This window comes from Arachis ipaensis, chromosome B5 (genome assembly GCF_059453495.1).
Source record: "Arachis ipaensis isolate K30076 ecotype BB chromosome B5, ASM5945349v1, whole genome shotgun sequence".
In the NCBI taxonomy this organism is placed as follows: Eukaryota; Viridiplantae; Streptophyta; class Magnoliopsida; order Fabales; family Fabaceae; genus Arachis; species Arachis ipaensis.
In genome coordinates this window covers 66791623-66863711 of record NC_142440.1, presented here as the reverse complement: position 1 = coordinate 66863711, position 72089 = coordinate 66791623, and the positions used below count along the sequence as shown (strand labels likewise).

At 38.2% G+C, this 72089-nt stretch overlaps 1 protein-coding gene and 1 non-coding gene across 2 annotated transcripts; one reads left to right on the top strand and one right to left on the bottom strand.

Annotated features, from left to right (window-relative positions):
* Positions 1 to 39727: 39727 nt before the first annotated feature.
* Positions 39728 to 40183, bottom strand: LOC148564505 (uncharacterized). The gene has a single exon (XM_088487045.1). The coding sequence runs from the start codon at positions 40181 to 40183 to the stop codon at positions 39728 to 39730; it is 456 nt and encodes a 151-aa protein (XP_088343171.1).
* A 31547-nt stretch (positions 40184 to 71730) lies between these two features.
* On the top strand, positions 71731 to 71838 carry LOC148564504 (small nucleolar RNA R71). The gene has a single exon (XR_015885533.1). It is a non-coding gene; the product is annotated as a small nucleolar RNA R71 (small nucleolar RNA).
* The last annotated feature ends 251 nt before the right edge of the window (positions 71839 to 72089 follow it).

Below are 72089 nucleotides of genomic sequence, written 5' to 3'. Positions count from 1 at the left end.
TCGACGGCGATGGCGACACAGTGCCTGGTACGATGGAAGAGGTTGTTCGTTTCGTCAAGGAAATTCCACGCGACCTGATTGTTGGACTGAATTCCCGTTGCCATTCCATCACAGTAATACTTCAAACCTCCCTTCCTTGCTAAGATCATGATTCTCTATCTCTCTTTCCGATTGTGAATTGTGATTGCTTGATTGATTAATTGTTCGCTTGTCCTATTAATTGACGTTTTAATCTGTTCCAGAAGATACATATTGGTAAATTTCTTATTTCAACACTATCTCCATTTCACAATAACTGTCAATTTGGATTAAGTGATACAATAAAAAATTGTGTTTAATGTTTCTTGTGTTTATGTTCTTTAAAAATCTCGTTTACTTCAGGAAAAGCCAAAAAGTCAAGGTTTCTATTTTTATATGAACATTCTTATACCACATTTTTCTTTTTAATTAATCACTTAATTAATCAACATTTTTATACCACATTCTTGTGTTTGTGCTTTTGGGGGTGAATTTAAATTGTTTGATGAAATGCCTTAAAGAATTTTAGGAAAGTTCTTGCAACATTGAGGATCATGTTAGAACCAGTTAAACTTCTGATTCTGAGGCTCTACCAGGAAGTGGTGGTTCTAATGCTAACAACTAATGGCATGGTTTCTTCAAGCTTCTCAAGAAAGGCCCACAGATCCCATTTCAACCATTTCACCTTCTTAAAAAGAATGTTCCTTAGTTAACTAGAAGGAAGAGTAAGAGGGTTAGATAGGATCTCATTCCTTCTTGTTTTTACTCTGAGTTTGCTAAGTTCAAATCTTCATGGAAGAATTTCACTTTCTCTGAACTCCAGGCTGCAACTGATGACTTCAGCCATGGTATGATTATGTTAGTATATTACATTTTTCATGGTCAGAAATGGTAGTTTATTCGTTAAATAAAAAATGATTGTTGTTATTGGCAGATAATGTAATTAGGGAGGGAGGGTATGCGGAGGTGTACTTAGGAAAATTGGAAGATGGAACCTTTGTTGCCATAAAGAAGCTGACAAGAGGGAACCAAGAAGAAATGACTGCAGATATTTTGTATGAGCTTGGAATCATATGCTGCATTTTATCTTTGCTTAGTAAATTTTGTCTCTCTTCGACATTACACAAGTGAGTCGCTGATATTTCAAAAGTTTCTGAAAGCGTTTCTTTGACATCATAAATTACTCTTGTTTTCCTTTTCATCAGTAAGGTCTTATAATTTGATCTCTTCCAGCGCATTGAGCAAGGTACTTCATTAGGATCAAATGAACATGTTACGCAAGCTGGTGCAGAATAGTTGTAATTATCCAATTTTGACAGGTATGATATTAAATATTAACTTCCTTTAAGCATTATATATGTTTTTTTATTTAAAAATTTACAAGTGTACTTTGAAAGTCACTGGCAACAAGTTATTGATTCAAGGGTAGAGATATAGTCAGTGCCTCAATTTCTGCAGCAAAATCAGCGAAGTCAACTGAATCTTCTCCAAGAAATCCAGATTTTGAAGATCCCTGCAGGGGAGGTTAAAAGTTAGACCCTCTATTCGATGTCCTAGTTCAGTAGACTATATAGTATGCAATTACAAGTCTACAGCTTACAGTTGAAATGACGAAATGATAGATTTTTTCCTGTAGTTTTCCTGATTTTGTGTCTCTAACGAATTTAACTGTTTCAAAAATTAGTTTATCCCATAAACAGGATCCACCCTAGATAGCAACTTTCTCTAGTTTAACTGTTGGCTTCCCAGCACCATTTGAAACCAAAGCTATCATCAGTGCCACCTTTTTCATCTTTGGCACCTGATAGAAAGGAGAAGAGAACAAGGTAAGATACTGTATACAGAATCTATTCATAGGGATGACATGCCCAAACAGCCCAGTGTATGTTATCTTTCATACTCCTTAACCATCTATGGGATCCACTGTATCTTTCAAACTTCCTGGTAAATATATTTTGAGTAAAAGCTGGGACAAACCCTATTTTTGGATTTAGTATAAGATAAGATGGCATAAAAACTTTGTTATGCCTTAGTGAGTGTTACCTGAGTCGCCTGAAATTGCAGTTTGAATACAGCTTTTATTTTGTTCCTCTTGCTCCATGACATGAACATGATTTTCTGAATGATTGATAAAATATTGCAGTTTGGTTTTATGAAAAACTGACAGTGTTTAATTCATAGGAGTCCTAGTGAGAAATGTCGGTATGCTCTTGTTAAATCCCTTCCTTCTGATTTATTAGCTTAGTTACTAGTACTAGATGCTATACTGAACTTGTAAGGTTACTTCGTTAGCAAACTTAATAGAAGTTAATTTGATACTAAAAGCTTTTTTAGAAGGCTAAAGGGACTGAGGAAATAAATAAAGGAACGTTTCTAAAATGTATGGTTCACTTTTCTGGTTTTAGCTTTTGTTTTTTACTTTAAAGAAAATGGAAGGGGTCATCTGAGGGAGCGAGACAAAATAAAATCACAAGATTGACCCATACAACTTTAATTTCTTAGGTGTATCTTTTCAAATGCAAAAACATAATGAACTGTATCTCTGTTGATGTAAGTTCAATTATTTTTCCATTGAAATAGATAGACCCAAATATTTAATAGTAAGTAAATACTTAAAATAAGAAACATATATAGAATATTTAATATTCTTAACAAACTTGCAGAACAAAATGTCAAAACTAAAAGGGAAATAGATCTATTTTTTATCTTAGCTGGGGAAAATTAATAAATTTGCACTAATCTATATCTTAGAAATGGAAAATTAATAAATTTTCTTATCAATAATGTTCTGAGAAAGGGAATAGGAAAACTGGGATCACAAAAATAACATGTAATTTTGAAGTTTGAAATTCAGAGACTCTTACATCAAAAAGCATGTAGAACATAGGAGTTTGTTTTTCCAAAATTTGTTTCCAAATTCATAAGACTGTTATTGATTGCTTTTTGCTAGGCATGACCGGTCCAAGGCTGTAGAAATCTTAGTAAAGGATTTGAAAGTGTTTACTACTTTTAATGAAGAATTGTTCAAAGAAATCACACAGCTTTTGATATTAGAGAATTTTAGGTATGAGTATATATATTGGCATCTTGTGGGTTTTGGTGTTATTGTTATCCAAAAAGTGAGCTTTGATAGGATTTCGAACAATTTTTAGTTTTAAAATTGTAAATAGGCTACATGAATTTGTATATAGGACAATTGTTTATGCTGTTGTCTTCCTAGGATGTGTTCTGTTCCATAGTGCTCCATTGGAGCAAGGACAATTTTCACAGTTCTTGTAGCATTGAAGATCATGTCAGAACTAGTTAGCATGACCCCTGAGGCTCTCTCTATTCTTATCCAAGTTGTGGCATTTTTCGATTGCCTCAATACCTTTTTGCTTGCTGAGGCAGTAATGAAATTGTAAGGAGTGTTAAGCAAAGTTCAGTTGGTGACAACAATGCTGTAGAAATTGAAGGTGGAAACTTTACTTGGAATTCCATACTGTAGAGGTGATTCCATGATTATTTTTCTTCAGGTTTTATTTCTGCCAACTATGAGTTCTTGTTGCCTTTTTGTTTGATGAGCATCAGATGAACTTGATTCACTGGTTTAAGGGAATGGTAACAAGGCATGCAGCGATGAGCTAGTCAAGCAGATAAATACATTTTTCTAGGACTAGTATAAGGACTAAGTTTTTTATGTACTGTGTATCACTTTTTCTTTTCTTTTTTATATGGAATGTTCATAGAATTTAAGGGCTATAAGTATTTTTTTTCTTTTTTCATTTTATTTGCATCACGAAGCAAACTCGTACAATGATTATTGATTAATGAAAGAGGCTATAAAAATTTTATTTTTGAATTTGTGAATTTAATGAAATATTTCATGTTGTAGTAATTAGTTTTAGTATATTTATATTATGTATAATATGAAATAAAAGATAGTATAATATAAATAAAAAAATGTTACTAAAGATCTTTTATAACATTTTTTAAGTTTTACAAAAAATATCTATAGTAACATTTTTTGAAGTGTTACAAAAAATATCAATGGTAACATTTTTCTAAGTGTTACATAAAATATCTATTGTAACATTTTTTAAGTGTTACAAAAAAATCTATGGTAATATTTTTCTAAGTGTTACAAAATATATCATTTGTAACATTTCTTTAAGTGTTACTAGGAAAGATCTATTGTAAAATTTCTCATAATATTACTATAGAAGATCTATTGTAACATTTTTATTAAATGTTATTAAATCTTTAGAAAAATATTAGTAAAACACTTTAGTAACATAGGGTATATTTAACATTTGTTAAAATGTTACTAATATACATAGCTAACATTTTAATATGATTTGGTAACATTTTTTAAATGTTAGTAAAAATCAATTATGTAGTAGTGAGTCCTAGTCAACTCCTAAGGAAAGACTAGAGTTAGTTGAATTCAAATCAACTAGCAACTTTCAATTATCAATCAACAAGAGAGTTGATAATTCAAGAGTCTCCAATTACTCAACCAAAGCCAAGAGGAGAAAATTCTACTCTAGCATCCTTCTAAGCATTTAATCAAACACTTGGAAGGCATAAAAGGAAAGTAAAATCAAATTGCAAGAAAAGTAGATCTACAACTACGAATTGCAAGAAATTAACAACAACAAAGAAAATCAACAATAAAGGAACATGAAACATAAATTGCATTAAAAGAGAAATAAAAGAAACAAGAGTGCATCCATATGAAAGTAAAGAATTACAAGAATTAAATGCTAAACTAGAGAGAGGAGATGTAGAGGAACAAGAAATTGTAAAGGAAAAGTGAATTAAAGCAAGAATTAAACCTAGATCTAGGAAATCCTAATCTACCTCTAACCTAATTCTAGAGAGAAGAGGGAGCTTCTCTCTCTAGAAACTAACTAAAGCATTCCCTCCAAAATTTAATTATGACTCCCCCTTTTGACTCCTCTTGATTTCTGCATATAAAAGACTCAGAAGTAAGTTGGATTTGGGCCTGGGAAGCCTAGAATTTGCCCCTAGCGTTTTCACTTTAATGAGGTCACGTGCGAGCATCAACGCATACGCTTGGGTCACACGTACGCATCACTTGACATTTTTCCATCCACGCGTATGCGTCATGTACACGTACGCGTCGCCATGTGACTTCATCATTTCCACACGTGCGCGTCTGCTACACGTTCGCGTCGTTGATTGCATCCCAAATCCTTGATTTTCCATGATTTCTCCACTCTGCATGCTTTTCTCTTCACTCTTTTGATCCATTCCTAGCCTTTTCAATCCTGGAATCACTAGCAAACACATCAAGGCATCTAGTGGAATCAAAGGTGAATTAAAATTAACCAATTAAGGGCCTAAAAAGCATGCTTTCACAGTTAAGCACAATTTAGGAAGAAATCATCAAACCATGCTATTTTATTGAATAAATGTGGGTAAAGGGGATAAAATCCACCTAAATTAAGCACAAAATGTACCACGAAATAGTGGTGCATCAAATCTCCCCACACTGAAACCAAGTATGTCCTCATGCTTAAATCAAGAAAGAAGCAAAGGGTACTATCATTTATTCAATGTAAACCAACTAAATGCAATCTACCTACATGCAACTATCTAAATGAATGTAATTGCTTGGTCAAAATAAATCAATTCCCAAGAAACCAATAGAAGCATAAGGGCTAAAGGTATTACAACCAAGCCAAACCCACAATTGAATTGAGTTATTAAGGATTTTTACAAACATGCAAGAAAAGTGATGATCGTAGGTGAACACATGTAATTGAGCGTCGAACCCTTACCGGACGTGTATCCGCTCTAATCGCTCAAGTGTATAGGGTCGACCCACTCGATTCCCCTCTAATTATGCTTTCTAAGATTTGTTTTTCATCTAAAAATCAACAGTTATCTCATGAATACATACATATATCATGAGGACTTTCCATAGGTTGTAATGGGGCTAGGTCAAGGTAGGATGCATATGGTTAAGTGGACTTGAGATTTGAATCTTTGATTAACTTAAACTTCCCACCTAACCTATGACAACCTATACAATTTCAAAGCTAACCTAACTACCCATTCTTCACTTTTTCACACTCTCATGCATTCTTTTCTTTTTTATCACAACTCATATGCATTAATTATTATTGAGTTTTACTTTGGGCCATTTTGTCCCCTTTTTATTGCTTTTCTTTTTCTTTCTTTTTCTTTTTATATTTTTTTTCTTTTGGTATATATTTTTTTCTTTTTATTTTCTTATTTTTTTTGCAATGAAGTATATACAAAAGTACCAATGCATATGGTTTTACGTTTAATTAACACATGAGTATGTATCCAATCCCCAATATTTTCAACAAAAATTCAACACACACCGTTTCCCAACCAATGTTCCAAGTTTCCCCATACTTGAATGATACACACTCACTAGCCTAAGCTAATCAAAGATCCAAATAAAGGACATTTTGCTATCCATGTGTACGCGTCATGTACGCGTACGCGTCGCCATGCAACTTTATCATTTCCATGCATGCGCGTCTGCTACGCGTTCGCATTGTTGATTGCATCACAAATCCTTGATTTTCCATGATTTATCCACTTTTCATGCTTTTCTCTTCACTCCTTTGATCCATTCCTAGCCTTTTCAATGCTGGAAATACTACTAAACACATCAAGGCATCTAGTGGAGTCAAAGGTGAATTAAAATTAACCAATTAAGGGCCTAAAAAGCATGTTTTCATACTTAAGCACAATTTAAGAAGAAATCATGAAACCATGTGATGAGCGGATAATTTATACGCTTTTTGGCATTGTTTTTAGTATGCTTTTAGTATATTTTAGTTAGTTTTTATTATGTTTTTATTAGTTTTTAAATAAAAATCACTCTTCTGGACTTTACTATGTGTTTGTGTGTTTTTCTATGATTTCAGGTATTTTCTGGCTGAAATTGAGGGACCTGAACAAAAATCTGATTCAGAGGCTGAAAAAGGACTGCAGATGCTGTTGGATTCTGACCTCCCTGCACGCGAAGTGGATTTTCTGGAGCTACAGAAGCCCAATTGGCGCGATCTCAATTGCGTTGAAAAGTAGACATCCTGGGCTTTCCAGCAATATATAATAGTTTATACTTTGCCCGAGATTTGATGGCCCAAACAGGAGTTCCAAGTCAGGTCAAGAATTCTGGCGTTTAACGCCGGAACTGGCACAAAAGCTGGAGTTAAACGCCCAAACTGGCACAAAAGCTGGCATTTAACTCCAAGAAAAGTCTCTACACATGGAAGCTTCAATGCTCAGCCCAAGCACACACCATGTGGGCCCGGAAGAAGATTTCTGCATTAATTACTGATTTCTGTAAACCCTAGGCTACTAGTTCTCTATAAATAGTACCTTATACTATTGTATTTGTATATATCTTTGGATTATCTTTTGATCCTTTGATCACGTTTTGGAGGCTGGCCTCTCGGCCATGCCTAGACCTTGTTCTTATGTATTTTCAACAGTGGAGTTTCTACACACCATAGACTAAGGTGTGGAGCTCTGCTGTTCTTCATGAATTAATACAAGTACTGTTGTTTTTCTATTCAACTCAAGTCTATTTCTTCTCCAAGATATTCATTCGCACTCAAGAAAATGATGAATGTGATGATTATGTGACACTCATTACCATTCTCACCTATGAACGCGTGACTGACAACCACTTCCGTTCTACATGCAAACAAGCTTGAATATGTATCTCTTGGGTTTCTAATCTAAGATTGGAACCTTCATGGTATAGGCTAGAATTATTGGCGGCTATTCCTGAGATCCGGAACGTCTAAACCTTGTCAGTGGTATTCTGAGTAGGATCTGGGAAGGGATGACTGTGACGAGCTTCAAACTCGCGAGTGTTGGGCGTGTGACAGACGCAAAAGGATCAATGGATCCTATTCCAACATGATCGAGAACCGACAGATGATTAGCCATGCGGTGACAGCATGCGTAGAACATTTTCACTGAGAGGACGGGAAGTAGCCATTGACAACGGTGATGCCCAACATAAAGCTTGCCATGGAAAGGAGTATGAATGATTGGAAGAAGGCAATAGGAAAGTAGAGGTTCAAGAGGAACAAAGCATCTTCATACGCTTATCTGAAATTCCTATCAATGAATTACATAAGTATCTCTATCTTTACTTTATGTTTTATTTATCTTTTAATTATCAATCCTCCATAACCATTTGAATCCGCCTGACTGAGATTTACAAGATGACCATAGCTTGCTTCAAGCCGACAGTCTCTGTGGGATCGACCCTTACTCACGTAAGATATTACTTGGACGACCCAGTGCACTTGCTAGTTAGTTGTGCGGAATTGTGACAAAGTGTGATTCATGTTTGAGAGCTCCAAGTCCTTTGGTGCCATTGTTCATGATCACAATTTCGTGGACCAAGTTTTTGGCGCCGTTGCCGGGGATTGTTCGAGTTTGGACAACTGACGATTTATCTTGTTGCTTAGATTAGGTAATTTTACTTTCGAAATTTTTTTTTTCTATTTTATTCTTCAGAGTTTTTAAGAATGAATTCTAGAGTTTCATGATGATTTGTTGAAGTCTGGATGGCTGTGAAGCCATGTCTAATCTTTTGGACCGAGGTTTCAACTTATCATCACAAGAGCTTGTTGATTTCTATCAATTTTGCTGTTGTGAGCAATGATCTGCTAAAGCTTGGCTAGCCATTGGCCATGTTTAGTATTTTGGACCGAAGCTTTCACTGAAAGTTTGGCTGGCTAGTAAGCCATGTCTAATTCCTGGACCAGAATCTTAGACTAACATTGCAATGATTCCTGGAATTCTTATTAAAAATTTTGAATCCCTTTATTTTCTTTTCCACTCAATTTTCGAAAAACCACAAAAAAAAATTTTATAAAAACATAAAAATCAAAAATATTTTATGTTTCTTGTTTGAGTCTAGTGTCAATTTTTAAGTTTGGTGTCAATTGCATGACTTTCTTCTTCTTGCATTTTTCGAATATATGCATATTATTCTTCATTGATCTTTGATGACATGTCACCATGTCATGTTTTTCTATGCTTTTTCATGCAAGAAATTGATAATTAGTGCTTAAATATTGCATTCTTTGGTGCTTAAATGGTATATTTCTTTGATCTTTTGATTTGATAAACTTTGTAGGAAATAAGAAGAAAAAGAAACAAAGTAGCACCCCAAAAAGGGAGCCTGGGAAGAACCACGTTTGAGTTCACGTTTGACCTCAAACGTTGGCTCAAACGTGGATGACAGCAAATGGGCTATCTGCATAATGCCTCACACAAGGGACATTTGAGTCAACGTTTGCCTCAAACGTTGACTCAAACGTGAATGGTTCATGGCCCGGTTCACTAATGGATTTCTTCCCAACACCCAGAACAATCAACGGAGGCTATTATCAACCCAAGTCCATCAAGGCTAAAGGCCCAATTCAAGGCTTAATGATCATTTGAAGAAAGTGTATAAATAGCTTAGGATTTGAAGTTTTAAAGGAGCTTCCTTTTTAGAATTTTTAATACTTGCAGTAGAGAGCTCACCTGAGGAGTTGCTTTTAGAATTTGAGAGTTCCTGGGAAGGAGAATTGAATTCTCTTCCTCTGGTTTGTTTTTGTTTTCTTTTCTACACACTTTGTCTGAGTCTTGAGTGTTGAGAATTGAAGGAATTCTGTTTCAATCTCACCTTGAGATCTCTCTGTTTTGATTTACTGCATCATTGAGAATTTGCGATTTCACTTCTTTTCTTCTACTTCTGGATCTTTACTTTTCTTGCAATTGAATTCTCAATTTGGATCTAGGAAGGCATTAAGATCTAGACTTGGTTATCTAGTCTCTTGGTTCCTGAGATCTGGAGTCATCATTTTATTTTCTCTGTTGAATGCTTTTCAAATTCATTTACGTTTCCATTTTAGATCCAGTTCAATTCAAGTCATATTCTATTCTTCTATGTGTTGAGATTTACTGTTCTTTTGTTTAATTCTTGCAATCCCACATCCCTGACCCATTTACAATTCAAGCCATTTACATTTCTTGCACTTTAAGATTCTGCAATTTACATTTCTTGCGTTCTAAGTTTCTGCCATTTAATTTCTTGTTCTTTGAGATTCAGCACTTTTATTTTCTGTTCTCTTTAATTTCCTGCAAATTACCCATTCCCTTTTACATTCTATGCAATTTAATTCTTGTTGAACACAAATTCACTCAAATCAACTTCTGTTTGCTTGACTAAATCAACCACTAAACTAAAATTGCTCAATCCTTCAATCCTTGTGGGATCGACCTCACTCATGTGATTTATTATTACTTGATGCGACCTGGTACACTTGCCGGTGAGTTTTGTGTCGGATCGTTTTCCGCACATCAAGTTTTTGGCGCCGTTGCTGGGGATTGATTTAGATCAACAATGATTAAGTGGGGGAGAAGTCTAGATCAAGTATTTTCTTTATTTTTGTTCTCTGTTCTAAGTTGAAACCAAGGTGTTTGAGTTATTGCCTCACTAAGAAATTCATCTCTGAGATATGAATTTCAATTTTCCTTGGTGTTGTGTTTTACAAAATTCAAATGGAGTTTAACTCATCTTATGATCAAACATGTTTTATGGGATGTTACCCACCATCACCATTCTCTAATGGTGGCTGGGAATAACACCAAGAGAATACACATTCTGAGCACTCCAATTCATGGAGATTTGCTTCAGAGACACAAGATGAGCAAGAAAACCATATGGAATATTTCCTTCCACCACAAAATGATGCAAGTCATGATTCTAATGGTGGCTGGGAAGGGAATTCTAATGCTCCATATGATATTCATCCAAAGTTATCATCACTTGACCATGCTTCAACAGAAAGCCCCTTTCAAAACTCACCACCCACACAAACTTCCATGAACCACTCAAGGTTCTCAAAGTTTGAATCCATGTTCAAAAGATATGAGGAGAAGACAACGAAAGTTTGGAAAGAACAAGAAAACTCCCTCAAAAACATGGAAGTGCAGCTAGCTCAATTGGTGAGTGCAACGAAGAAGGAGGAAAAACAAGAGGAAGAGGTTACTGAGTCAAGTGGATTTTTAGTGAAGAAAAAAGAGGTGGTGGAAACATTTGAACCTAAACTTGCATATTCACAGAGGCCACTTGAGATGACAAGGGAACATGAAAACTCACAACTCTCTCAAACCTCCTTGAAACAAAACGGCTCAGCAATTGAATCCATGATTGAAAGATATGAAGAGGAGATGAAGAAATGTTGGGAAGATAAACAAACCTCCTCCATAAAAGAACTATTAAGTCAAATGTTGGGTGCAAAGAAAGGAGTGGAGGAGCAAGAAAGTGAGAAAGACAACCAAAGAATTCCAAACTCAAGTGAAGCAGAGAAGTACATAGAGGAAAAGCTCATGGAACCACCAATTCAAAAGGCTCTGGATGAATACAAAACTCCAATAATCACACAGCAACCAAGTCTTGAATCCAAAGAAGTGAAGGCAACTAGCAAGAACACCAATTTGGTCCCTAATCCAGCAAGTAAGATCAATCAAGCCATTTGCAAAAGAAAGCTTACTGAGGAAAGGCCAAGACAAGGGACACTAGCTGAATCCTTCCCTCCTTTGAGGTCATTCCTCTTAACAAACTGGAAGAAGAGGAAGAAAGTGAAGAACAACATGTCAAGCTAATGACACTAAAGGAGCACTTGTTGGGAGGTAACCCAACCATAGGTAACATTTCTTCTCTGCTTTGTTTTCTTTTTCTTTGCTTTGTTTAAATTCAATAAATTGGCATATGGTTACATTCTAAGTTTGGTGTTGCCTTGCAACAAATTGTTTTCAATATTTTTGGATGATTGCATCAAATCAAAAAAATGAAAGTGACACACCAAGATTCTAAGTTTGGTGTGCCACTTATTTTTCTATGCAAATCATTCAGCAACACCACTTGTTTGCATAATCATAATGTTCTTTGCATTGTTATCTTTCTTTTAGTTAGACAATTTTAGTTTTCTCTTTGTTTTTAGTCATTTCCTTGTTTTAAATTCTTTCTTTTATTTACTGTGTTTGTTAATACACTACCAAGAGAGCTTTATTCATGACAGATTCTTAACTTGGTGATTGTATTTAACATATAACAGTTTCTTTCGTTTAGTTTTATTTCAAATAAATTGACATGTGGTTGCATTCTAAGTTTGGTGTTGCTATGCAACAAAATTTGGTTCTAATCCTTACAAGATACTTGCATCAATTCCAAGTGAAAGTGTCACACTAAGTTTGGTGTGCCACTTATCTTTTATGCGATGTATTGTGCACACCTTCTTATCTATGCAATCAAAATGTCTCTGTCTCTTGTGCCTTGATATCTTTAATTTTGCTTGTTTAAAACACATGTGTTACTAACATTTCATTGTGTAAGACATTCATAATCCATCTTAGCCCATAGCCACGGTTCTAATAGTTGCTTGAAGATGAGCAAGCATTCTAAGTTGGTATGGGAAGGAGGAGAATGGGAGGAAAATGACAACAATAGAGAAGATGAACTACAAAGTTGTAAAGTTCCTTTTCCTCTCATTTGTTTCAAGCACTATAAACTGCATGATTGTCTTTACCTTCTCTGTATGCATGTGTGTATGAAAAGGCATAGTTTGATTTCTAAATTGCAACATGGTGCTGTGCCATTATGATTACCAACTTGAGTTTTGTGAATTCAAAAGCAGTAAAGTATCATGATCATAAACAAACAAGGAATTAAAGAAGAATTTAGCATGTGCCTACAAGTATTGGAAAGCTAGTATGATTAATTATTGCTCAATTGCATTGGATTTTATTTAATTGAAGTTTTCATCTAGGACATTTTGTGAAATCTTTTGAATTCATGAAAACCTTGAAGGAAGTAAATGCAAATAAAGCAAGAAAAGAAAAAAGGAAAGAATGAGAAAGCTGAAGGCTCTGAGTACCAATGACAATTATATTGTTAAGTACTTGTGGTGTTTATGTATCAAGCCAAATGCTTGAAAACAAAACACTTAGAAGTCAAGGCTAGGCTCAAGTGCAAAAGCACTCCCTCAAAGCTCAAGGTTCTGAGCATCAATGATTAGAGAGTAAAGAAAAGAAACAAATGAGCTTAATAAAGTCCTCTAATTCAAATACTTGTGGTGCTTATGTATCAAGTGGTAATACTTGAAAACAAAGCATTTAGAATCGTAGCTTTATTATTAACTCATGGGGCAAAGCACCCAAAAGGAGAAGCTAATAAGAAAAGCAAAAGCTTGTTTCAAGGAAGAAATATAAGGAAAAGATTTCATAAAATGAGCTAGATAGAAGCATCAATCATTTACATTTCTTTTGTGATTGTAGCATGCTTAGAAAACTAGCTTACCATGAACATTGAGTTGCTATTCTTCTTACCTTGGATTGTCAATTTTTAGTGCATGATTCTTTTCTTGCTTAGGGACAAGCAAGGTTTAAGTTTGGTGTTGTGATGACATGTCACCATGTCATGTTTTTCTATGCTTTTTCATGCAAGAAATTGATAATTAGTGCTTAAATATTGCATTCTTTGGTGCTTAAATGGTATATTTCTTTGATCTTTTGATTTGATAAACTTTGTAGGAAATAAGAAGAAAAAGAAACAAAGTAGCACCCCAAAAAGGGAGCCTGGGAAGAACCACGTTTGAGTTCACGTTTGACCTCAAACGTTGGCTCAAACGTGGATGACAGCAAATGGGCTATCTGCATAATGCCTCACACAAGGGACGTCTGAGTCAACGTTTGCCTCAAACGTTGACTCAAACATGAATGATTCATGGCCCGGTTCACTAATGGATTTCTTCCCAACACCAAGAACAATCAACGGAGGCTATTATCAACCCAAGTCCATCAAGGCTAAAGGCCCAATTCAAGGCTTAATGATCATTTGAAGAAAGTGTATAAATAGCTTAGGATTTGAAGTTTTAAAGAAGCTTCCTTTTTAGAATTTTTAATACTTGCAGTAGAGAGCTCACCTGAGGAGTTGCTTTTAGAATTTGAGAGTTCCTGGGAAGGAGAATTGAATTCTCTTCCTCTGGGTTATTTTTGTTTTCTTTTCTACACACTTTGTCTGAGTCTTGAGTGTTGAGAATTGAAGGAATTCTGTTTCAATCTCACCTTGAGATCTCTCTGTTTTGATTTACTGCATCATTGAGAATTTGCGATTTCACTTCTTTTCTTCTACTGCTGGATCTTTACTTTTCTTGCAATTGAATTCTTAATTTGGATCTAGGAAAGCATTGAGATCTAGACTTGGTTATCTAGTCTCTTGGTTCCTGAGATCTGGAGTCATCATTTTATTTTCTCTGTTGAATGCTTTTCAAATTCGTTTACGTTTCCATTTTAGATCCAGTTCAATTCAAGTCATATTCTATTCTTCTATGTGTTGAGATTTACTGTTCTTTTGTTTAATTCTTGCAATCCCACATCCCTGACCCATTTACAATTCAAGCTATTTACATTTCTTGCACTTTAAGATTCTGCAATTTACATTTCTTGCGTTCTAAGTTTCTGCCATTTAATTTCTTGTTCTTTGAGATTCAGCACTTTTATTTTCTGTTCTCTTTAATTTCCTGCAAATTACCCATTCCCTTTTACATTCTATGCAATTTAATTCTTGTTGAACACAAATTCACTCAAATCAACTTTTGTTTGCTTGACTAAATCAACCACTAAACTAAAATTGCTCAATCCTTCAATCCTTGTGGGATCGACCTCACTCACGTGAGTTATTATTACTTGATGCGACCCGGTACACTTGCCGGTGAGTTTTGTGTCGGATCGTTTTCCGCACATCAATCTTCAAGTTGTTCTTGATGATTTCATTGCTCTGATCTTTAAATTCTCTTTTTTGTGTGTTTTGTTGTTTCTCATATGCATTCTCAATTTGTTAGTGTCTCTTATATGAAAATTTTTAAGTTTGGTGTCCTGCATGCATTGTTTGTTTGATTTGAGTTTCCTATGATTAGTTGTATTTTTATTGTTTCTCATCATTGAAAAATTCAAAAAGAATTTCAAAACTATGTCTTTTCAAGTCAATAATATAGAGAATTGAAGATTCAGAACATTCAGCAGAGGAATCAAACAGAAAAAGCTGGGCGTTCAAAACGCCCAGTGAAGAAGGAAAACTAGCATTTAAACGCCAGCCAGGGTACCTGGCTAGGCGTTTAACGCCCAAAAAGGTAGGATTTTGGGCGTTAAACGCCAGAATGGATGCCATTCTAGGCATTTAACGCCAGAAGGACACCAGAGGGAAGATTTTGTCTTTAATTCAAATCTTTTTTCAAATTTTCATTATTTTTCAAAATCAAATCTTTTTCAAATCATATATTTTCAATCATATCTCTTCAAAATCAATTTCTTTCCATTTTTTATTATTTTCGAAAATCCTTGCTACTATTAATAATTTACTTCAAAATTTTCAAGTTGTTACTTGCCTATTAAGAAAGGATCAAATTTTAAATTTTAAGAATCATATCTTTTAATTTCTTGTTAGTCAAGTAATCAACTTTAATTTTAAAACTTTCTCTTTTTTTAAAATTGATTTTCAATCATATCTTCTCAATCATATCTTTTCAATCACATCTTTTTCAAAATTAACTCTCAATCATATCTTTTTTATTTCTAATTTCAAAATATTTTTCAAAAATCACTTAATTTCTTTCCCAATCTTAATTTTTGAAAATCTCAATCAAATTTTCAAATTTCTTTTTATTATTTCAAAATCTTTTTAATTTATTTTCAAAAATTCTTCCCCTCTTCTCACATCCTTCTATTTAAGGGACTAACACTCCTCCTCAAGGTGCAATTCGAACTCTATCCCTCTTGATAAGTTCAAATTCTCTTTTATCTACCTCCTGCTTCTATTCTTCTTTTCCTCTGACACCTCAAGGAATCTCTATACTGTGACATAGAGGATTCCCTACTTTCTTGTTCTCTTCTCTTTCATATGAGCAGGAGCAAAGATAAAGGCATACTTGTTCAAGCTGATCCTGAACCTGAAAGGACCTTGAAGAGAAAGCTAAGAGAAGCTAAAGCACAATTCTCTCTAGAGGTCCTAACAGAGCTTTTCAAAGAAGAAGAAACAATGGCAGTTGAAAACAACAATGCCAACAATGCAAGGAAGGTGCTTGGTGACTTTACTGCACCTACTCCCGACTTCTATGGGAGAAGCATCTCAATCCCTTCCATTGGAGCAAACAACTTTGAGCTTAAGCCTCAATTAGTTTCTCTAATGCAACAGAATTGCAAGTTTCATGGACTTCCATTGGAAGATCCTCATCAGTTCTTAGCTGAATTCTTGCAAATCTGTGACACTGTCAAGACCAATGGGGTTGACCCTGAAGTCTACAGACTTATGCTCTTCCCTTTTGCTGTAAGAGACAGAGCTAGGACATGGTTGGACTCACAACCTAAAAAAAGCCTGAACTCTTGGGAAAACCTAGTCAATGCCTTCTTGGCAAAGTTCTTTCCACCTCAAAAATTGAGTAAACTTAGAGTGGAAGTCCAAACCTTCAGACAAAAGGAAGGTGAATCCCTCTATGAAGCTTGAGAAAGATATAAGCAATTTATCAGAAGGTGTCCTTCTGACATGCTTTCAGAATGGAGTATCATAGGTATATTCTATGATGGTCTGTCTGAACTATCCAAGATGTCATTAGATAGCTCTGCTGGAGGATCTCTTCATCTGAAGAAAATGCCTGCAGAAGCTCAGGAACTTATTAAAATGGTTGCAAATAACCAATTCATGTACACTTCTGAAAGGAATCCTGTGAATAGTGGGACAACTCAGAAGAAAGGAGTTCTTGAGATTGATACTCTGAATGCCATATTGGCTCAGAATAAGATATTGACTCAACAAGTCAATATGATTTCTCAGAGTCTGTCTGGAATGCAAGTAGCAACAGTCAGTACTAAGGAAGCTTCCTCTGAAGAAGAAGCTTATGATCCTGAGAACCCAGCAATGGAAGAGGTGAATTACATGGGAGAACCCCATGGAAACACTAATAATCCTTCATGGAGAAATCATCCAAATCTCTCATGGAAGGATCAACAGAGACCTCAACAAGGTTTCAACAACAATAATGGTGGAAGAAACAGGTTTAGCAATAGCAAGCCTTTTCCATCATCTTCTCAGCAACAAACAGAGAATTCTAAGCAGAGCCACTCTGACTTAGCAACCATTGTCTCTGATCTAATCAAAACCACTCAAAGTTTCATGACTGAAACAAGGTCCTCCATTAGAAATTTGGAGGCACAAGTAGGTCAGCTGAGTAAGAAAATTACTGAACTCCCTCCTAGTACTCTCCCAAGCAATACAGAAGAGAATCCAAAAAGAGAGTGCAAGGCCATAACCACAACCCACACGGCCGAACCTGAAGAGGAGGAAGAAGCAGTGATCTCCACTGAGGAAGACCTCAATGGACGTCCACTGGCCTCTATGGAGTTCCCTGATGAGGAACCATGGGAATCTGAGGCTCACACAGAGACCATAGAGATTTCATTGAATTTACTTCTACCATTCATAAGCTCTGATGAGTATTCTTCCTCTGAAGAGGATGAAGATGTTACTGAAGAGCAAGTTGCTAAGTACCTTGGAGCAATCATGAAGCTAGATGCCAAGTTGTTTGGTAATAAGACTTGGGATGATGAACCTCCATTGCTCATCAAAGAACTGGATGACTTGACTAGGCATAAATTACCTCTGAAGAGACAAGACCCTAAAAAATTCTCAATCCCTTGTACCATAGGCACCATGACCTTTGAGAAGGCTCTGTGTGACCTGGGGTCAAGTATAAACCTTATGCCTCTCTCTGTAATGGAGAAGCTAGGGATCATTGAGGTACAAGCTGCTAGAATCTCACTAGAGATGGCAGACAATTCAAAGAAACAGGCTTATGGACTTGTAGAGGATGTCTTGGTAAAGGTTGAAGGCCACTACATCCCTGCTGACTTCATAATCCTAGAGACTGGGAAGTGTATGGATGAATCCATCATCCTTGGCAGACCCTTCCTAGCCACAGCAAAAGCTGTGATTGATGTTGACAGAGGACAATTGATCATTCAAGTGAATGAAGACTCCCTTGTGTTTAAAGCTCAAGGATTTCCCTCTGTAATCATGGAGAGGAAGCATGAAGAGCTTCTCTCAATACAGAGTCAAACTCTAAGTTTGGTGTTGGGAAGCCACAACCAAACTTTAAGTTTGGTGTTGAACCCCCACATTCAAACTCTAAGTTTGGTGTTGGGAGGTTCCAACATTGCTCTAAACATCTGTGAGGCTCCATGAGAGCCCACTGTCAAGCTATTGACATTAAAGAAGCGCTTGTTGGGAGGCAACCCAATCTTTAATTATCTATGTTCAATTTCTATTTTCTTTTGTTATTTTATGTTTTCTGTAGGTTGATGATCATGTGAAGTCACAAAAACAATTGAAAAAGCAAAAACAGAAGGAAAAATAGTCTTAAAAATAGAACACCCTGGAGGAGAAACTTACTGGCGTTTAAACGCCAGTAAGGGTAGCAGAATGGGCGTTAAACGCCCAGTCTGGCACCATTGTGGGTGTTTAACGCCAGAAATGGGCACCAGACTAGCATTTAACGCCAGAAAAGGGCAAGAAGCTGGCGTTAAATGCCAGAAATGGGCAGCAGCCTGGCGTTTAATGCCAGGATTGGCAGAAAGGGGCGTTTTTGCACGCCACTTGGTGCAGGGATGAGATATCCTTGACACCTCAGGATCTATGGACCCTATAGGATCCCCACCTACCCCACCTCTCTCTCTTCTTCATCCATTCACCAATCACCTCAATACCTCTTCCCCAAAAACCCCTCACCTATCAAATCCTACTCTCTTCTCCATAATCTCTTCACCAATCCACATCCATCCATCATAAAACCCCACCTACCTCACCATTCAAATTCAAACCACTTTCCCTCCCAAACCCACCCATACATGGCCAAACCATACCCCCCTCTCCCCTCCTATATAAACCCATCTTCACTCCTTCATTTTCACGCAACCTAAACACTACCTCTCCCCCTTGGCCGAAACACAAAGCCCCCTCCATCTCCTCTATTTCTTCTTCTTCTACTCTCTTCTTTCTTCTTTTGCTTGAAGACGAGCAAACCTTCTAAGTTTGGTGTGGTAAAAGCTAAAGCTTCTTGTTTTTCCATAACCATTTATGGCACCAAAGACCGGAGAAACCTCTAGAAAGAAAAAAGGGAAGGCAAAAGCTTCCACCTTCGAGTCATGGGAGATGGAGAGATTTCTCTCAAGGGTGCATCAAGACCACTTCTATGAAGTTGTGGCCAAGAAAAAGGTGATCCCCGAGGTCTCTTTTAAGCTCAAAAAGGGCGAATATCCAGAAATCCGACATGAGATCCGAAGAAAAGGTTGGAAAGTTCTCACCAACCCCATTCAACAAGTCAGGATCTTAATGGTTCAAGAGTTCTATGCCAATGCATGGATCACCAAGAACCATGATCAAAGTGTGAACCCGGACCCTAAGAATCGGCTTACAATGGTTCGGGGGAAATACTTAGATTTTAGTCCGGAAAATGTAAGGTTGGCATTCAACTTACCCATGATGCAAGGAGATGCACACCCATACACTAGAAGGGTCAACTTTGATCAAAGGTTGGACCAAGTCCTCATGGACATCTGTGAAGAGGGCGCCTAATGGAAGAGAGATTCAAGAGGGAAGCCGGTTCAACTAAGAAGGCATGACCTCAAGCCCGTTGCTAGGGGATGGTTGGAGTTCATCCAACGCTCGATCATTCCCACTAGCAACCGGTCTAAAGTTACTATAGATCGGGCTATCATGATTCATAGCATCATGATTAGAGAGGAAGTAGAAGTTCATGAGGTTATATCCCAAGAACTCTACAAGGTTGCGGACAAGTCCTCTATTTTGGCAAGGTTAGCCTTCCCTCATCTCATTTGTCACCTCTGCAATTTGGTTGGAATTGACATAGAGGGAGACATTCTCATTGATGAGGACAAGCCCATCACTAAGAAAAGGATGGAGCAAATAAGAGAACCTCACCAAGAGCATGAGGAATTTCCTCATCATGAAATCTCTGAGATGCCTCAAGGGATGCAATTTCCTTCACAAAACTATTGGGAGCAAATCAACACCTCCTTGGGAGAATTAAGTTCCAATATGGGACAACTAAGGGTGGAGCACCAAGAGCATTCCATCCTCCTCCATGAAATTAGAGAAGACCAAAGAACCATGAGAGAGGAGCAATAAAGGCAAGGAAGAGACATTAAGGAGCTCAAGCACTCCATAAGATCTTCAAGAGGAAGAACAAGCCGCCATCAGTAAGGTAGACCCGTTCTTTAATTTCCTTGTTCTTTATTTTCTATTTTTTTTGAAAATTATGCCTTATGTTTATCTATGTTTGTGTCTTTATTACATGATCACTAGTGTCTAAGTGTCTATGCCTTAAAGCTATAAAAATGAATCCATCACCTTTCTTAAATAAAGAGTGTTTTAATTGAAAAAGAAAAAGAAGTACATGAATTTCGGATTTTAAAACAGTTTAATTATTTTGATGTGGTGGCAATACTCTTATTTTCTGAATGAATGCTTGAACAGTGCATATTTTTGATATTGTTGATTCATGAATGTTAAAATTGTTGGCTCTTGAAAGAATGATAGAAAAAGGAGAAATGTTATTTGATAATCTGAAAAATCATAAAATTGATTCTTGAAGCAAGAAAAAGCAGTGAAAAGCTTGCAGAAAAAAAAAGAAGCGAAAAAAGAAAAAAAATAATAAAAGAAAGAGAAAGAAAAAGAAAAGCAAGCAGAAAAAGTCAATACCCCTTTAAACCAAAAGGCAAGGGTGATAAAAAGGATCCAAGGCTTTGAGCATCAGTGGATGGGAGGGCCCACAGGAATAAAATCCTGGCCTAAGCGGCTAAACCAAGCTATCCCTAACCATGTGCTTGTGGCGTGAAGGTGTCAAGTGAAGACTTGAGACTGAGCGGTTAAAGTCGTGGTCCAAAGCAAAAAGAGTGTGCTTAAGAGCTCTGGACACCTCTAATTAGGGACTCTAGCAAAGCTGAGTCACAATCTGAAAAGGTTCACCCAGTTATGTGTCTGTGGCATTTATGTATCCAGTGGTAATACTGGAAAACAAAATGCTTAGGGTCACGGCCAAGACTCATAAAGTAGCTGTGTTCAAGAATCAACATACTTTACTAGGAGAATCAATAACACTATCTGGATTCTGAGTTCCTATAGAAGCCAATCATTTTGAACTTCAAAGGATAAAGTGAGATGCCAAAACTGTTCAGAAGCAAAAAGCTAATAGCCCCGCTCATCTAATTAATACTGATCCTCATAGATGTTTTTGGACTTCATTGTATATTCTCTTCTTTTTATCCTATTTGATTTTTAGTTGCTTGGGGACAAGCAACAATTTAAGTTTGGTGTTGTGATGAGCGGATAATTTATACGCTTTTTGGCATTGTTTTTAATATGTTTTTAGTATATGTTAGTTAGTTTTTATTATGTTTTTATTAGTTTTTAAATAAAAATCACTCTTCTGGACTTTACTATGAGTTTGTGTGTTTTTCTGTGATTTCAGGTATTTTCTAGCTAAAATTGAGGGACCTGAGCAAAAATCTTATTCAGAGGCTGAAAAAGGACTGCAGATGCTGTTGGATTCTGATCTCCCTTTACTCGAAGTGGATTTTCTGGAGCTACAGAAGCTCAATTGGTGTGCTCTCACTTCTGTTGGAAAGTAGACATCCTGGGCTTTCCAGCAATATATAATAGTCCATACTTTGCCTGAGATTTGATGGCCCAAACAGGCGTTCCAAGTAAGCTCAAGAATTCTGGCGTTTAACGCCAGAACTGGCACAAAAGCTGGAGTTAAACGCCCAAACTGGCACAAAATCTGACCTTTAACTCCAAGAAAAGTCTCTACACATGGAAGCTTCAATGCTCAGCCCAAGCACACACCAAGTGGGCCCGGAAGAAGATTTATGCATTAATTACTGATTTCAGTAAACCCTTGGCTACTAGTTCTCTATAAATAGGACCTTATACTATTGTATTTGGATATATCTTTGGATTATCTTTTGATCCTTTGATCACGTTTTGGAAGCTGGCCTCTCGGCCATGCCTAGACCTTGTTCTTATGTATTTTCAACGGTGGAGTTTCTACACACCATAGATTAAGGTGTGGAGCTCTGCTGTTCTTCATGAATTAATACAAGTACTGTTGTTTTTCTATTCAACTCAAGTCTACTTCTTCTCCAAGATATTCATTCGCACCCAAGAACATGATGAATGTGATGATTATGTGACACTCATCACCATTCTCACCTATGAATGCGTGACTGACAACCAATTCCGTTTTACATGCAAACAAGCTTAAATGTGTATCTCTTGGGTTTCTAATCTAAGATTAGAACCTTCGTGGTATAGGCTAGAATTATTGGCGGCCATTCCTGAGATCCGGAACATCTAAACCTTGTCTGTGGTATTCTGAGTAGGATCTGGGAAGGGATGACTATGACGAGCTTCAAACTCGCGAGTGTTGGGCGTGTGACAGACGCAAAAGGATCAATGGATCCTATTCCAACATGATCGAGAACCGACAGATGATTAGCCATGCGGTGACAGCGTGCGTAGAACATTTTCACTAAGAGGACGGGAAGTAGCCATTGACAACGGTGATGCCCAACATAAAGCTTGCCATGGAAAGGAGTATGAATGATTGGAAGAAGGCAATAGGAAAGCAGAGGTTCAAGAGGAACAAAGCATCTTCATACGCTTATCTGAAATTCCGACCAATGAATTACATAAGTATCTCTATCTTTACTTTATGTTTTATTTATCTTTTAATTATCAATCCTCCATAACAATTTGAATCTGCCTGACTGAGATTTACAAGATGACCATAGCTTGCTTCAAGCCGACAGTCTCCGTGGGATCGACCCTTACTCACTTAAGGTATTACTTGGACGACCCAGTGCACTTGCTGGTTAGTTGTGCGGAATTGTGACAAAGTGTAATTCACGTTTGAGAGCTCCATGTCCTTTGGCGCCATTGTTGATGATCACAATTTTGTGCACCACCATGCTATTTCATTGTATAAATGTGGGTAAAGTGGATAAAATCCACCTAAATTAAGTACAAAATATACCACGAAATAGTGGTGCATCAGTGTTGCCTATGATGCATGCGGAAAATGCACGGGAGGACAAGTTGTACGCCTGGTTTCAAGCAAGCCACTGGAGGTGTAAATTGCTCATGCATATAACGCATAGGCTTTGGCATATAATGCATGGTTGGTTGGTTACTGGAGGTGCATTTTTGGTTGTGCGTATATATTCCTGTATTTTGGCGTGTAACTCATTGGTTGGAATTCGCTACTAGGAGTGCTTTTTGTGGCTTGAGTGTGGCTACTTTCAATGTAGGAGGAGGCTATGTTAGATGTAGATCCACTATATATATATTGTTGGAAATCTCTAAATGTTAGCTTTCTAACACTGTTGAAACCACTTTATTTGGACCTCTTTATCTCAAGTTATGCTCATTAGAGTGTGAAAAGGTCAGAGAATACGCTTAGAGCTCAAGTATATACTCCTGGTTTTGGCGTATATACACCTGGATTTGGCATATAACCCTTGGATTTGGCCAATAACACATCGTTTTGAATTTGGCTCCTAGAGGTGCATTGACTTGTGTGTTTAACCCCCAAGCTTTGGTGTATAATGCATGAGCTTTTCTTGGTTCAAGAGCTCCTCTTTTTGCTTTTTCCATGCCTTGCTCTTTAGGGGCTATAGCTACTAGATCCTTTTCATCCTTGTTCTTGCTCATTTTCAACACTTTCCTACACATGCCAAAGCTTAAAACAACTTCAAAAAATAATGATTAAAGCACAAAAATCTCAATTAAGAATAAGAAAATCACTAACTTTATTAAAATACATAATAAAGAAAATAACTAAAGATGCTTATGCATCAAAATCACTTGGGTAGATAGGCTGGATGTGAAAATGTGACTCTAATTTAGGCTTCAACGGGTACATCGGCTAAGGAGGAAAAGCAAAGTTAGGACTTCCAAGGTGTAGCTCAAATAACAGAAAATCATACGGTGAATCAGGATCGAACTCCTGACTAAAAAGGGGATGAGAAAAGGTCGCTCAGAAAGGACATATGAGCGGGTTTAGATATTTTTCCATATGACTGTCCCGCCCCATATGGGATCCCAGTAGTAGCTTGAAGCAGGAATCTCAAAGAATATGACTCCCGATCCCATCTACAAAGTGGGAGAAGAAGGGGAGTGAGAACCATGGTTCCTAACAAGGAAATCAAGAAGGACAGAAAGGTTTTCATGCTAAGCCTAAGTTTCATGGGGATTTGAGACCTGATGTCTATGTTTCAGGGCAGCCATACATACAAGCAGTAAATTAAACAACAGAATACAGGTAGCATTCACAAGCGCATAATTTATTTACAAAAAAATGTGCAATCAATTATGATGCATGCCTTATCCTATCACAGGACATGAGCTTACATGTTGGTTGATTGCCCGAAGCCCGACAACATTTACGAGATAGGCGTTATATATCGCCATCCTTATCTGTAAATAGCCCCGTCCATGAGCATTACATATCATTGTCCTCATAAGAGACCACCCTTCCTATCTCGGATGGGCGTTACATATCGCGGTCCCCATCAAGCGGTACTTCAGGTCTTAAGTGGGCGTCCCCATATCACACAGTCACTAGCTAGGCAGTCTAGAACTGTGCTCTACCAAGTGGCTATCTTGCATCTTAGGTCTTTTGCTTCTCTTTGGGGAATAATGTATTGACATACCAAAGGAGCTACCCTTGGTCACCTAGTACACTTCCATGGTATAATTCCATAGCTTAAGAGATTCTCTTACTCTTAGCCTTTCAACCTTTGATACCATGTTACCCAAGCTTTCATTAAGTATTATAAGTCTTTTTAGATCCTTTATTTATTCTAGAAGTGACACTCTACTATCTTATCATTATATTTTTTCACAAAGACCATTTTACTACTAAGACTTACTAATTAACCATTTTAAACCTTACTTTTCTCTAAATGACCATATTAACTCTAGGTGTCATAATTAATCCTCCTTAGTGCTATTTCTTACCCTAGTTATTAACTTACACTCTAGTTTATCATATTACCCTTGAATCCTTAGCTTTATTAATACCAATTTTTCCCTTATTAACCTAAAGTGTTACCTTTTCTTTAGATACTTGAATTTTATCCTAGTTTTATCTTTTTATCCCTAATTCTTTATTAAGATTCTTATTTAGACTCAATATTCATCTTATTTTACAACTTGGACCTAGTTAGCTTATATAATATTCTACTTTATTAAAATATTAGAGGAAACAAATCAGGGCCTCATTAAAATCTTTTTGTATAGGAAAAAGTGTACCCTTTTAAAACAATTAAGAAAAATATTTCCTTAAATGGTTGGCATGCCAAATCCTCAGAACTTCTCTTAATAATATCTTTAATCTATATGCTTCCTTTCCTAAAATCTCCTTTACTCTAAAAGGACCTTTCTAATTGGAAGAGAACTTTCTATTACAAATTACTACTAAAGTCTTAACGTCAGCTTCTTGTAAACCCAAATCTCCTTACATGAAGTCTCTTGAAATTACTTGTACATTGTACCTTTTAGCCACCCTTTGCTTAAGGGCATGCTCAGCTAAGTTAGCCATGAGATGTACTTCTTCCAAGACATCTTTTCCTACTCCTACATTCTCATTAGAACCCAACAACAAACATGGAATCGGTTCTCTAATTTTCACTGAGATCACAACTTCCTTTCCATGTGAGTCGGAAAGGCAATTCGCCAATTATGGATTGTGGAGTTGTTCTATATGACCATAGTACCTAAGCAAGCTCATTAACCTACAAGCCTTTTGCATCGTCTAGCCTCTTTTTCAATCCATCCAAAATAAATTTCTTCCCAACTTCGGCCTGCCTATTTGCCTAAGATGCTCTACTGAAATAAAAATTGGCTTTATGCAAAAATATTTAAGGAATTCTTGAAATTGTTTATCAACAACCACTGCCTCAGGAATTCTAAATCTTGTTAAGATTTGATTCCAGACAAACTTTTGACATTGCATTGAGTTAATGTGAGATAACGGGTTTGCCTCTATCCATTTTTTAAAATAATCGACAACAACAATGAAAAATTTTAATTGACCCGATGCCAAGGAAAAAGGACCTAATAGAATGCATGCATCTTGTGTTTTCGAGCATTTTTTGTATCAGAAGGGAGAGTTCCTATTTCTAAGAACTCAATTATTGGAGTCTTCCAGGACACTACCTCTCCCACATGCATCGAGTGCTGAATAAGAGCTATAGTGGGCTCAAGCAAGACTTCTTGAATTAGGGGTCCTATTTCCTCTTTTTAGCTTCATTCTAGCAAGCTTTAAAAGCACATCATCTTGCATCTTTTACCTCCGAGGTACATGTTTTACCTCAAATAACTCGAAACTTCGTACTTTATCTTGAACCCTTTGAAGGTGCAATTATAAAAGTAGGTCTTAAGCTTGGTATTCCTCGTTAATCTGCAAGGTCACAACTTGAAAATCACTATACAAGATGACTTTTACGGCTCCAACCTCAAAAGCCAGCTCAATTCCTGCAAGAACAAGATCATATTTAGCCTGGTTATTTGAAATCAAAAAATCATATTCAATGGAGCCTTCAATTACGACATCTTCACCTTTGGTTAAGATGAGGCATGTTCCCCTTCCCTTGTGGCTAGAGGATCCATCTACATACAAATTCCAAATACTAGCTTCTTCCTCATGATTTATCATCTTAAAGTAAAAAATCCATTAAAACATTCACTTTAATGGCTTGCCGAGATTCAAACTGAATATCAAATTGGGACAACTTAGCCGCCCAGGTGACCATCTAACCAGCGAAATTAGGTTTTTGTAAGACTTTCTTGATTGATCGGTCAGTTCGAACAACAATAATAGGACTTTGGAAATATTGACGCAACCTCCGAGCTGAGGTTAGCAAGGCATATGTAATGAGTGGATATTTTGTACACTTTTTGGCATCATTTTCATATAGTTTTATTATGTTTTGTTTAAGTTTTATTTTATTTTCATAGGTTTTAGAGCAAAATTCACATTTTTGGATTCTACTTTGAGTTGTTGTGTCTTATGATGATTTCAGAAATTTTCTGGCTGAATTGAGGAGTTTTGACAAAGTCTGATTCAGAGACAGAGAAAGGACTACAGATGCTGTCTGGTAGCATGAATTCCACACCTTCGTACTATTGTACCAGCAAGTGCACTAGATCATCCAAGTAATACCTGAGCGAGTCAAGGTCGATCCCACGAGGATTGTGATTTGAAGCAAGCTATGGTTATCTTGTAGGTCTTAGTCATGCAGATCAAAATGTTGTTGGATTTGTGAGATATGAAACTATGAAGACATATAACTAATAAAGATACTCTGTAAATTAAGTGGAATCAGTAAAAGGATTATTGGAATGAAATCAGTAAGATGGATATAATTGAGTATTGGAGTTGCTTAGCCTTTCTGAATTAACTCTGGTATTACTGTCTTCTCTGCTTGTGAGTGATTTCTTCTATGGCAGGTGGTGCACGAAATTACAATCACACTTTTGCAACTCCGCACAACTAACCAGCAAGTGCACTGGGTCATCCAAGTAATACCTTACGTGAGTAAGGGTCGATCCCATGGAGATTGTCGGCTTGAAGCAAGCTATGGTTATCTTGTAACTCTTAGTCAGGATATCAATAATTCTCATATTTGATTGTAAAAAGTAAAAGAACATGAAATAAATACTTGTTATGCAGTAATGGAGAACAGGTTGGGGTTTTGGAGATGCTCTGTCTTCTGAATCTCTGCTTTCCTACTGTCTTCTTCTTCATGCACGCAAGGCTCCTTCCATGGCAAGCTGTATGTTGGTGGATCACCGTTGTCAATGGCTACCATCCATCCTCTCAGTGAAAATGGTCCAAATGCACTGTCACCGCACGGCTAATCATCTGTCAGTTCTCACTCATATTGGAATAGGATCCATTGATCCTTTTGCGTCTGCCACTATACCCAGCACTCGTGAGTTTGAAGCTCGTCATAGTCATCCCTTCCCAGATCCTACTCGGAATACCACAGACAAGGTTTAGACTTTCCGGATCTCAGGAATGGCCGCCAATAATTCTATCCTATACCACGAAGGTTCCAATATTAGAGTAGAAACCCAAGAGATATGCACTCAAGCTATTGCAGATAGAACGGAGGTGGTTGTCAGGCACGCGTTCATAGGTGAGAATAATGATGAGTGTCACGGATCATCACATTCATCAAGTTGAAGTACGAGTGAATATCTTAGAATAGAAACAAGCGTGATAGAATGGAAAACAGTAGTAATTACATTAATTCATCGAGACACAACAGAGCTCCTCACCCCCAACCATGGGGTTTAGAGACTCATGCCGTAGAAGATACAATATGAAACGTGTAGAGTGTCATGAGGTACAAGATGAATCACTAAAAGTGGTTTTTTATAATAAACTAGTGACCTAGGGTTACAGAAAATGAGTAAGCTAGAATAGTTAGTGTAAAAATCCACTTTTGGGGCCCACTTGGTGTGTGCTTGGGCTGAGCATTGAAGCTTTCACGTGTAGAGACCTTTCTTGGAGTTAAACGCCAGCTTTAGTGCCAGTTTGGGCGTTTAACTCCAGCTTTTATGCCTGTTCTGGCGTCAATCAAATCTCGGACAAAGTATGGACTATTATACATTGCTGGAAAGTCCAGGATGTCTACTTTCCAACGCAGTTGAGAGCGCGCCAATTGGGCTTCTGTAGCTCCAGAAAATCCACTTCGAGTGCAGGGAGGTCAGAATCCAACAGCATCTGCAGTCCTTTTTTCAGCCTCTGAATCAGATTTTTGCTCAGGTCCCTCAATTTCAGTCAGAAAATACCTGAAATCATAGAAAAACACACAAAGTCATAGTAAAGTCCAGAATTGTGATTTTTATTTAAAAAATAATAAAAATATAATAAAAACTAACTAAAACATGCTAAAAACTACCTAAAAATAATGCCAAAAAGCGTATAAATTATCCGCTCATCACAACACTAAACTTAAATCGTTGCTTGTCCCCAAGCAGCTGAAAATCAAATAGGATAAAAAATAATAGAATATACAATGAATTCCAAAAACATCTATGAAGATCAGTCTTAATTAGATGAGTGGGGCTATTAGCTTTTTGCTTCTGAACAGTTTTGGCATCTCACTTTATCCTTTGAAGTTCAGAATGATTGGTATCTATGGGAACTCAGAATTCAGATAGTGTTATTGATTCTCCTAGTTCAGTATGTTGATTCTTGAACACAGCTACTTTATGAGTCTTGGCCGTGACCCTAAGCATTTTGTTTTCCAGTATTACCACCGGATACATAAATGCCACAGACACATAACTGGGTGAGCCTTTTCAGATTGTGACTCAGCTTTGCTAAAGTCCCCAATTAGAGGTGTCCAGAGCTCTTAAGCACACTCTTTTTGCTTTGGACCACGACTTTAACCGCTCAGTCTCAAGTTTTCACTTGACACCTTCACGCCACAAGCACATGGTTAGGGACAGCTTGGTTTAGCCGCTTAGGCCAGGATTTTATTCCTGTGGGCCCTCCTATCAACTTATGCTCAAAGCCTTGGATCCTTTTTATTTTACCCTTGCCTTTTGGTTTAAAGGGCTATTGGCTTTTTCTGCTTGCTTTTTCTTTCTCTTTTTCTTTCGCCTCTCTTTTTTTTTTCCACATATATTTTTTCTGCAAGCTTTTCAATGCTTTTTCTTGCTTCAAGAATCATTTTTATGATTTTTCAGATTATCAATAACATTTCTCCTTTTCCATTATTCTTTCAAGAGCCAACAATTTTAACATTCATAAACAAAAAATTCAAAAATATGCACTGTTCAAGCATTCATTCAGAAAAGCAAAAAGTATTGCCACCACATCAAATAATTAAACTATTTTAAAATTCAAAATTCATGTACTTCTTTTTTTTTGCAAATAAAAACATTTTTCATTTAAGAAAGGTGATGGATTCATAGGACATTCATAGCTTTAAGGCATAGACACTACGATACTAATGATCATGTAGTAAAGACACAAACATAGATAGAGCATCAAGCATAGAAATCGAAAAACAGAAAAATAAGAACAAGGAAATTAAAGAACGGCTCCACCTTAGTGATGGCGGCTAGTTCTCCTTCTTGAAGATCCTATGGAGTGCTTGAGCTCCTCAATGTCTCTTCCTTGCCTTTGTCGCTCCTCTCTGATTTCATGGAGGATAACGGGTTGCTTTTGTTGAGGTCCATGAGTGGGCTCTCTTGTTTGCTCCATCTTCTTGCTAGTGATGGACTTTTGAGATGAATCTCTCCATCTCTCATGACTTGGAGTTGGAAGCAATTGCCTTCCCTTTCCTCTTCCTAGAGGTTTCTCCGGCCTTAGGTGCCATAAATGGTTATGGAAAAACAAAAAGCAACGCTTTTACCACACCAAACTTAGAAGGTTTGCTCATCCTCGAGCAAAAGAAGAAAAAGGGTGTTATCGGAAGGTGTGAAGAAGAGATAGATAGAGTTGAGGTAGGTGGGGATTTTGTGGGTCCACAGATCCTGAGGTGTCAAAGATTTCTCATCCCTGCACCATGTGGCGTGTAAACGCCCCCTTGATTGCCAATCCTGGTGTTAAACGACAGGTTACTACCCATTTCTGGCGTTTAACGCCAGCTTTTCTCCCCTTTCTGGCGTTTAATGCCAGCTCTGTGCCCATTTTTGGCATTAAACGCCAGCTCTGTGCCCCTTTCTGGCGTTAAACGCCCAGAATGGTGCCAGACTGGGCGTTTAACGCCCATTCTGCTACCCTTACTGGCGTTTAAACGCCAATAAGCTTCTCCTCTAGGGTGTGCTGTTTGTAATGCTATTTTTCATTCTGTTTTTTCTTTTTCAGTTGTTTTTGTGACTCCACATGATCATCAACCTGAAGAAAATATAAGATAACAATGGAAAATAAATATATATAATTAAAGAACATTAGGTTGCCTCCCAATAAGCACTTCTTTATTGTCTTTAGATGGACCTTGACTGAGCTTTTATTCTAGTCTCAGGTTTGAGCATTCTTGCTCAAAATTGCTTTCAAGATAATGTTTGATTCTCTGTCCATTAACAATGAACTTTTTGTCAGAGTCAATATCCTGAAGCTCAACATATCCATATGGTGACACACTTGTAATCACATATGGTCCTCTCCACCGGGATTTCAATTTCCCGGGGAATAATCTAAGCCTAGAGTTAAACAGCAGAATCTTCTGTCCTGGTTCAAAGACTCTAGATGACAATTTCTTGTCATGCCACCTTCTTGCTTTCTCCTTATAAATTTTTGCATTTTCAAAAGCATTGAGTCTGAATTCCTCTAGCTCATTCAGCTGCAGCAATCTTTTCTCTCCAGCTAACTTAGCATCCAGGTTTAGGAATCTGGTTGCCTAATAGGCTTTATGTTCTAGTTCCACAGGCAGATGACAGGCCTTGCCATACACAAGCTGGTATGGAGAGGTTCCTATAGGAGTCTTGAATGCTATTTTGTATGCCTACAGAGCATCATCCAAGCTTTTTGCCCAATCCTTTCTACGGGCAATTACAGTCCATTCCAGGATTCTTTTTAGTTCTCTATTAGAGACTTCAGCCTGCCCATTTGTCTGTTGATGATATAGAGTTGCTACTTTGTGGCTAATTCCATATCGGACCATAGCAGAGTACAGCTGTTTATTGCAAAAATGAGTGCCCCGTCACTGATTAGTACTCTGGGAACACCAAATATGCTGAAGATATGTTTCTGGAGGAATTTCAGTACAGTCTTAGTATCATTAGTGGGTGTGGCAATTGCTTCTACCCATTTAGATACGTAGTCTACTGCCACCAGAATGTAAGTGTTTGAGTATGATGGTGGGAAAGGACCCATGAAGTCAATACCCCATACATCAAACAACTCAATCTCTAAGATCCCTTGTTGAGGCATGGCATAACCATGGGGCAAGTTGCCAGCTCTTTGGCAACTGTCACAGTTACGCACAAACTCTCGGGCATCTTTGTGGAGGGTAGGCCAGTAGAACCCACATTGGAGGACCTTAGTGGCAGTTCGCTCACCTCCGAAATGTCCTCCATATTGTGATCTATGGCAATGCCATAGGATCTTCTGTGCCTCTTCTCTGGGCATGCATCTGCGGATCATTCCGTCTGCACATCTCTTAAAGAGATATGGTTCATCCCATAAGTAGTACTTTGCATCAAAAATTAGTTTTTTCGTTTGCTGCCTGCTGTACTCCATGGGTATGAACCTCACAGCTTTATAATTTGCAATGTCCATAAACCATGGTGCTTCCTGAATGCCGAAGAGTTGCTCATCCAGAAAGGTCTCAGAGATCTCAGTAGGAGGGAGGGACGCCCCTGCTACTGGTTCTATCCGGGACAGGTGATCAGCTACCTGGTTCTCTGTCCCTTTTCTGTCTCTAATTTCTATATCAAACTCTTGCAGAAGCAACACCCATCTTATGAGCCTGGGTTTTGAATCCTGCTTTGTGAGTAGGTATTTAAGAGCAGCATGGTCAGTGTATACAATCACCTTTGAACCTACTAAATAGGATCTAAACTTGTCAATGGCATAACCCACTGCAAGCAACTCTTTTTCTGTGGTTGTGTAGTTTTTTTGTGCATCATTTAGAACACGGCTAGCATAGTAGATGACATGCAGAAGCTTGTTATGCCTCTGTCCCAGCACTGCACCAATGGCATGGTCACTGGCATCACACATTAGTTCGAATGGTAATGTCCAATATGGTGTAGAGATGACTGGTTCTGTGACCAGCTTAGCTTTTATGGTTTCAAATGCCTGCAGACACTCTGTGTTAAAGACAAATGGCGTGTCAGCAGCTAGCAGGTTGCTCAGAGGTTTTGCAATTTTCAAAAAATCCTTTATAAACCTCCTATAGAATCCTGCATGCCCCAGAAAGCTTCTGATTGCCTTAATATTGGCAGGTGGTGGTAATTTTTTAATTACTTCTACTTTAGCTTGATCTACCTCTATTCCCTTGTTTGAAATTTTATGCCCAAGGACAATTTCTTCAGTCACCATGAAGTGACATTTTTCCCAGTTTAAAACTAGGTTAGTCTCTTGGCATCTTTTCAGAACAAGTGCTAAATGGTCAAGACAGGAGCTGAATGAGTCTCCAAATACTGAAAAGTCATCCATGAAGACTTCCAAAAATTTTTCTACCATATCAGAGAAGATAGAGAGCATGCACCTCTGAAAGGTTGCAGGTGTATTGCATAGACCAAAGGGCATCCTTTTGTAGGCAAATACTCCAGAAGAACATGTGAATGCTGTTTTCTCTTGGTCCTAAGGGTCTACTACAATTTGGTTATAACCTGAATAGCCATCCAAAAAGCAGTAATAGTCATGACCTGCTAGCCTCTCTAGCATCTGATCTATGAATGGTAAAGGAAAATGATCCTTTCGTGTGGCTGTATTGAGCCTTCTGTAGTCGATACACATACACCACCCTGTAACTGTTCTTGTAGGAACCAATTTATTCTTTTCATTATGAACCACTGTCATGCCTCCCTTCTTGGGGACAACGTGGACAGGGCTCACCCAGGGGCTATCAGAAATAGGATAAATAATCCCAGCCTCTAGTAACTTAGTGACCTCTTTCTGCACCACCTCCTTCATGGATGGATTTAGCTGCCTCTGTGGTTGAACCACTGGCTTAGCATCATCCTCCAATAGGATCTTGTGCATGCATCTTGCTGGGCTAATGCCCTTAAGATCACTTATGGACCACCCAAGAGCTATCTTGTGTGTCCTCAGCACCTGAATTAGTGCTTTCTCTTCCTGTGGATTTAAAGCAAAGCTTATGATCACCGGAAAAGTGTCACCTTCTCCCAGAAATGCATATTTTAGGGATGGTGGTAGTGGTTTAAGCTCGGGTTTAGGAGGCTTATCCTCTTTCTGAGAAATTTTCAGAGGTTCTTTTATTTCCTCTGGTTCCTCCAGATCAGGCTGAACATCTTTAAAGATGTCCTCTAGCTCTGATTCGAGACTCTCAGTCATATTGATCTCTTCCACCAAGGAGTCAATAATATCAGTGCTCATACAGTCATTTGATGTGTCTGGATGCTGCATAGCTTTGACAGCATTTAACTTGAACTCATCCTCATTGACTCTCAGGGTCACTTTCCCTTTTTGTACATCAATAAGAGTTTGTCCAGTTGCTAGAAAAGGTCTTCCTAGAATGAGAGTTGCACTCTTGTGCTCCTCCATTTCCAGTACTACAAAGTCAGTGGGAAAGGCAAATGGCCCAACCTTGACAATCATGTCCTCAATTATGCCTGATGGATATTTAATGGAGCCATCAGCAAGTTGAAGACATATCCGGGTTGGTTTGACTTCTTCAGTCAAGCCAAGCTTTCTAATAGTGGATGCAGGTATTAGGTTGATACTTGCTCCAAGGTCACATAGAGCTGTCTTGGTACAAGCACCCTCTAATGTGCATGGTATCATAAAGCTTCCTGGATCTTGAAGCTTCTCCGGTAAGCTTTTCAGAATGACTGCACTGCATTCTTCAGTGAGAAACACCTTTTCAGTTTCTCTCTAATCCTTCTTATGACTTAAGATCTCTTTCATGAACTTAGCATAAGAGGGTATTTGCTCAAGTGCCTCTGCAAACGGGATCTTTATTTCAAGAGTCCTGAGATAGTCTGCAAAGCGGGCAAATTGTTTATCCTGTTCCGCTTGGCAGAGTTTCTGAGGATAAGGCATCTTGGCTTTATATTCTTCAACCTTAGTTGCTGCAGGTTTATTCCCTATAGAGGTGGTTGGAGAACCCTTCTTAGAGGGGTTACTATCAGCACTTACAGGTGTTTGATCCCTCATTGGCATTTGAACGCCAGGATTGGGTGCTGGATGAGCATTTAACGCCAGCTTCCCACCCTTTTCTGGTGTTTGAACGCCAGAAGTGGGCATCCACTGGGCGTTTGACGCCAATCTTTCACCCTTTTCTGGCGTTTGAACGCCAGAATTATTCCTCTCTGGGCTCTTACTGTCCTCAGAAGGATTTTGGGCAGTGGTTTGGTCTTCCTCTGTCAGTTGTTCTTTCTTGGCTTTCTACTACTTTCAGCTGATTTATTCAATGTCTTCCCGCTCTTTAGTTGAACAGCTTGGCATTCTTCTGTTATCTGTTTAGATAGTTGGTGTCTTGTCTGATTCAATTGTGCTTCCATATTCTTGTTAGCATTTTTAGTGTCTTGGAGCATCTCTTTAAATTCTGCTATTTGTTTTGTCATAAGGAGTAATTGCTGATTAAGTTCAACAATCTGTTCTTGAGGATTAGGATCAGTAGTTACTGTCCTAGCCTCTTCTTTTATGGAGGACTCACTGCTTGAGTACAGATATTTATTTCTATCAACCGTATCTATGAGTTCTTGAGCTTCTTCAATCATCTTTCTCATGTGTATAGATCCATCAGCTGAGTAGTCTAGAGATATTTGAGCTCTTTCTGTATGCCCATAGTAAAAGATGTCTAACTGTACCCACTCTGAAAACATTTCAGAGGGGCATTTCCTTAGCATCCCTCTGTACCTCTCCCAGACATTATAAAGGAATTCATGATCGTCTTGTTTAAAGCTTTGGATGTCCAGCCTTAGCTGTGTCATCCTTTTTGGAGGGTAAAATTGATTCAGGAATTTGTCTGATAACTGTCTCCACGTTTTTATGCTTGCTGTGGGTTGGTGATGAGCTATTTTGGTGGAGAAACGAATCTCTCCAAAACAACACCAATCTAACCGGCAAGTGCACCGGGTCGCATCAAGTAATAAAAACTCACGGGAGTGAGGTCGATCCCACAGGGATTGAAGGATTGAGCAATTTTAATTTAGTGGTTGATTTAGTCAAGCGAATCAAGATTTGGTTGGGTGATTTGTGATTTGCAGAATTTAAATTGCATGAAATTAAAGAGAGCAGGAAATTAAATTGCTGAATCTTAAAGAACAAGAAATTAAATGGCAGAAACTTAGAGTGCAAGAAATGTAAATTGCGGAATCTTAAAGTGCAAGAAATGTAAATAGCTCGAAATGTAAAGGGGATTAGGAGTTGGATTTGCAGAAATTAAACAAAGAAAAGTAACTTGCATCAAACAAAAGAGTAAAAGAAGGTTTGGGTTGAATCGGATCTTGAAGCAGTAAAGTAAATGAACATTAAAAGCAAGAAACAAAATGTAAATTAGGAATTCAGATCTCAGGGCCCAGAGACTAGAAAACCAAGTCTAGATCTCAATGCCTTCCTAGATCCAACAAGAACAATTGCAAGGGAATTGTAAATTGCAAGGAAAGTAGATGAGAAGCAAGTAACAGAAACGGAAATTCAATTGCAGTAAATAAACAGAGAGATCCAAGGATGAGATTGAAACAGAATTCCTTCAATTCTTCAACCCAAGATCCAAGACAAGTGTAATTGAAATTGAAAGCAAATAACTAAGAGGAAGAGAAGTGAATTCTCCTTCCCCGAAACTAAGAAATTAAAGATCACTCAATATCCAAAGCTCTCCGAAAACTATTATGAAAATTCTAAAGGAAAGCTCCCCGAAAACTTGAATTCTCTCCTATTTATACACTTTCTTCAAAATGATCTTCAAGCCTTGAGTTGGGCCTTTGCTCTTGGTGGAATTGGGTTGAAAGAGGCCTTGGTTGATTGCTCTTGGAGATTGGAGAGGAACCAAAGTGAACCAATTGAACCGGGTTGGAGTTTTGCAAAAGTTGGAGTAAAAGTTTGAGCAAAAGTTAGGGGTCTAACTTTTGCTCCAACTTTTCATATCAGCTACCATAATCTGCTGATACCAACGTTGGTGCCAAAGTTAGGGGTCTAACTTTTGCTCCAACGTTGGCTTTACCTTGTGCACTTATGGCGCCAACGTTAGCCCAAAAGTTAGGGGTCTAACGTTGGCGCAAACTTTCGCTCCCCCTTTGTATTTCCCATGTGCCAACGTTAGCCCAAAAGTTAGGGGTCTAACGTTGGCGCAAACTTTTGGTGGTCAGGGGGTATTTTCATGTGCCAACGTTAGCCCAAAAGTTAGGGGTCTAACGTTGGCGCAAACTTTTGGTGCCCAGGGAGTGATTTTCATGTGCCAACGTTAGCCCAAAAGTTAGGGGTCTAACGTTGGCGCAAACTTTTGGTGCCCAGGGAGTGATTTTTAAGTTCCAACGTTAGCCCAAAAGTTAGGGGTCTAACGTTGGGGCTAACTTTTCACCCAAAAGTTTGTGCAAAAGTTTGAGGCTAACTTTAGGTCCAGCTTTTTGCTTCCTGGTTCAATTTCACTTATTCCATTGTCCTCCCTTTACTCCTAGCCATTCCTTCTTGCTTCAACCTTTCTCCAAGCTTTCTTCACCTATCATTAATCAACCAAACACATCAAAGCTATGCTCAAAATCATGAGATATTCATTCTTTCATAATATGTGACAATTATAGTATAAAACCTCATGAAATAGCATGAATTCATACATGGTTGATTAAATCAAAGGAAGCATGAAAATCTACCTAATTGACTTGCTTGTGGCTCAAGAAAGTGCATAATTCAATTGAAAACTAAAGAAAAAGACTAGTAAAACTAGGCTAAGATGACTTGTCATCACAACACCAAACTTAAAGCTTGCTTGTCCCCAAGCAAGAAAAGATTTATTGAGAAGAAAGAATGAAAAGGGAGAGGATGTTCATGCTAGCAGAGTATTCTTGGTAGTTCATGGGATTTTGTGTGGATATGTAAATACTCACTTCTTATTGACTCTTAGGCCTAGAAAGTCTCCTTCAAGCTTCAAGTAACATACTGCTATGACCTCTCATTATTCCTTTATCCTTGGCTATTACTTTGTTCAAAAGCTTGATTTGAGTGTCATGTGTAGCAAGTTCATTTTCTTTTCTGTATACTTGACACATTATTCACCATGGACACTTGGCTCACATTCCCTTTTAAACATTGATGCCCAGCACCTCTTTGGGTTACTAAATGCCTTGTAGTTAGGTTGCTCTTGATAGTGGGTTTTCAGCTGATGATCCCGGATTAGTTAATCCAAGTCACCAAGTGTTGATGCACTCCAAAGAGCTTACTAATCCAAGCAGATCCTAGTACAAAGACACCACAGGCATATATTTTAAGGTTCAAGCTATTGGTGTCCAGCTTTGTTTCTTTTTGTTTCCTTTTGTTCTGCCACTTTTTGGCTATTTCTTTTCTTTCTTTCTTTTTGTTTTTCTTTTTAACCAAGGATTTTTTTATTTAATTGAGATTCATAGACAGTAGGCCACTCTATACTTAGAAGGAGATATCCTAGCTCTTTATTCACTAAAAGTAAGCTATTGTACAATCACACACATACCACCACTTACTTTTATTCTACTTCTATCTAACAGAGACTATCTTACTTCTCATTCAAACATTTCTTTTATTGGATTAAAGATGCAGGGGACAAAACATACTTTTTGCTAAGTGAAATTAAACACACAAGCACACACTTAGGCTAGCTTACTTATTTTAAATTGAAACAGAATTGATGCAAAGACTACTAAACTAACAGTTACTGTTAAGATGGGCATATTCACACTTCCAATTTAGAGCAATTCAATGCTGATGGAGTTAAGTGACAATACAACCTCTTGGTGGCTTCTTCTTCTTTCTCTTAGCTAATGGTGTGTAGTCCTCCCAAGAGAGTGATTGAATTCCTGCAGTGTTAATGGAAGTTGCTTGTTTCTCAAGCCCTTAGATGACTAGTTAGTGTGCAAGACTTTCTTGTAGGCGTTTGAACTTACTTTGGTGTGTGAACACCAAACTTAGTCCCTTGCCATGTTTCTTATGCATCAAAATAACCATATGTGAAAGCCTAAGTCTTTGCTAAAGGTAATAAAACTAAAAATTAGAAACAGACAATGATTAAATGATTTATCAGATTGCTTGGAGCTAGTAATCCCTTTGTGCAGAAGGTGAGAATGTGCTTTTAAATGAGATTTTGGTGGAACACCAAACTTAGAATCCTTGATTCTCCCTTAAATTGTTTTGGTGTGAAACACCAAACTTAGCTCCTTGCAATACATACCAATCATTTAACCTTTTTATTGAAATAGCTGTGAAAAGAAAACCACCTCAGGTTGGGTTGCCTCCCAACAAGCGCTTCTTTATTGTCATTAGCTTGACATTGGGGCTTTCTTTTATGGTGGTTGATGATTGTAGTGCCTCAACTTGTCTCCCCTGACTGTGATTCTCCTCTTTGTTCTCTGGTGCTCAATTTCAGCATGTTCTAATGAGAGTATCTTGCTGACAGTGTAGTAATCATCAGTCTGTTGGCTTGCTCCTAGTTGTTGATAAATCAATTGCACTTTATCACCTTTGGAAAGCCCTTCTGTTGGAATTTTTTTGTTCTTCCAACCCTTTTTGATTCTGTTTTCATTCTTCTTCCTTCTTCTTATTGATCCTTTCTGCTTGCAAGTGGGCTTCATTTTGGGATTCTTCTTCTTGATAACTAACACATCAATGCTTTCATGAATCTCTCCGTCGCTCTGTACAAGTTCTTTTTCTTCTTCCCATGCTCCGTTATCTACTTCTTACTTTGGGAGGTGATTGCTGATCATCTTGTCAATTTCTTCCTTCCTCTGTAGTTCTATCTCGTCAGTTTCCATGCTACCTTCTTTTTCATTGATGAACTTTATTTCTAGAGAGACACTCAGTGTGACACTTTCATCATGTAGCCTAAGGGTCAACTCTCCTTTTTCTACGTCTACAATGGCCCTAGCAGTGGCCAAGAATGGCCTTCCCAGTATAATAGAGTCACTATCATCCTCATCAGATTCCAAGATCACAAAATCAGCAGGGAAAATGAATCTGTCTACTTTGCCTAGAAGGTTCTCAACTATACCCCTTGGGTACACTACTGATTTGTCCACCAATTCTAAAGACATCTGTACTGGTTTCACTTCTTTCATGCGCAGCTTTTTCACTAGAGAGGAGGGCATCAGATTGATACTAGCCCCTAGATCACACAGCGCCTTGCTGATGGTCATGTTACCAATGGCACAGGGTAGAAAGAAACTCCCAGGATCTTCACGTTTAGGGGGAAGTCCCTTTTGAATCAATGCTCTGCATTCTTCAGTGAGCAGTATGGTTTCCTTCTCATCCCAACTTCTTTTCTTGTTGATAAGCTCCTTCAAAAACTTGGCATACAGAGGCATTTGCTCAAGTGCTTCAGCAAAAGGAATATTGATTTCCAGCTTTTTGAAAGTCTCAAGGAACTTGTGAAAATGCTAGTCCTTGGTTTCTTTGTTGAACCTCTGGGGATATGGCAGTGGAGGTGTGATGCTCTTCCCTATTTGCTGCTGTCCCTGAGTCACTTCCTTTGAGCTATGTGGCTGGTTATTTTTCTCCTTGGGTTTCTCAATGTTTTTGTTTGGCATCACAACTTGCTCCTTAGCTCCATCTGCCTTTGTTTGCTTCTCATCCTCTGTTGGTTCTTTGATGCTCTCTGCTTGCTTCTGTGTAGTGTCATTGTTGCTTATCAATGTTCTCCCACTCCTTATTTGTATTGCCTTGCATTCCTCCTTGGGATTTGGGATTGCATCACTGGACAGTGAGTTTGAAGGTCTCTCAACAGATACTTGCTTGGAGAGTTGCCCAATCTGCCTCTCTAGGCTCTTTAATGATGCTTCATGGTTTTTGTTTGTTATTTCCTGGTGTTTCATCATTTTCTCTATCAAGGTCTCTAAGTTGGTGAGTCTTTGAGGTTCAGGTGGTGCTTGTGGTGGGTTGTGAGATGTGGTTTGTGGGTGGTAAACATTTTGGTTGGTGGAATGGTTGTTGGATTGGTACTGGTTGAGATTAGGGTAGTTGTTTTGAGGTTTTCTGTATGTGTTTTGGTTAGTCTGCTGCTGGTTGTAGTTTTGGTTGTTTCTTGGGTTGTTTTGGTTTGAGTTCCTCGGCCATGGTTGTTGGTTTTGGTTGTGAGTGTCTCCCCATCTGAGGTTGGGGTGATTTTTCCATGAGGGGTTGTAGGTATCACCATAGAATTCATTTGGACTTGAATACATGTACTGGACTTGTTCCTGCTGTTGCTCCTCTTGGATATCTTCATTTTGCCCCCATGTGGCTGATGGTTGGCTGGTGTTAACTGCTGCAACTTGGAGGCCATCAATCCTCTTGGTCATTTGCTCAAATTGTTGTTGAATTTGCTGCTGCATTAATTTTTTTTGGGCTAAGATTGAATCCACTCCTTCTAGCTCCATTACTCCTCTCCTTTGTGATGGTTGGCGGCCTCTTTGATGAGCAAAGAAATATTGGTTGTTGGCCACCATATCAATGAGTTCTTGAGCCTCCTCTGCAGTTTTCATGAGTTGCAAGGAACCTCCAGCTGAATGATCCAAAGCTTCCTGGGATTTCAGTGTTAAGCCTTCATAGAAGTTCTGCAGCTTCTCCCACTCATTAAACATGGCAGGGGGGCATTTTCTGATTAGAGCTTTGTACCTCTCCCATGCCTCATAGATGGGTTCAGCCTCCATTTGTGTAAATGTTTGTACCTCAGCCTTCAACCTTATAATCCTCTGAGGTGGATAAAATTTTGCAAGGAACTTAGTTACCAAATCATCCCAGTTATTGATGTTGTCCCTTGGAAAAGATTCTAGCCATTGAGTAGCTTTGTCCCTGAGAGAAAATGGGAATAGCATCAGCTTGTAACTGTCAGGAGGCACACCATTAGTTTTGACAGTGTTGCATATCCTCAGGAAAGTGGACAAATGTTGGTGCGGGTCTTCAAGTGGTCCTCCACCAAAAGAGCAATTGTTCTGAACCAAAGTGATGAGTTGTGGCATGAGTTCAAAATTGTTTGCATTGACATTTGGAGCTAAGATGCTGCTTCCACAATGCCTAGGATTTGCAAAGGTATAGGAGGCCAAAACTCTCCTCTGGGGTGGGTTGTCATTGTTGTTGTCTGCTCCACCTGGTGGATTGGTTGAATGTTCCTCCATCTCTTGGAATTCTTCGTCTGATTCCTCTTCTCCAACAATATTTTTCCCTCTTTCAGCTCTTCTTAACCTCCTGAGAGTTCTTTCGTCTTGTTCATGAAAATTGGGTGTGGTTCTTCTTGTACCTGATATACAAGCAGAGCATGAGAAACACACAAAACTAGTGACACTTCAATCTACTGCTAGATTGAAGTTTTAGTTAGTTTAAGCAAAAAATCAAACAGTTAGTGGGTTAATCAAAATTAAAGAAAAAGTGCTTGATCTAGATCACCACCTCACTTAATCATTGTCAATCTATTCAATCCCCGGCAACGGCGCCAAAAACTTGATGAGCTATTTTGGTGGAGAAACGAATCTCTCCAAAACAACACCAATCTAACCGGCAAGTGCACCGGGTCACATCAAGTAATAAAAACTCACGGGAGTGAGGTCGATCCCACAGGGATTGAAGGATTGAGCAATTTTAATTTAGTGGTTGATTTAGTCAAGCGAATCAAGATTTGGTTGGGTGATTTGTGATTTGCAGAATTTAAATTGCATGAAATTAAAGAGAGCAGGAAATTAAATTGCTGAATCTTAAAGAACAAGAAATTAAATGGCAGAAACTTAGAGTGCAAGAAATGTAAATTGCGGAATCTAAAAGTGCAAGAAATGTAAATAGCTCGAAATGTAAAGGGGATTAGGAGTTGGATTTGCAGAAATTAAACAAAGAAAAGTAACTTGCATCAAACAAAAGAGTAAAAGAAGGTTTGGGTTGAATCGGATCTTGAAGCAGTAAAGTAAATGAACATTAAAAGCAAGAAACAAAATGTAAATTAGGAATTCAGATCTCAGGGCCCAGAGACTAGAAAACCAAGTCTAGATCTCAATGCCTTCCTAGATCCAACAAGAACAATTGCAAGGGAATTGTAAATTGCAAGGAAAGTAGATGAGAAGCAAGTAACAGAAACGAAAATTCAATTACAGTAAATAAACAGAGAGATCCAAGGATGAGATTGAAACAGAATTCCTTCAATTCTTCAACCCAAGATCCAAGACAAGTGTAATTGAAATTGAAAGCAAATAACTAAGAGGAAGAGAAGTGAATTCTCCTTCCCCGAAACTAAGAAATTAAAGATCACTCAATATCCAAAGCTCTCCGAAAACTATTATGAAAATTCTAAAGGAAAGCTCCCCGAAAACTTGAATTCTCTCCTATTTATACACTTTCTTCAAAATGATCTTCAAGCCTTGAGTTGGGCCTTTGCTCTTGGTGGAATTGGGTTGAAAGAGGCCTTGGTTGATTGCTCTTGGAGTTTGGAGAGGAACCAAAGTGAACCAATTGAACCGGGTTGGAGTTTTGCAAAAGTTGGAGTAAAAGTTTGAGCAAAAGTTAGGGGTCTAACTTTTGCTCCAACTTTTCATATCAGCTACCATAATCTGTTGATACCAACGTTGGTGCCAAAGTTAGGGGTCTAACTTTTGCTCCAACGTTGGCTTTACCTTGTGCACTTATGGCGCCAACGTTAGCCCAAAAGTTAGGGGTCTAACGTTGGCGCAAACTTTTGGTGGTCAGGGGGTATTTTCATGTGCCAACGTTAGCCCAAAAGTTAGGGGTCTAACGTTGGCGCAAACTTTTGGTGCCCAGGGAGTGATTTTCATGTGCCAACGTTAGCCCAAAAGTTAGGGGTCTAACGTTGGCGCAAACTTTTGGTGCCCAGGGAGTGATTTTTAAGTTCCAACGTTAGCCCAAAAGTTAGGGGTCTAACGTTGGGGCTAACTTTTCACCCAAAAGTTTGTGCAAAAGTTTGAGGCTAACTTTAGGTCCAGCTTTTTGCTTCCTGGTTCAATTTCACTTATTCCATTGTCCTCCCTTTACTCCTAGCCATTCCTTCTTGCTTCAACCTTTCTCCAAGCTTTCTTCACCTATCATTAATCAACCAAACACATCAAAGCTATGCTCAAAATCATGAGATATTCATTCTTTCATAATATGTGACAATTATAGTATAAAACCTCATGAAATAGCTTGAATTCATACATGGTTCATTAAATCAAAGGAAGCATGAAAATCTACCTAATTGACTTGCTTGTGGCTCAAGAAAGTGCATAATTCAATTGAAAACTAAAGAAAAAGACTAGTAAAACTAGGCTAAGATGACTTGTCATCAGTTGGTTATTTAACCACCTCTTAGCTTGATCTTTTACAGCAAATGGAAATAGTAATAATCTGTAGACATCCTGATCCACTTTTTTATCACGTACTGTGTCAGCAATTTGTGAGAACTGTGCCAGAAACTCAGTAGGTTCTTCCTGTGGAAGACCAGAATACTGGCAATTTTGCTGCACCATGATAATGAGCTGAGGATTTAGCTCAAAACTGCTTTCTTTGATGGGGGGTATACAGATGCTACTCCCATATGCAGCTGTAATAGGGTTAGCATATGACCCCAGAGTCCTTCTGGACCGTTCATTTCCACTTATGTCCATGATGGAGAAAAGAGAACTGATATGAATTGCAATTAAATTATATTTTTAATTTTTTTTATTTAATTAAAAGTAACCGAAAAAAAATAAAACAAAATAAATGGAAGATAAAATAAAACTTTCGAAAATTAGAAGAAAATGAAATAAAAGCAAATTGAAAACTAAATTAATTAATTAATTAAAAAGATTTTGGAAAAAGAATGCTTAGTTAATTTCGAAATATGAAAGAGAAAAGTAGTTAGGTGATTTTGAAAAATATTTTGAAATTAGCAATCAAAAAGATATGATTAAAAATTATTTTCAAAAAGATATGATTGAGAAGATATGATTGCAATTTATAAAAAAAAAGATATGATTGAAGAAATTAAAAAGATTTGATTTTTGAAAAAGATTTGAAAAGATCAATTTTTGAAATTAGAATTTTGACTTGACTAAAAAAAAGATATGATTTTGAAAATCTTTGACTAATTAAATGCAAAATTTCAAAATTTATGAGTAAAATAAGGAAAAGATATTTTTTTAATTTTTGAATTTTAATGAGAAAAGAGAAAAATAACAAAATGACACTAAACTCAGAAATTTCAGATCAAAACAAAGAGAACAAACAAGAAAACTTTCAATGTCAAGATGAACACCAAGAACACTTTGAAGATTAAGATGAACACCAAGAACAAATTTTTAAAAAATTTTTTAAGTAAATAAAAGCACAAGGGACACCAAACTTAAATTTTTTAGAAAATCAAACACAAATTTTCGAAAATTCAAAAGAAAACACAAAGAAGACACCAAATTAGAATTTTTAAAGATCAAGAAAGAACTAAGAACATGCAAATTCGAAAAATTGGAAGAAAATAAAAGCATGCAATTGACACCAAACTTAAAATATAAAAATAAACTCAAATAAAAGACTCAAATTTAGTGACTCTAAACCAACAAAAATAAATTATTCATAATCTAAGCAACAAGATAAACCGTCAGTTGTCCAAACTCGAACAATCCCCGGCAACGGTGCCAAAAACTTGGTGCACGAAATTACAATCACACTTTTAGTCAAGATATGATTATCTTGTAACTCTTAGTCAAGATATCAATAATTCTCAGATTTGATTGTAAAAAGTAAAAGAACATGAAATAAATACTTGTTATGCAGTAATGGAGAACAGGTTGGGGTTTTGGAGATGCTCTATCTTCTGAATCTCTGCTTTCCTACTGTCTTCTTCTTCATGCATGCAAGGCTCCTTCCATGGCAAGCTGTATGTTGGTGGATCACCGTTGTGAATGGCTACCATCCGTCCTCTCAGTGAAAATGTCCAAATGCGCTGTCACCGCACGGCTAATCATCTGTCGGTTCTCACTCATATTGGAATAGGATCCATTGATCCTTTTGCGTCTGTCACTATGCCCAGCACTCGTGAGTTTGAAGCTCGTCACAGTCATCCCTTCCCAGATCCTACTCGGAATACCACAGACATGGTTTAGACTTTCCGGATCTCAGGAATGGCCGCCAATAATTCTAGCCTATACCACGAAGGATCTAATCTTAGAGTAGAAACCCAAGAGATTTGCACTCAAGCTGTTGCAGATAGAACGGAGGTAGTTGTCAGGCACGCGTTCATAGGTGAGAATAATGATGAGTGTCATGGATCATCACATTCATCAAGTTGAAGTGCGAGTGAATATCTTAGAATAGAAACAAGCGTGATAGAATGGAAAACAGTAGTAATTGCATTAATTCATCGAGACACAACAGAGCTCCTCACCCCCAACCATGGGGTTTAAAGACTCATGCCGTAGAAGATACAATATGAAACGTGTAGAGTGTCATGAGGTACAAGATAAATCACTAAAAGTAGTTTTTATAATAAACTAGTAACCTAGGGTTACAGAAAATGAGTAAGCTAGAATAGTTAGTGTAAAAATCCACTTCCGGGGCCCACTTGGTATGTTCTTAGGCTGAGCATTGAAGCTTTCACATGTAGAGACCTTTCTTGGAGTTAAACACCAGCTTTAGTGCCAGTTTGGGCGTTTAACTCCAGCTTTTATGCCAGTTCTGGCGTTTTGACGCCAGAATTTTTATGCTGACTTGGAACACCGATTTGGGCCATCAAATCTCAGACAAAGTATGAACTATTATATATTGCTGGAAACCCCAGAATGTCTACTTTCCAACGCAATTGAGAACACATCGATTGGGCTTCTGTAGCTCCAGAAAATCCACTTCAAGTGCAGGGAGATCAGAATCCAACAGCATCTGCAGTCCTTTTTTCAGCCTCTGAATCAGGTTTTTGCTCAGGTCCCACAATTTCAGCCAGAAAATACCTGAAATCACAGAAAAAAAACACAAGCTCATAGTAAAGTCCAGAATTGTGATTTTTATTTAAAAACTAATAAAAATATAATAAAAACTAACTAAAACATGCTAAAAACTACCTAAAAACAATGCCAAAAGGCGTATAAATTATCCGCTCATCAGTAGGCTGTATGTGATCAAAGCCATGGGCCATGGTCATTGATCTCCTCTACTACAGATTAAACACCATTGGCCGTGGTCATCCAATCTAACGAATGGTGAAGCTCTAGCAGTTCATTCTCCTGGTGATCCTACTCAAAACGCCACAGACAAGGTCGAATCTTCCGGATCAGAGAATGCTGCTTCTTTGCATTTTAGCCTACACCACGGAGACTCTAATCTCCCCAGAAATTAGCTGAACTGGTGTCTCGAGAAGTCCCCAATGAAGTCATGGATTAGCCGTCTAAGAAATGTATAAACATAGTTGTTGGCTCATGCTTTCCAGTCACGTATTCACACAAACCCAAGTAGAGGTGAGTGTTTGTCAGGCACGTTCGTCTTAGTATGATGAACAAAGCTGATTGTCACTGGTCATCCTATTCACCATGTTGAAGTGCTAGTATACATCTTAGAAATAAATCAAACACAGATCGAAGAAGAAACAATAATACTTTTATTAATTCATAGGACTCAACAGGGCACCTCCCCTCAACCTAGGAAGTTTAGAAGCTCATACTGATGTGAAATACAATGATAAATGTGTATGATAGTAAAAAGTGTAAAAAGTGTAAAAGTGTAAAAGTGTTTGAATAAAATAAGTAAAATCCCTTAAATATTAAACTAATGACTAGTAAGGGTAAAACAGTCTTTTTAGTGCTAAAATCCACTTCTGGGGCCCACTTGGTGAGTGTTTGGACTGAGCTTTAATGAGATCCACGTGCTATAAGGTCTTTTGGGTGTGGAACGCTGGCTAGGGGGTCCTCTCTGGGTGTTTGGACGTTGGGCTCTGCTTCTTAGGCATTGGACGCTAGAAAGGGGGCAGGAGGCTGGCGTTGGACGCCAGTTTTGGGCCTTCTAATCCGAAGCAAAGTATGGACTATTATACGTTGCTAGAAATCTCTGGAAGTCAGCTTTCCATAGCCATTGAGAACGCTCCATTTAGACTTCTGTAGCTCTAGAAAATCTCTTTCGAATGCAAGGAGGTCAGATTTGGACAGCATCTGCAGTGCTTTCTCTGTCTCTGAATTAGACTTTTGCTCCAACTCCTCAATTTTATCCAGAAAATACCTGAAATGGTACAAAAACACACAAACTCAAAGTGGAATTGAAAAATGTGGATTTAACACTAAAACCTGTAAAAACTTAATAAAAACTAAATAAAATATATTAAAAACTATATGAAAACTATGCCGAAAAGTGTATAAAATATCCGCTCATTACTGTCAGATTCTAACCTCCATGCACTCAAAAGAGCTTTTCTGGACAAGTCCAAATGGCGCGCTCTCAACGGCTATGGAAAGATAACATTCAGGGCTTTCCAGAAATATATAATAGTATATATTTTCTTTGGAAATGAAGGCCCAAAACTGGCGTTCAACGCCAGCCACCAACCCCATTCCTGGCATCCAACGGCGAAAAGGGAGCCCCTAGCCTCCAATGCCCATTCAAAAGTCCAAAGCTGGTGTCCAACGCCCCAGAGGGAGTACCAACTCTTGGTTTCACTCAAGCTTAGCCCAAACACTCACCAAGTGAGCCCGGAAAGTAGATTTTTGTACTACAAGACTAGTTTATCTTATTTCTGTAATCCTGAGTCATTAGATTAGTATTTAAGGAGGAGATCACCCATGTTTAGGAGCTTCTTCCCCCACTTTTACTTTCAAACATTATTGTATAGTATGAGTGACTAACCTCCTAGGTTAAGGTTAGGAGCTCTGCTGATTCTTATGAATTAATAATATCACTATTCTATTTCAATCTATGCTTGATTCCATTCTAAGCTGTATCTTTGTTCTTCATCCTAATGAATTAGGAGTGTAAGTTGACAGTCATCCCTATTTCAAATGGGTTCTTGCGAGTCCTTGACGGGATAGTACTGAACCACAAGCTTGATTATACATCTCTTAAACGGCTAATCCACGACTTCGTTGGGTACTTGGAGACATTAGTGCAGCCGAGGTACAGGGTGATTTGGGCTTTTGTGGTATAGGCTAGAACCAAGACGCAACATTCTCTGATCCGGAAGATCCGACCTTGTTTGTGGCGCATTGAGTAGGATTACCAAGGGAATGGAATGCAGGAGCTTCACCCCCGTTCAGATTGGATGACCACTGATCTGGCGTTTGATCTGAAGCAGAGGAGGCTACTGACCATTGACCTGGCGTTAGTCATTTACAGCCTGCCATGGAATGAATCATCAGAAGTTGGAGTAGATGGTGATAAAAGTGGATCTAGAAGGAAGAATCATCTCTGAAGCCTCAACTATTCTCTCATCCCTGATTTCATATCTATCTAGTAACGTTTTACTTATTTATCTGTCTTATGCATTTTTCACAACAACTATCATCTTTTCAAATTGCCTGACTAAGATCTACAAGGTAGCCATTGCTTGTTCAAACCAACAATCTCCGTAGGATCGACCCTCACTCACCTGAGGTATTACTTGGACAACCCGGTGCACTTGCTAGTCTATCTGTGTGAATATTTCAGAGTCAATTTCGTGCACCAAGTTTTTGGCACCGTTGTTGAGGATTGTTCGAGTTTGACAAACTACCGGATTATCTTGTTGCTTAGATTAGGTAAATTTTTACTATTTTGTTCAGTGTCTTTTGTTTTCTTTTCAAAAAATTTTCAAAACCTTTTCTTTTCATTATTAATCTTTGTCTTTTTTGTGAGACTTTTGTTCTTGTTCTTGTTAAAGGTTCAAACTTTCTTGTTTTCTTTTGTCAAAAAATATCAAAAATTGTATCTTTTTGTTTGAGTCTAGTGTCAGTTCTTAAGTTTGGTGTCCTTTGTGTGTTCTTTATTTTCTTTAAATTTTCGAATTTGTTCTTGAGTGTTCTTCTTAGTATTCAAGTTTTTCTTGTTTCTTTTCTTGTTTTGATCTTAAAATTTTAAGTTTGGTGTCTTTTGGTGTTTTTCTTTTTAATTTTCAAAAATTAGTATCCTTTGATCTAAAAATTTTAAGTTTGGTGTCTTTTGGTTGTTTTTCTCTTTCTTCATTAATTCAAAAAAAATTTAAAATATTTCTTTTATCTTTATTCAAAATTTCGAAAATCTTGCTTCCTTTATCTTATCTTGATTTAAAATTTTAAGTTTGGTGTTTTCTTGTTAGTAAAGTCAAATTTTAAATCTTATCTTTTTAAATCTTTTCAAATCTTTTCTTTTAATTTGATTCTTTCCTATATTATCTTTCTTTTAAAATTTTAAAATTCAAAACTTTTTCAAATCTTTATCTTATCTTTAGTTTATCTTTCTTTAAATTTTAAATCATTATCTTATCTTATCTTAATTTTAAATTTCAAATTCAAATCTTTTTCAAATCTTCATCATATCTTATCTTTCCAACTTATTTTCAAATCTTTATCTCAATTAAAATTTTTTAATTAAATCTTTTTCAAATCTCCTATCTTATCTTAGTTTCAAATCTTTCAAATCCCTTTAATACTCTTCTTTTTCCCTCTTTTTTTTAAAACTTCCTAACTAATTCTTCTCACTTCTTTTTCAAAAATCATGTTTTAATTTGTAAATATTTTTAGTTAATTAGCTTTTAATTTTCTTCTTGTTTTTTGAATTCAATAAATAAAAAAAATATTTTACTTCTAATTATCCTTTTTACTTCTTTTTGAATTCTTCTACCCCTCCATCAGAATTCTTCTTCCCATTCCTCTATCTTCATTCTTCTTTCTTCTTCACATCTCACAAGGAGTTCTCTATACTTTGACGTAGAAACTCACATTCTCTTTCCTTCTTGTTTTTGAGCAGGAATAGAGATAAAGAACCTCTCTTTGATCCTGATCCTGAACCTGAGAGGACTATAAGGAGGCTTTTACAATAAGTTAAAGCACAACACTCTGGAGGAAACCTCAAAGAACTTTTAGAACAAGAAACTAAAAATACAAACATGGCAGCCAATCAGAATAATGGAGGAGATGCAAGGAAGGTTCTTTGTGACTTCACTGCACCTACTTCTGACTTCTATGGAAGAAATATCTCCAAACCTGCCATTAGAGCAAATAACTTTGAGCTTAAGCCTCAGTTAGTCTTTCTAATGCAACAAAATTGCAAATTTCATGGACTTCCACTGGAAGATCCACATCAATTCCTATCTGAATTCTTGTAAATCTGTTATACTATTAAGACCATTAGAGTGGATCCTGAGGTCTACAGACTTATGCTTTTCCCTTTTGATGTTAGAGACAGAGCTAGGATGTGGTTGGATTCTCAATCCAAAGAAAGCCTAGACTCTTGGGAAAATTCTCAATCAAAAGATGAGCAAGCTCAGGGTGGAAGTTCAAACCTTCAGACAAAAAGAATGTGAATGCCTCTATGATGTTTGGGAAAGATACAAGCAACTGATCAGGAGATGTCTTCCTGACATGCTCTCAGAATGGATTATCCTAGGTATTTTCTATGATGGTCTATCTGAGATGTCCAAGATGTCATTGGACCACTCTGCTGGTGGATCACTTCACTTGAAGAAAACGCCTGAAGAGGCACAGGAACTAATTAAAATGGTTGCAAACAACCAATTTATGTACACTTTTGAGAGAAACCCTGTGAATAATGGGGTGGCTCAAAAGAAAGGAGTCCTGGAGGTTGACACTCTAAATGCCATGTTGGCTCAGAACAAGATCTTGACTCAACAGGTCAATATGATCTCTCAGCATTTGACTGGAATGCAAGCTGCAACTGACAACCCTCAAGACACCTCCTATGATGGAGATGCCTATGATCCAGATCAACTCATGATGGAAGAGGTGAATTACATGGGAGAATTCTATGGAAACACCTACAACTCCTCATGGAGAAATCATCCTAACCTTTCATGGAGAGATCAACAAAATCACCAGCAAGGCTTTAATAATAATCAAGGAGGAAGAACCAGAATAGGTTTAATAATAAACCATTCCCTTCTTCTCAGCAAAACATGGAGATTCCTAAGCAGTGCCTCTCTGACTTAGCAACCATAGTCTCTAAACTCTCTAAGACCACTCACAGTTTCATAACAGAAGCTAGGTCCTCCATCAGAAATCTGGAGGTACAAGTTGGTCAACTGAGTAAGAGAACTCCTGAGACCCCTCCTAACATTCTCCCAAGTAACACTGAAGTAAACCCAAGGGAAGAGTGCAAGACCATCACTGTAAAAGTTGAGGCCGAATCTGAAAGGGATAATCTGGCGTTGAATGCCAGTAAGGAAGTCCTTACTGGGCGTTCAATGCCCAAAGAAGAGCCATTCCTGGCGTTGAACACCAGTAAGAAAGTTCTTACTGGCCGTTCAACGCCCAAAGAGGAACCATTCCTAGCGTTGAATGCCAATAAAGGAGTCCTTACTGGGCGTTTAACGCCCAAAGTGGCATAAAAACTGGCATTAAATGCCAGTAATGGGGCAGCTGGGCGTTCAACACCCACTAAAAACTCCCATATTGAAGAACTGAATGCAACTAAAGCTCATGAGGAGACTATAGAAGTTCCATTGAATGCCTTGTTGCAAATCATGGAGGATCACTCCTCCTCTGATGAGGAAGAGAAAACTAGGAAAGAGCAAGTTGCTCGGTACCTAGAAGTCCTCATGAAGCTAAATGCCAAGTTCTTTGGAACAGAGATATTGGAGGAAGAACGCCCAGTGCTCCAACCTGGAACTCAATGCCTTGGTTCGACAGAAACTACCTCAGAAGCTGCCGGATCCCGGACGCTTCCTAATTCCATGCACCATAGGCACCATTACCTTTGAGAAGGCTCTGTGTGACCTAGGATCAAGCATAAACCTTATGCCACTCTCTGTAATGGAGAGGCTGAGGATCTTTGAGGTACAAGCTACAAGAATCTCACTAGAGATGGCAGATAAGTCAATGAAAAAGGCATATGGTCTAGTAGAGGATGTCTTAGTAAAGGTTGAGAACCTTTACATCCCTGCAGATTTCATAATCTTGGATACTGGGGAAGACAAGGATGAATCCATCATCCTTGGAAGACCTTTTCTAGCCACTGCCAATGCCATTATTGATGTAGCAAAGTGAGAGCTGATTCTACAGTTATGGAAGGACCACATCTTGTTCAAGATGCCTAACCCTAACTCTCCCTCTGACAAAAGAGAGATAGTTGTGCAACACCTAGTATTCCAACCCTCTCTCTCAGTGCAAAGTTATATAGAGCCCTCAGACACCAATTCTAAGTATGGTGTTGGGCAGCCATCATCAAGCACTGAGAATAAAGGTACTAAAAAAAATGTACCTAAAGGCTGGAGGGACAAAAAGATCTCCACTGAAGGCCTCCAACCTAGCATAAGGGTAGTTTCACTGACAACCCAGTCATTCCACACATAGTGAACAAGATCCTGTCTCTAGAGCATGTGGAGCTCATCCATGAGAGCAGAGGCAAGAAGTTCACTGTAAGGGGTAAAATTCTGAGCCCCTATCCATCTCTGTAAGGAGCTAACCGTCAAGCTAGTGACATTAATGAAGCGTTTGTTGGGAGGCAACCCTTCAACAATTAAAGTTTTCTTATTTTTCTTTAAGTTTATTTAAGTTATTTCATAAATTATTTCTATAAGTTTATGATCATGTGCAGTAGTTAGAATAGAAATAGAGATAGTCAGAACTGGAAACAGAACACCCTGGAGCAGGTACCTTGCTGGCGTTGAACGCTAGACAAGGAGGCAAGAGTGGGCGTTCAACGCCCAAAAAGAGTAGCCAAGCTGGCGTTGAATGCAACACAAGGTATCCCCAATGGGAATTCAACACCCAAGCAAAGCAGCATTGCTGGCGTTGAACACCAGCCAGGAGGCAGAGACCTGGCATTGAACGCCAGGAAGGAGGTCCCCTATGAGCGTTCAACGCACTATGAGGAGCATGAAGCTAGCATTGAACGCCAGCTAGGAGCAGGAGCTGGGTGTTCAACACCCATAAGGGGGCAGGAAATTTGAAATCCCTAGCCTTCTAGGACCAGTGGGTCCCACAGAATCTCCACCTACACCACCTTCTTCTCTCTCTTACTTTCACTCTTGCCCACACACTCTTTCCAATAAATCCTCAACCAATCACATCCATATCTCTTTCCAAAACCATCGTAACTCCCACCAATCCCCACCCACTTCAAATTCAAAATTACCCACCCAAATCCCTCCCACCATTCGAACCCTACCCCATCCCACCCTTATAAATACCCCTTCTTCCAACCCTTTCAACACACTATTCATCCACTAAAGCCCCCACTCGGCCGAATCACACTCTCCCTCCATCTCCCCTATTCTCTTCTTCTTCTACTCTTTTCTTCCCTTGTGTTCATATTTTTCTCGAGGATGAGTGATGACTGCGCATCATGTTATGTTTTTCTATGCTTTTTTATATAAAAAATTAGTTTATAATGCCTAATTATTGAGTATTTGTTGTGCTTAAGTTGAATATTGCTTTGATTGCTTGAGTTAATGAATTTTGAAAAAAATGGTGAAAAAAGAAGCAATAAAAGCACTAATAGAGGAAGCACACTCCCAAGGTGGCAAAAGAGTTGGAAACAAATGCAAAGAAAAGCAAAGAGGATTTGCAACCCTGACCTCTTCACACTTAAACAAGAACAACACGAGCTACAAAGCTCCAAATGAGGTGATCTTAGTGTAATTGGAAAGTAAACTTCTAGAGCTTTTTAATCATATATAACACTCTATAGTGGACTCTGGATTTTAGGGTACAAATATCTATTCATTTAGCTTCACAATTTCAGCGAAAAACAAATCCCTGCACTTCTCCAGACTGACCTCTTCAACTTTAAATGATCATAATTTGGGCTAGAGAAGTCCACATGACATGCTTTCAGCGGTGTTAGAAAGCTGAGATCCAAGGCTTTCCAATTATATATAATAGTTTATAGTGGACATTCATCTTGGAGATGCAGCAGACCAATATTTCAACGTGCAAGGTTTCCCAAACCTTCACAAGCCCAAAATGCCACTTCAATGACACTCCACATTGGGCCACTTCCAAATACTCCAATCCCTTTATTTATTCTTCAATGTTTCAAACTTCTATGAAGGGAATTAAAAGTTCACAAGCCCAAGTTAAGCTACAATTAACAATCAATCAAGGCCACAAGAATCATCTAGAAGTAATTAGAAAATTTGTATTTGATTAATTTGTAATTTAGGTAGCTTATAAATAGGACCTTAGCTTCATCATTTTACACACACCATGGAGGGGTGGAGGTGACTCCACTCCCCTTTCACTCTCATTCTCTTCTCTTTTTCCATTTCTTTTATACACACTTTTGTAAATATTTGGTTATGAGCTTCTAATTTCCAACATTGGGAAAGAGAGCTCTATTGCTATTTGATGGATTAATTTATTTTTATTCTTCTTCTTCTCTTCATCTCTCTTTGATTTACTTCAAGGATTTTCGTTCTTCATGCTTAGTGTTCAATTATCTTGGAAAAGAGATTGAATGCAAATTGGGTTTCATAGGAACCTTGGAAGAGGAAATATGAAACCATGCTTGAAAATCCTTCTCACACTTGAGTGGATTTGGGTATGGATGGATATTGTGACATTTAATCTATCCATTATTTCGGTCTAGAAAAGTGTGTGGTATAATTAGGGACCATTCTTCATCTCTTCTCATGAGCAATTAGATGAAGATTGGGGAGATTGAGTTACCAAGGAATTGGGACTCAATCATTCATGATTGCCAAGAGGTTAATGAGTTGCATGATTGAAGATGAGATGAAATCAATTGATCCTAAGAATTAAATATCTCTTGATCCCAATGTTAATTTCATTCTTAATTATTGTTATTTACTTTTTGTCTTTAATTCTTGTTATTTACTTATGCACATTTATGGCTTTCTTTACTTTGCACATTTGTGCCTTCGAAGTGTTTGTAGAGATGCTTCACTTGGTTTTACATTCTAGTTATTTACTTTCTTGTACTTTACTTTCTTGTACTTTCCATTCCTTGCAATTTACATTCTTGCACTTTAATTTTTAGCACTTTAATTTCTTGTCATTTACTTTTCTTGCACTTTATTGCTTTCCTTTACTTTCATGTCATTTACTTTTCTTGTTGCTTATCACTCAAAATTGAATCGTCTAACTAGAATAACTAATCAACTATTGCTTGCTTAATCCGTTAATCCTCGTGGGATCGACCTCACTCATGTGAGTTATTACTTGACGACAATTTGGTATACTTGTCGAAGGAATTTTTGTAGTGATACATTAATTCCGTGATCAAGTTTTTGGCGCCGTTGCTGGGGATTAATTGTGATTAACAAACTACCGGTTGATTAATTCTCTAGATTAGGCATTTTTTTTGTTTTTATCATTTACTTGTTTTTCTATTTCCCTTTTCTTATTGCAAGTTAAGTGTTTGTGTTATTGCCTCACTAAGAATTCTTTAGTTGTGACACAAAGAATTTCAATTTTTCTTGGTGGTTGTGTTTGATACAACATTTTTCAATTAAAATGGAATTTACCTCACATGTTGATCAATCATATTACATGGGATATTGTCCACCACCACAAAATGATTCCAAGTTACTATACTAATTGTGGTTGGGGATATCAAGATCAAAGAATGATGGGGTTTGAGAAATCAAACCAAATGGAAAAATTTTCAAGGTCTCAAAATGATTCATACTCCTATGAATGGAACAACTATCCAAATTGTGATTGAAAAGGCCAAAACCAAAGAGAATTCAATGTTTCCTATCCCATCCATCAAGAGCCATCATCCCTAGATGCATTTAAGCAAAATTGTCCAACCTCACCTCCAAATTTTCCATATCAAAATTCTTCACCACTTGAGTTTGGCTCAACGCAAAATTCCTTCCAAAATCCATACAATTCAATTCATCAACCACAAAATTCATTTCACTATACACAAATCTCATTTCAAAATTTACAAAATTCATTTCACCACTCATAAAATTCATTCCAAAACCCAAGCCAATCACCACAACCTACACAACCTCCCTTAGACACCCAAAGATTCTCCAAGCTTGAAGCCCTCCTTGAAAGCATTGGAAAGGATATGGAAATCATTAGAGAGAAGCAAGAGAAGTGTATGGAAGGTTTAGAGGATTTCATCCAAGGGTCTAGGAAATTTAGGGAGGAACAAGATATCACCTTCAAGAACATTGAAGTGCATATAGACCAACTTGCTAAATACTTAGTAAAACTCACCAATACCTTTCCAAGTGACATTAAGAACACCCCAATGAAAGAATGCAAGGCCACGGATGAAGTGGTGCTTAGCAAGGAGGATGAAAACTAAATGATAAGTGCAAGGGAGGAATTAGAAAAACAAGAAAAAGAGGCACTCATACCAAGTGAGATCCCTATGAAGAAGGAAGAGGTTGTGAGAGTATATAATCCTAGGGTTCCATATCCACAAAGGCTACTTAGGGTGACAAAGGAACATGCAAACTCACTCCAAAAGAAAGCAATGCAAGACCTTACAAAAGAAAGGGAGAAAAACAACTAAGGAAGTCCACACTCCAATGAAGTAGAGAGTTGTATAGAGGATGGTTTAATTGAACCACCAATCCAAGAGATTCTTGATGAAGAGGACACTCCAACCATCACACAACACCTTAAGTCTTGCAATCAAGGAAGTGAAGGCAATCAAGGAAAGCATTCAAAGAAGGATTGTGACCAAGAAACAAAAGAAAACATTCATGAAAAAGAGAAGGTCAACAAAAAGCAATTCATCCCCCACCCTAACAATCAAGAGGAATCAAGCTAATAACAACAAAAGAATGCTTATTAGGAGGCAATCAAATCAAAAGGCATCAATCTTCTCTTCTTCTCCCTTGAAGTCATTTTTCTTAACCAATTGGAAGAAGAGGAAGAAAATTTAAGAACTAACATGTCAAGCTAATGACATTAAAAGAACAAGCAATGTAAGAACAAGGAATGTAAGAACAAGGAATGAGTCCACCTTAATGATGGTGGCGTTTCCTTCTTGAGGAACCAATGATGTCCTTGAGCTCTTCTATGTCTCTTCCTTGTCTTTGTTGCTCCTCCCTCATTGCTTTTTGATCTTCTCATATTTCATGAAGGATGATGGAGTGCTCTTGATGTTCCACCCTTAGTTGTCCCATGTTGGAACTTAATTCTCCTAGGGAGGTGTTGATTTGCTCCCAATAGTTTTGTGGAGGAAAATGCATTTGAGGCATCTCCGGGATCTCATGGTGATGAGCTTCATGCGTCTCTTGAGATCCATGAATGGGATCTCTTGCTTGCTCCATCCTTTTCTTAGTGATGGGCTTCTCTTCCTTAATGGGAATGTCTCCTTCTATGAAAGCTCCAGCTGAGTAACATAGATGGCAAATAAGATGAGGAAAAGCTAGCCTTGCCCCAGGAGAGGGCTTTTCGGCTATTTTGTAGAGTTCAAGGGAGATGACTTCATGAACTTCTACTTCTTCTCCAATCATGATGCTTGATGAGCGGATAATTTATACGCTTTTTGGCATTGTTTTTAGTATGTTTTTAGTAGAATCTAGTTACTTTTAGGGATGTTTTCATTAGTTTTTATGTTAAATTCACATTTCTGAACTTTACTATGAGTTTGTGTGTTTTTCTATGATTTCAGGTATTTTCTGGCTGAAATTGAGGGACTTGAGCAAAAATCAGATTCAGAGGTTAAAGAAGGACTGCTGATTCTGTTGGATTCTGACCTCCCTGCACTCAAAGTGGATTTTATGGAGCTACAGAACTCGAAATGGCGGGCTTCCAATTGCGTTGGAAAGTAGACATCCAGGGATTTCCAGCAATGTATAATAATCCATACTTTGCCCAAGTTTAGATGACGCAAACTGGCGTTCAACACCAGCCCCCTGGCCAATTCTGGCGTCCAGCGCCAGAAATAAGTTGCAAAGTGGAGTTCAACGCCCAAACTGGCACCAAAACTGGTGTTCAACTCCAGGAATGACCTCTACACGTGTAACACTCAAGCTCAGCCCAAGCACACACCAAGTGGGCCCCGGAAGTGGATTTATGCATTAATTACTTACTTCTGTAAACCCTAGTAGCTAGTTTATTATAAATAGGACCTTTTACTATTGTATTAGACATCTTTGGACGCCTGGTTCTTAGATCAGAGGGGCTGGCCATTCGGCTATGCCTGGACCTTTCACTTATGTATTTTTAACGGTAGAGCTTCTACACTCCATAGATTAAGGTGTGGAGCTCTGCTGTTCCTCAAAGATTAATGCAAAGTACTACTATTTTCTATTCAACTCATCTTATTTCGCTTCTAAGATATTCATTCGCACTTCAACCTGAATGTGATGAACGTGACAATCATCATCATACCCTATGAACGCGTGCCTGACAACCACTTCCGTTCTATATTAGATTGAATGAGTATCTCTTAGATCTCTTAATCAGAATCTTCGTGGTGTAAGCTAGAATGATGGCGGCATTCAAGAGAATCCGGAAAGTCTAAACCTTGTCTGTGGTATTCCGAGTAGGATTCAATGATTGAATGACTGTGATGAGCTTCAAACTCGCGATTGCTGGGCATAGTGACAGACGCAAAAGGATAGTAAATCCTATTCCAGCATGATCGAGAACCGATAGATGAATAGCCGTGCCGTAACAGGGTGCGTTGACCATATTCACTGAGAGGATAGGATGTAACCATTGACAAGGGTGATTCCTCCAAACGATTAGTCGTGCCATGACAGGGCATTTGGATCATTTTCCCGAGAGAAGACCAAAAGTAGCCATTGACAATGGTGATGCATTACATAAAGCCAGCCATGGAAAGGAGTAAGACTGATTGGATGAAGATAGCAGGAAAGCAGAGGTTCAGAGGAACGAAAGCATCTCTATTCGCTGATCTGAAATTCTTACCAATGATTTGCATAAGTATTTCTATCACTATTTTATTAATTATTTTCAAAAACCCCATTACTATTTTATATCCGCCTGACTGAGATTTACAAGGTGACCATAGCTTGCTTCATACCAACAATCTCCGCAGGATTCGACCCTTACTCACGTAAGGTATTACTTGGATGACCCAGTGCACTTGCTGGTTAGTTGTGCGAAGTTGTGAACCATGGTATTGGCATCATGTTTTTGGCGCCATTACCAGGGAAAGAAAGAGCGATGAATTTTACATAATCAAAGTGTAATCACAATTTCTACGCACCAAGTTTTTGGCGCCGTTGCCGGGGATTGTTCGAGTTTGGACAACTGACGGTTCATCTTGTTGCTCAGATTAGGTAATTTTCTTTTTGTTCTGTTTTCAAAAATTTTTCAAAAATTTCTCCTTTGTTTTCGAAAAAATCTTAAAAAAAAAAGTTTTCAAAAATATAATAAAAATGTTTTCAAAAATATATTTTTCTTCAAAATTTTTAAAAATGAATTCTAGTGTTTCATGAAGCATGTAAAGCCATGTCTAAATTCATTTGGACTGAGGCTTCCAATTTGTTATCAAGAGCAAGCTAGTTGTTGCTAATCCACCTGCTACTGTTCCTGATTTACATACTAAAGCTTGGCAGGCTATTAAGCCATGCCTGACCCTTTGATTGGAGCTTTAGACTAAAGAGCATAAAGATTCCTGGAATTCATATTAAAGATTTTGGAATCCTTATTTTTCTTTTTCAAAATGATTTTTGAAAAAAATTAAAAGAAAATACAAAAAAATCATAAGATCATAAAAATCAAAAAAATATTTTTGTGTTTTAGTCTTGAGTCATGTTATAAGTTTGGTGTCAATTGCATGTTCATCTTGCATTTTTCGAAAATTTTCATGCATTCATAGTGTTCTTCATGATCTTCAAGTTGTTCTTGGTAAGTCTTCTTGTTTGATCTTTGCATTTGCATGTTTTGTGTCTTTTCTTGTTTTTCATATGCATTCTTGAATTCTTAGTGTTTAAGCATTAAAGAATTCTAAGTTTGGTGTCTTGCATGTTTTCTTTGCATTAAAAATTTTTCAAAAATATGTTCTTGATGTTCATCTTGATCTTCATAGTGTTCTTGGTGTTCATCTTGACATTCATAGAATTCTTGCATGCATCACATGTTTTGATCTAAAATTCTCATGCATTGCATCATTTTCTTGTTTTTCTCTCTCATCATAAAAATTCAAAAATCAAAAAAATATCTTTCTCTCTTTTCTCTCATAATTTCGAAAATTAGATTTGACTTTTTCAAAAATTTTTTAAAATCTAGTTGTTTTTATGAGTCAAATCAAATTTTCAATTTAAAAATCTTATCTTTTTCAAAAATCAAATCTTTTTCATTTTTCTTAGTTATTTTCGAAAATTATAAAAATGTTTCTCAAAAATCTTTTTCTTAATTTTATCTCATAATTTTCGAAAATAACATCATCAATTAATGTTTTGATTCAAAAATTTTAAGTTTGTTACTTGCTTGTTAAGAAAGATTCAAACTTTAAGTTCTAGAATCATATCTCATGATTTCTTGTGAATCAAGTCATTAATTGTGATTTAAAAAAAAAAATCAAACCTTTTTCAAAACCAATTTCAATCATATCTTTTCAAAAATATCTTCTTATCTTATCTTTTTCAAAAATATGATTTCAAAATATCTTTTCTAACTTCCTAACTTCTTATCTTTTCAAAATTTGTTTCAACTAACTAACTAACTTTTTGTTTGTTTCTTATCTTTTTCAAAACCACCTAACTAACTCTCTCTCTCTAATTTTCAAAAACATCTTCCCTCTTTTTCAAAATTTCTTTTTAATTAACTAATTATTTTAATTTTTTATTTGAATTTTCAAAAAAAAAACTACTAACCTTTTTCAAAAATTATTTTTCGAAAATTACTAACTCTTTTTCAAAAATTATTTTCGAAAATCCTCTCCCTCTCTCATCTTATTCTATTTATATATTCATCTACTAACATATCTTCCTCACATCACTCACCAAATTCGAACCCCCTCTTCTATCTGTGTTCGAATTTTTCTTCTTTTCTTCTTCTACTAACAATAAGGAACCTCTTTACTGTGACATAGAGGATTCTTCTTCTTTTCTTTTTCTCTTCTCTTTCTTATGAGCAGGGACAAAGAAAAAGGCATTCTTGTTGAAGCTGATCCAGAACCTGAAAGGACTCTGAAGAGAAAACTAAGAGAAGCTAAATTACAACAATCCAACAACAATAATGCAAGGAGAATGCTTGGTGACTTTACTGCACCAAATTCCAATTTACATGGAAGAAGCATCTCCATTCCTGCCATTGGAGCAAACAACTTTGAGCTGAAACCTCAATTAGTTTCTCTGATGTAGCAGAACTGCAAGTTTCATGGACTTCCATCTGAAGATCCTTTTCAGTTCTTAACTGAATTCTTGTAGATATGTGATACTGTTAAGACTAATGGAGTAGATCCTGAAGTCTACAGGCTCATGCTTTTCCCTTTTGCTGTAAGAGACAGAGCTAGAATATGGTTGGACTCTCAACCCAAAGACAGCCTGAACTCTTGGGATAAGCTGGTCACGGCATTTTTAGCCAAGTTCTTTCCTCCTCAAAAGTTGAGCAAGCTTAGAGTGGATGTTCAGACCTTCAAACAGAAAGAAGGAGAATCCCTCTATGAAGCTTGGGAAAGATACAAGCAGCTGACCAAAAAGTGTCCTACTGACATGCTTTCAGAATGGACCATCTTGGATATATTCTATGATGGTTTATCTGAGCTATCAAAGATATCATTGGATACTTCTACAGGTGGGTCCATTCACCTAAAGAAAACGCCTGCAGAAGCTCAAGAACTCATTGACATGGTTGCTAACAACCAGTTCATGTACACTTCTGAGAGGAATCCTGTGAGCAATGGGACGCCTATGAAGAAGGGAGTTCTTGAAATAGATACTCTGAATGCCATATTGGCTCAGAATAAAATATTGACTCAGCAAGTCAATATGATTTCTCAGAGTCTGAATGGAATGCAAGCTACATCCAACAGTACTCAAGAGGCATCTTCTGAAGAAGAAGCTTATGATCCTGAGAACCCTGCAATAGCAGAGGTGAATTACTTAGGTGAACCTTATGGAAACACCTATAATCCATCATGGAGAAATCATCCAAATCTCTCATGGAAGGATCAAAGACCTCAACAAGGCTTTAATAATGGTGGAAGAAACAGGTTTAACAATAATAAACCTTTTCCATCATCCACTCAGCAACAGACAGAGAACTCTGAACAAAATACTTCTAATTTAGCAAACTTAGTCTCTGATCTATCTAAGGCCACTGTGAGTTTCATGAATGAAACAAGGTCTTCCATTAGAAATTTAGAAGCACAAGTGGGCCAGCTGAGTAAAAGGATCACTGAAATCCCTCCTAGTACTCTCCCAAGCAATACAGAAGAGAATCCAAAAGGAGAGTGCAAGGCCATTGACATAAGCACCATGGCCGAACCTGTAAGGGAAGGAGAGGACGTGAATCCCAAGGAGGAAGACCTCCTGGGACGTCTAGTGATCAATAAGGAGCTTCCCTCTGAGGAACCTAAGGAATCTGAGACTCATCTAGAGACCATAGAGATTCCATTGAACCTCCTTATGTCATTCATGAGCTCTGATGAGTATTCCTCTTCTGAAGAGAATGAGGATGTTACTGAAGAGCAAGCTGCCAAGTTCCTTGGTGCAATCATGAAGCTAAATGCCAAATTATTTGGTATTGAGACTTGGGAAGATGAACCTCCCTTGTTCACCAATGAACTAAGTGATCTGGATCAACTGACATTGCCTCAGAAGAGACAGGATCCTGGAAAGTTCATAATACCTTGTACCATAGGCACCATGATCTTCAAGGCTCTGTGTGACCTTGGTTTAGGAATAAACCTCATGCCCCTCTCTGTAATAGACAAACTGGGAATCTATGGGGTGCAAGCTGCTAAAATCTCATTAGAGATGGCAGACAATTCAAGAAAACAGGCTTATGAACAAGTAGAGGACGTGTTAGTAAAGGTTGAAGGCCTTTACATCCCTGCTGATTTCATAGTCCTGGATACTGGAAAGGAAGAGGATGAATCCATCATCCTAGGAAGACCTTTTCTAGCCACAGCAAGAGCTGTGATTGATGTGAACAGAGGAGAATTGATCCTTCAATTAAATAAGGACAACCTTGTGTTTACAACTCAAGGATCTCTCTCTGTATCCATGGAGAGGAAGCATAAAGAGCTTCTCTCAAAGCAGAGTCAAACAAAGCCCCCACAGTCAAACTCTAAGTTTGGTGTTGGGAGGCCACAACCAAACTCTAAGTTTGGTGTTGAACTCCCATATCCAAACTCTAAGTTTGGTGTTAGAGAGTCTCAACAATGCTCTGAACATCTGTGAGGCTCCATGAGAGCCCACTGTCAAGCTATTGACATTAAAGAAGCGCTTATTGGGAGGCAACCCAATTTTTATTTATCTAACTATATTTTTCTTAGTTATATGTCTTTATAGGTTCATGATCATGAGGAGTCACAAAATAAACATAAAAATTGAAAACGGAATCAAAAACAGCAGAAGAAAAATCACACCCTGGAGGAAGCATCTGCTTGGCGTTCAACGCCAGAACAGAGCATGGTTCTGGCGCTGAACGCCCAAAATGGGCAGTATCCTGGCACTGAACGCCCAGAACAAGCATGGTTCTGGCGTTCAACGCCAGAAATGGGCAACAAATGGGCGTTAAACGCCCAAAATGGGCACTAACCTGACGCTGAACGCCCAGAGTTGTGTGCAAGGGCATTTTACATGCCTAATTTGGTGCAAGGTTGTAATTCCTTGAACACCTCAGGATCTGTGGACCCCACAGGATCATCTCAGGATCTGTGAATCTCACAGGATCCCCACCCACCTCACCCTCTCTCTCCATTCATGGTCATCCCTTCTGTTTTTCATTCACCACTCACATCCATACACACATCCCTCTATCTCCTCCATCTCTTCTTCTTCTTCATCTATTCTTTCTTCTCTTGCTCGAGGGCGAGCAATATTCTAAGTTTGGTGTGGTAAAAGCATAAGCTTTTTGTTTTTCAATTACCATTAATGGCACCTAAGGCCAGAGAAACCTCAAGAAAGAGGAAAGGGAAGACAAATGCTTCCACCTCTGAGCCATGGGAGATGGAAAGATTCATCTCACAAGCCCATCACTAAGAAAAGGATGGAGCAAACAAGAGAGCACATTCATGAATCTCAACAGGCAGATGAAGAAGCTCATCATCAAGAAATCCCTGAGATACATCAAGGGATGCACTTGCCTCCACAGAATTTTTGGGAGCAAATCAACACCTCCCTAGGAGAATTAAGTTCCAACATGGGACAATTAAGGGTGGAACATCAAGAACACTCCATCATCCTTCATGAAATTAGAGAAGATCAAAAAGCAATGAGGGAGGAGCAACAAAGACAAGGAAGAGACATAGAAGAGCTCAAGGACATCATTGGTTCCTCAAGAAAGAAACGCACCCATCACTAAGGTGGACTCATTCCTTGTTCTTACTTTCTCTGTTTTTCGTTTTTTATGTTAAGTGCTTATCCATGTTTGTGTCTTCATTACATGATCATTAGTAGTTAGTAACTATGTCTTAAAGTTATGAATGTCCTATGAATCCATCACCTCTCTTAAATGAAAAATGTTTTAATTCAAAAGAACAAGAAGTACATGAGTTTCGAATTTATCCTTGAACTTAGCTTAATTATATTGATGTGGTGACAATGCTTCTTGTTTTCTGAATGAATGCTTGAACAGTGCATATGTCTTTTGAAGTTGTTGTTTAAGAATGTTAAATACTGTTGGCTCTTGAAAGAATGATGACAAGGAGACATGTTATTTGATAATCTGAAAAATCATAAAAATGATTCTTGAAGCAAGAAAAAGCAGCAAAAAACAAAGCTTGCAGAAGAAAAAAAATAAAAATAAAAATAAAAAAATAGGCGAAAAAAAAATAGAAAGAAAGAGAAAAAGCAAGCGGAAAAAGCCAAAAGCTCTTAAAACCAAGAGGCAAGAGCAAAAAGCCAATAACCCTTAAAACCAAAAGGCAAGGGTAAATAAAAAGGATCCCAAGGCTTTGAGCATCAGTGGATAGGAGGGCCTAAAGGAATAAAATCCTGGCCTAAGCTGCTAAACCAAGCTGTCCCTAACCATGTGCTTGTGGCGTGAAGGTGTCAAGTGAAAACTTGAGACTGAGCGGTTAAAGTCAAGGTCCAAAGCAAAAAAAGAGTGTGCTTAAGAACCCTGGACACCTCTAATTGGGGACTTTAGCAAAGCTGAGTCAAAATCTGAAAAGGTTCACCCAATTATGTGTTTGTGGCATTTATGTATCCGGTGGTAATACTGGAAAACAAAGTGCTTAGGGCCACGGCCAAGACTCATAAAGAAGCTGTGTTCAAGAATCATCATACTGAACTAGGAGAATCAATAACACTATCTGAACTCTGAGTTCCTATAGATGCCAATCATTCTGAACCTCAATGGATAAAGTGAGATTCCAAAACTATTCAAGAGGCAAAAAGCTATAAGTCCCGCTCATTTGATTGGACCTATGTTTCATTGATAGTTTGGAATTTATAGTATATTCTCTTCTTTTTATCCTATTTGATTTTCAGTTGCTTGGGGACAAGCAACAATTTAAGTTTGGTGTTGTGATGAGCGGATAATTTATACGCTTTTTGGCATTGTTTTTAGTATGTTTTTAGTAGAATCTAGTTACTTTTAGGGATGTTTTCATTAGTTTTTATGTTAAATTCACATTTCTGAACTTTACTATGAGTTTGTGTGTTTTTCTGTGATTGCAGGTATTTTCTGGCTGAAATTGAGGGACTTGAGCAAAAATCAGATTCAGAGGTTGAAGAAGGACTGCTGATGCTGTTGGATTCTGACCTCCCTGCACTCAAAGTGGATTTTCTGGAGCTACAGAACTCGAAATGGCACGCTTCCAATTGCGTTGGAAATAGACATCCAGGACTTTCAAGAAATGTATAAGAGTCCATACTTTGCCCAAGTTTAGACGACATAAACTGGCGTTCAACGCCAGCCCTCTGCCCAATTCTGGCGTCCAGCGCTAGAAACAAGTTGCAAAGTGGAGTTCAACGCCCAAACTGGCACCAAAGCTGGCGTTCAACTCCAGGAATGACCTCTACACGTGTAACACTCAAGCTCAGCCCAAGCACACACCAAGTGGGCTCCGGAAGTGGATTTATGCATCAATTACTTACTTCTGTAAACCCTAGTAGCTAGTTTATTATAAATAGGACCTTTTACTATTGTATTAGACATCTTTGGACGCCTGGTTCTTAGATCAGAGGGGCTGGCCATTCGGCCATGCCTGGACCTTTCACTTATGTATTTTTAACGGTAGAGCTTCTACGCTCCATAGATTAAGGTGTGGAGCTCTGCTGTTCCTCAAAGATTAATGCAAAGTACTACTATTTTCTATTCAACTCATCTTATTTCGCTTCTAAGATATTCATTCGCACTTCAACCTAAATGTGATGAACGTGACAATCATCATCATTCCCTATGAATGTGTGCCTGACAACCACTTCCGTTCTACATTAGATTGAATGAGTATCTCTTAGATCTCTTAATCAGAATCTTCGTGGTGTAAGCTAGAATGATGGCGGCATTCAAGAGAATCCGGAAAGTCTAAACCTTGTCTGTGGTATTCTGAGTAGGATTCAATGATTGAATGACTGTGACAAGCTTCAAACTCGCGATTGCTGGGCGTAGTGACAGACGCAAAAGGATAGTAAATCCTATTCCAGCATGATCGAGAACCGACAGATGAATAGCCGTGCCGTGACAGGGTGCGTTGACCATATTCACTGAGAGGATAGGATGTAACCATTGACAAGGGTGATGCCTTCAGACGATTAGCCGTGCCGTGACAGGGCATTTGGATCATTTTCCCGAGAGAAGACCGAAAGTAGCCATTGACAATGGTGATGCATTACATAAAGCCAGCCATGGAAAGGAGTAAGACTGATTGGATGAAGATAGCAGAAAAGCAGAGGTTCAGAGGAACGAAAGCATCTCTATTCGCTTATCTGAAATTCTCACCAATGATTTACATAAGTATTTCTATCACTATTTTATTAATTATTTTTGAAAACCCCATTACTATTTTATATCCGCCTGACTGAGATTTACAAGGTGACCATAGCTTGCTTCATACCAACAATCTCCGTGGGATTCGACCCTTACTCACGTAAGGTATTACTTGGACGACCCAGTGCACTTGCTGGTTAGTTATGCGAAGTTGTGAACCATGGTATTGGCATCATGTTTTTGGCGCCATTACCAGGGAAAGAAAGAGCGATGAATTTTACATAATCAAAGTGTAATCACAATTTCTGCGCACCAATGCTATGGATCATGATGGCCCGATCCACAGTAACTTCAGATCGGTTGCTAGTGGGGATGATGGAGCGTTGGATGAACTCCAACCATCCTCTAGCCACAGGCTTGAGGTCCAGTCTTCTTAATTGAACCGGCTTGCCTTTGGAGTCAATCTTCCATTGAGCTCCTTCCACACATATGTCCATGAGGACTTGGTCCAACCTTTGATTAAAGTTGACCCTTCTAGTGTAGGGGCGTGCATCTCCTTGCATCATAGGCAAGTTAAATGCCAACCTCACATTTTCTGGACTAAAATCTAAGTATTTTCCCCGAACCATTGTAATATAATTCTTTGGGTTTGGGTTCTTACTTTGATCATGGTTCCTAGTGATCCATGCATTGGCATAGAACTCTTGAACCATTAGGATGCCGACTTGTTGGATGGGGTTTATTAGAACTTCCCAACCTCTTCTTTGGATTTCATGTCGGATCTCTGGATACTCATTCTTCTTGAGCTTGAAAGGGACCTCGGGGATCACCTTCTTCTTGACCACAACATCATAGAAGTGGTCTTGATGAGCTTTGGAGATGAATCTTTCCATCTCCCATGACTCGGAGGTGAAAGCTTTTGTCTTCCCTTTCCCTTTTCTAGAGGATTCTCCGGTCTTGGGTGCCATCAATGGTAATGGAAAAACAAAAAGCTTATGTTTTTACCACACCAAACTTAGAATATTGCTCGCTCTCGAGCAAGAGAAGAAATAATAGATGAAGAAGAAGAAGAAAATATGGAGGAGAGGGGGGAAGGGTGTATTCGGCCAAGAAGGGGAAGAGAGGGTTGTGTAGTGTGAAAATGAAGAAGAATGGAGGGCTTTATATAGGGAAGGGAGGGGGGTAAGGTTCGGCCATAAGGGTGGGTTTTGGGTGGGAAATTGATTTTGAATTTTGAAGGTAGGTGGGGTTTATGAAGTAGGTTTATGGGGAAAAGTGGATGGATGTGAGGGGTGAAGTGGTTATAGGGAAGAGAGATTGAGGTGATTGGTAAAGAGTTTTGGGGAAGAGTGTTTATGGGATTGTGTGAAAAAGGGGTGAGAAGAAGTGAGTGGAGGTAGGTGGGGATCCTGTGGGGTCCACAGATCCTGAGGTGTTCAAGGATTTACAACCTTGCACCCAATTAGGCATGCAAAATGCCCTTGCACACAACTCTGGGCGTTCAGCGCCGGATTGGTGCTTGTTCTGGGCGTTGAACGCCCATTTGTTGCCTATTTCTGGCGTTGAACGCCAGAACCATGCTTGTTCTGGGCGTTCAGCACCAGCTCTTCTCCAGGGTGCAATTTTGGCGTTCAAACGCCCAGATGCTGCCCATTTTGGGCGTTCAGCGCCAGAACCATGCTCTGTTCTGGCGTTGAACACCAGCCAGATGCTTCTTACTGGCGTTTAAACGCCAGTAAGGTCTTCCTCCAGGGTGTGATTTTTCTTCTGCTGTTTTTGATTTCGTTTTAAATTTTTATATTTATTTTGTGACTCCACATGATCATGAACCTAATAAAACATGAAAGAACAAGAAAAATAAAATTAGATAAATAAAAATTGGGTTGCCTCCCAACAAGCGCTTCTTTAATGTCAATAGCTTGACAGTGGGCTCTCATGGAGCCTCACAGATGTTCAGAGCATTGTTGAGACATCCCAACACCAAACTTAGAGTTTGGATATGGGAGTTTAACACCAAACTTAGAGTTTGGTTGTGACCTCCCAACACCAAACTTAGAGTTTGACTGTAGGGGCTCTGGTTGACTCTGTTTTGAGAGAAGCTTACTGTGCCTCTTTTCCATGTTTACAGCAGGGTAACCTTGAGTTGTAAACACAAGAGAGTCCTCATTCAATTGAAGGACTAATTCACCTCTGTCAACATCAATCACAGCTCTTGCTGTGGCTAGGAAAGGTCTTCCAAGGATGATGGATTCATCCTCATCCTTCCCAGTATCAAGGATTATGAAATCAGCAGGGATGTAAAGGCCTTCAACCTTTACTAACACGTCCTCTACTTGTCCATAAGCCTGTTTTCTTGAATTGTCTGCCATCTCTAATGAGATTTTAGTAGCTTGCACCCCAAAGATTCCCAGTTTCTCTATTACAGAGAGGGGCATGAGTTTTATCCCTGAACCAAGGTCACATAAAGCCTTTTCAAAGATCATGTTGCCTATGGTACAAGGTATTACGAACTTTCTAGGATCCTGTTTCTTCTGAGGCAATGTCAGTTGATCCAGATCACTTAGTTCATTGGTGAACAAGGGAGGTTCATTTTTCCAAGTCTCAATACCAATTATTTTGGCATTCAGCTTCATGATTGCACCAAGGTACTTGGTAACTTGCTCTTCAGTAACATCCTCATTCTCTTCAGAAGATGAATACTCGTCAGAGCTCATGAAGGGCATAAGGAGGTTCAATGGAATCTCTATGGTCTCTAGATGAGTCTCAGATTCCTTTGATTCCTCAAAGGGAAACTCCTTATTGATCACTGGACGTCCCAGGAGGTCTTCCTCACTGGGATTTACGTCCTCCCCTTCCTCTCCAGGTTCGGCCGTGTTGACTATGTCAATGGCCTTGCACTCTCCTTTTGGATTTTCTTCTGTATTGCTTGGGAGAGTACTAGGAGGGATTTCAGTGATCCTTTCACTCAGCTGGCCCACTTGTGCCTCCAAATTTCTAATGGAGGACCTTGTTTCATTCATGAAACTTACAGTGGCCTTAGATAGATCAGAGACTAAGTTTGCTAAATTAGAGGTATTTTGTTCAGAGTTCTCTGTCTGTTGCTGAGTGGATGATGGAAAAGGTTTTCTATTGTTAAACCTATTTCTTCCACAATTATTAAAGCCTTGTTGAGGCTTTTGTTGATCTTTCCATGAGAGATTTGGGTGATTTCTCCATGAGGGGTTATAGGTGTTTCCATAAGGTTCACCCATGTAATTTACCTCTGCTATTGCAGGGTTTTCAGGATCATAAGCTTCTTCTTCAGAAGATGCCTCTTGAGTACTGTTGGATGCAGCTTGCATTCCATTCAGACTCTGAGAAATCATATTGACTTGCTGAGTCAATATTTTATTCTGAGCCAATATGGCATTCAGAGTATCAATTTCAAGAACTCCCTTCTTCATAGGCGTCCCATTACTCACAGGATTCCTCTCAAAAGTGTACATGAACTGGTTATTAGCAACCATGTCAATGAGTTTTTGAGTTTCTGCAGGCGTTTTCTTTAAGTGAATGGATCCACCTGCAGAGGTATCCAATGACATTTTAGTTAATTCAGACAGACCATCATAGAATATGTCCAGGATGGTCCATTCTGAAAGCATGTCAGAAGGACACTTTTTGGTCAGTTCTTTGTATCTCTCCCAAGCTTCATAGAGGGATTCACCTTCTTTCTGTCTGAAGGTCTGAACATCCACTCTAAGCTTACTCAGCTTTTGAGGAGGAAAGAACTTGGCTAAGAAAGCCTTGACCAGCTTATCCCAAGAGTTCAGGCTATCCTTAGGTTGAGAGTCCAACCATATTCTAGCTCTGTCTCTCACAGCAAAAGGGAAAAGCATGAGCCTATAGACTTCAGGATCTACTCCATTAGTCTTAACAGTATCACATATCTGCAAGAATTCAGTTAAGAACTGAAAAGGATCTTTAGATGGAAGTCCATGAAACTTGTAGTTCTGCT

Excerpts from the sequence above, each read along its gene's own strand:
- LOC148564505 (XM_088487045.1), bottom strand. The coding sequence starts at position 40,183 with ATGACCATCAGCAAGGCGCTGTGTGATCTAGGGGCTAGTATCAATCTG.